Source organism: Haliotis cracherodii, unplaced genomic scaffold, assembly GCF_022045235.1.
Source record: "Haliotis cracherodii isolate W230 unplaced genomic scaffold, xgHalCrac1.p SCAF_35, whole genome shotgun sequence".
In the NCBI taxonomy this organism is placed as follows: Eukaryota; Metazoa; Mollusca; class Gastropoda; order Lepetellida; family Haliotidae; genus Haliotis; species Haliotis cracherodii.
Genome location: NW_027266292.1, coordinates 1,930,035 through 2,002,123, shown reverse-complemented (window position 1 = coordinate 2,002,123; position 72,089 = coordinate 1,930,035). Strand labels below are relative to the sequence as shown.

Here is a 72,089-nt window from a genome sequence, read left to right as displayed (position 1 = left end):
TACGATGACATGCATCGACCAAGTCAGCGAGCCTGACCACCCGATCTTCTTTTGTGATAGTGATATGATGGTATGGTGATTCATAGACACGTGCTTATGGGGTTGTCGGACTCGTGCAATGGATGCTGCTTTTAGTAGACTTGTCTTATGAATATGGAAATGATGCCGCGGAATCATGTCTTTGTTTGTTCTAAAGCGCCACAGTCGGAAATATTACGGCTCTATCACGCGGGCCTGTAAATAACCGAGAGTGGGCTAGAACAAAAATAATTATTATATTATAAATAAAAGCGACAAAACATTTCCAGGACTAACGTTACTAATTTCGGTTAAAAGCAAATTTCATTGCACGATTTCGACCTAAAAATGGAATAACCAAAATTGACACCCATCACAAACACATGCAAAGGCAAGTCAATTGTTCACCTGAAATAACGTCCCACGCCATCGGGGTACGATTGAAAGAAAACAGCCAGGTCACTATCCTGAGCATCCGATACATTTTAGTCGCCTCGTACGACGGTACAGTGATGCGGACCTATTCTAAACATGGTCGACTATGCTTGTCATAAGAGGCGACTGACGGGATCGAGTGGTCAGGCTCGCTGACTTTGAAGCATGTCAATGATCCCAATTGCGTGGATCGGTGCTCATGATATTAATCACTGGGTTGTCTGGTCCTGACTCGATTATTTACAGACCGCCGTCAGAAAGCTGGAATATTGCTGAGTGCGGCGTTAAACAACAAACAAACCAACCAATCTGAACGTAGTCCAATGGTGGCTGAATCTTAAATCAACAAAGATGGAACTCTTCCTTTACCATTTAACACAGGCCTATCTACCACTGATTCACTGACACAATGTTTAGACGTAAATATTTTAAACTGATAGCACTCACCACAAAGGACAAATACATAGATGAACCGTGCCATGGTTACTTCGACAGTTATTACCAAAGAATGATGCTCTGGCCTGAACCAAATATGATTTATAGTTTGTAATCATTATCTCATGCTGAGTTAAACGTGACAAGAATGAAATAATATTTTCCCTCTCCAGTCGTTTGATTAAAATAAAATCGTTGCACAAAATTAAAATCTTTAAAAAAGGTACGTACATTTTGTGATAACGAATAGCTCTCATCACGTGGGGCCATTGTAGGGATTAAGTATGACACAGATATGACCTTGGATTTAACTCCTCTATAGCCGTGACGCCGATTGTTAGGAGTAGAATATAAACAACAAAATCCTTTACATAGCCTCAAGTGAGTGAGTGAGTGAGTTTGGCCTTAAGCCGCTTTTAGCAATATAACAGCAATATCACGGCAGGGGACACCAGAAATGGGCCTCACACATTGTACCCATGTGGGGAATTGAACCCGGGCCTTCGGCGTGAAGAGCGAACGCTTCAACCACTAGATTACCCCACCTCCCCCAACAGCCTCAACAATATCTCCAAACGCAGAGTCTATTGTAGAACATTAATACATTAAGTTTTTTTGCATTAAATATTTTTGCATGAGATATCAAATATCGTCAGGTCATGTCATACTGCGGGGACGGCTTGGGTTAGCAGTGATAACAGCGACATAGCACGACATCACTCAATCATAACTGAGTATCGTGTCGTGTGTATTAATCATTATATTATATTTAGGAATATACTTTGATAAAAAAAGGTTCCTACAAAGGTCATGCGATGTATATTCATGATGACGCATGTTAAAGTTTTAAAAAAAGTCATATTTTGAAATGATACAGTTTGGAGGCCTGAGAAAGCCCTTTACACCTTGGAACTGTCAACGTACATGTATGTGTAGATACTGTGCAGCATGACGTGGGTTGGAATGGCTCAATGAATGGCACAAGTGAAGAGGTATAGCCATATCCGAATTTGACCGAGGAATGAGTGACGAGACGGTAAGATATAGGTGAGGTAAATTGTTAATTAAGTCTCCTGCATCACAGAGTCAAGATTATGATATAATAACAATGTTGCGAGGGAAGTATTTACTGGCTCCAGAAATACCCTTTGATTTAAGCTACCACGATACAGGTATATCTTCTAGTAAAAGTGAGTGAGTGAGTTGGGTTTAACGGCAGTTTGAACAGTATTCCAGTTATATCACGGCGTGTCAGCTAAATGTGGGAGGAAAGCTCGAAGTGATGCAGGTCTCAGACGTTTACCACTTCGGTGAAACCGACGAACACGGTTATGGTGCTGACAAAGCTAGAAGCATAATCAGGGCGAACCAGGATTCGAACTCACGATCATAACTTTATGGAGTGGCCAAGGGAGGCAACTCTGCACTGCGAACTGCGGCGCATAAGACAACTGGGCCACCCGTGTCCTTTTAGAAGTTAACGCCAATTTACATAAATTTAAATGAGTGAGTGTATATAAGCCGCAGTCAGCAGTGTTTCAACAATATCACTGAGATCTGTAAACAATGGCTTTCTGACGATAGATTGTTACTGGTCATGGTCATAGACGGGCATTTGATCAGGCAGCTTTTATCCTTTAACATCAGCTGTTTAAAGTAATGCACACACTTACACTAATCAGAATTATCTCTTGTAATTTCTTGAGCTGACATGTCTCTGGTGAAGACCAGTTTTATTCACTGCAAGATGACATTCCTGTGAAAAACACAGCTTGACAAACACATGGTTTCACCATGAATGTGTGGTAGATTTTGGTGTGTGCGCGTGTGTGCATGTGTGTGTGAGTGTGTGTGAGCGTTCGTGCGTGCGTGCGTGCCTAATGTCCTCTTCCTTTACTTTAGTTCAATCATTGTAAAATGTTACGGTACACGAAATTCTGATTTATTCTTTTTAGAAATGTAAGAGTTCGCAGATTTTAATGTAAAGGCAACATCAAATTGATCAAATATTTGTGTGTTTGGGGGGGGGGGGGGGGGGGGGGGGGGCTGCTTGTACTAGTCCGGACTAATGCCGAATGATAGTGCTAGCTCATGCCGCAGTTTAACACGAATACCCCACTCAGACACAGTATTCTGACTCCGAGCCAACCAGTCCTTGTTTTAGCCCCTTAATGCCGAGCGCCAGACAGGGCAACAACAAAGACCATCTTTAACGCCTTTTAAAATGACGCGGTCGGGGATCAACCGAAACGCAGTGGTAATATTTATGATGTTATGCATATGTACATATATGAAAGACATTAGCACACACACATATGCGATATTTGGTAACAAATATAAAATGTCATTGTTGGAATCAACGATGTAACGTCCAAATGTTAACCCAAACGTAACAGTACATAACAGTAAACAACATGAGGACCAAGTGATCGATGTGAGCACCTGTTCAACTGATCAGGGAGCACAATAGAACAACGTCGTCGGACGATTTTAAACAGGAGAATGGCATTCGGGTGAAGCCAGGGTACCTATAATTGAAGGTTCGAATCCCGGTTCGCCCCGATTATGTTTCTTGGTTTGTCACCAACAAACCCGTGCTCGTTTGTTTCACCGAAGTGGTAAAACGTCTGAGACCTACATCACTTTGGGCTTTCCTCCCACATTAAGCTGACACACTGTGATATAACTGGGGTACTTTTAAAAGCGGCGTTAAACCCAACTTACTCACTCAAATGTGTCCCAGAGCACCAGCTCTATAGTTGGTATTGGCACCAACAGCATGGTACGTCCGACCCGGCGTGACATCAGCTGCACGGGTCCGCTTTATGCGACAAAGATGTGTGACCTTATCCTCTACAACAGCAGGTCTGCGAAGGACATTTGGCCTTCGATACGCAGGTTTCAGAGGCAGAGATGTTGAGATGTTGTATTGACGCAGCAACATTGTCAGTGGCGTCAGGGACGCAGAGGACGACCAAACCAGTGAGGGAAAAGAGTTCGGTTCAGGGACGAGTCAAGAATTTTGCTGTATCGAGCTGACGGTTTGTTTTGGTTGGTTTGTTTGTTGTTTAACGCCGCACTCCAGCAATATTCCAGCTATATGACGGAGGTCTGAAACAATCGAGTCTGAACAAGACAATCCAGTGATTGATATAATGAGTATCGATCCACGCAGTTGGCGAGCCTGACCACCCCATCCCGTTAGTCGCCTCTTACGACAAGCATAGTCGCCTTTAATGACAAACATCGGCTGCTGAAGACCTATTCTATCCCGGAATCTTCACGGGTCTCGAGCTGACGGTTACTGAGATACCTGCGTACGGGAGCACGGATGGACTGTGATAGACGGGGTTTTTCCATTAATTTGCAACATAATCCCCTACGAGGTCCACACACTGAATACCGAGGATGTTCAAAGCAACAGTCATGCGTTGCAGCTGTGACGACAACTGACTTGAGCAGAGGCGCAACGTCCTGGTGGAAAAACACACTGTTAGTGAGTTAGCCTTGAGTGAGTGAGTTAATATTTAACGTCGCATCGACAATATTTCAGCGACACGCTTGGCCTTGATATGCTCACGCAGATGCCTAAACCGATGACAATAATATTGGCCATTGATGGCCACCTTTCGGGAGGTAGTCCACCAGTAGGATTCCGTTGAAATCACTTAAAACCGAAGCCATCACCTTGCCAGCTGATTCAAATGTCTTCTTTGGAGGAGGAGACGCAAGAGGTTTCAAGTGCTTTGATGTTTAGACTCTGGCTGAATGTGGTGAGCCCAAGACCCGCCCATGGTTACAAATTGCTCAACAAATTAACATAGGTCTGCTTCAAAATGACGCACATTCTCACGAAAGCTGAATGTTCTCATCTCTCTCATGCTGTATTGCATGCATTCTGATAAAAAAAAAAATGATGTTTTGTTTATTTTATCATAACATAAAGGTAGTCACTAAGTTGTTTTGGCATAAACAAGAAACTCGCCTTTCAGCAAATATCAGCTCTGTCAATGATAAATATGTACAGCGTAAAGTTAAATACAATATCTAGATACATTTCCCATTAGGGGTGAGTGAGTTGGGTTTAACGCCGCTTTTAATAGTATTCCAATTATATCGCGGCGTGTCAGCTTAATGTGGGAGGAAAGCCCGGAGTGATGCAGGTCTCAGACGTTTACCACTTCGATGAAACCCACGAGCACGGGTATGGTGCTGACAAAAACATAATCGGGGCGAACCGGGATTCGAACCCACAATCACAGATTTCTGGCGTGCCCAAGGGAGGCAACTCTGCAGAGTGAATTACGGCGCCTTAAACGACTGGGTCACCCGTGCCCCCACGTTTCCCATTAACTTCAAAGTATGACATGAACAACGACTGGATTACACCAATAACTCTGGAAATATAAGAATATTTTCACGAAGATATTCAGAGAGAAATAAAAACTCATATTTAGATCAAAATTGATAAAACTGAAATTAAGATTAAATTGATAATTGACATGTATCTGTCCAATGAGCAGAATCTTTGGTGTAAGTCAGTTACAGTCACTACGGAATGATTATAAAGTGGATACACATATTGCTTGCTTGATTGCTTGATTGCTTGATTGATCCCAGGTGAGCCACGGCAAATGTCAAATGATGTGGCGATGCCTTCAGTCGATCATGTGCCGCTGCAATCTAAGAGAGAAAAAATGTTACTGTTTTCTAAACAACCTATCCGTATCAAGAATGGCATCAATTAGCAGTTGCCTGGCTGAGAAATGCAGACCGTATCGTCAAGGGTTAGCCGTGGCCTGACTATCAATTGCCCCAAACTGTTTTGTCCTTGGGCACAGAACAGCCAGCCAGAAGATGTGGCATGAGAGGCGACGATCTCTCTACTCATAACCTACCTCTTCTGGCGAACATATACCATCACAGACTACCATAATGGTGCATATAGGATTAGTGAAATTAACTCGTCTAACTCGTGAATAAACCCCTCCTTGGTCATGTGGTTAACCATCGCGCACAACAGGTCACGTGGTCATCCTTAGCCCTCGATCAAACCAACAGGGGGCCTTCAGGAAACAGTCCCGCCCCGTGGTGCGACGTAAATACGACAAAACGTGCGGTTAAATGGTTCTGTGGTATTTAACCTTCTAGTTACGGTGATGACCAATACATGGTCCGTGTAAGATTGGCGTTAATTTATCTATCATGTAACCGTCTTTTCGTGCATTTTTAGGTTAAACATTGACTTGATGGTGCACAGTTCTTCTCATTATATGCACAGGTTTGTCACACGTCTCTCTGTGGGTGATTATACCACAGGCTATATAATGATATTTAGATAAAGTGGGACATCAGTAAAAAAATTATTTTAACAATGGCAAGATTCCTCTACATTTTTGTCCTGTTTGGTGAGTAATTAAAAGTAATTCTTTAATGTTTGTTGTTTAACGCCGCACTCAGCAATATTCCAGCTATATGACAGCGGTCTGTAAATATTCGAGTCTGGACCAGACAATCCAATGATTGATATCATGAGTATCGATCTACGCAATTGGGATACAATGACATGCATCAACCAAGTCAACGAGCCCGGCTATCCGACCCCGTCAATCGCCTCTCACAACTAGCATAGTCGCATTTTACGGCAAGTATGGGTTGCTGAAGACCTATTCTACCCCGGATCTTCACGGGTATCATTCTTTAATGATACACCATGTTTGCTGAAGATTCGTTGTTGAAGATCAGCCGTTACAAGGTTTAAGTCTATTGCAAATTTGTTCATATTCATTTAAATATACTCTAATATGTGAAAATATGCTTTTGACATTTTGTCAGCATATACTTGATACTACTTCTGTTTTCTATCGAAAAGGAAGGCGTTTTTTCGTTTGGAGTTCATTTCTGGTAATCTACTTCAATCTACTACAAATGTCCTTATTCCACAGTGAGACCTCTGTAGCCCCGGACGCTGTAATTCGTTGTGCAGAGTTGTATCCCTTAACTGTGCAAGGATCCCTTTCTCGTCGCCCCGATTATGACCCTTGGTCTGTCAGCGTCGGGTTCATTTTCTCCAACATTAAGCTGACACGCCGTGACATAATAAAAATACGGTTCAAATCCGAGTTCAAAACCAGCACACTCAGTTAAACTGACACCTATCCATGAGCAACAGAATTGTGTATTGATGATAGTTGCTGTTCAACTTCCTTGAACATGTTCCTGTTTCAGTGGCTCTGTTTGCCAACTACGGCGAAAGTTGTTGCTGTGGAAGCAGCAAGTCCTCCCACTCGTCCTCGTCCTCCTACCCCATGTTCATCCCCGTCCCCATGTCTCACGGCAGCAGCGGCGGCGGCAGTCACACCAACTTCCTCCCCATCATACTCACCACAGGCGGTTAATCTGACCAGGTAGCTAAAACAATCATAACAGACGATTTGCATCAGTTTCTTGTAACAATGACACCTCATCAGATGTATGTATCCATAAATCTATCAACAAATTCATTCCATGGGAAAACTATTTTGTTAAATATTATTTATTTTTCTATCAACTATCATACGAATTATTATTTACTTTTTATTTATAAAATGAAAGTATAGAATGCAGGATATATTGACCGTTGTGCTACATGGAACTTAAATGCCATTACGTAAACTGTATAATCGTCAAGCTCTGTTCATCACAAATAACGTTGTTCCATAGTGAGGAGTAGATACAGTTTACACAGGGAGCCAATACATCGTAAATCGCTGTTATGTCCCTTTTCTGTGGCAGGATCCGCAGGTCGTTTGAATCAAAAGATTCATCCTGTTTTTCGGTCTGTCCGCACTGGACGTGAACAAAGAGCAGATTATGGTTGCTTCAACTTAATTTGTGGCATCGAAGTAAAACTTAATTGTTATATTTTTCTATTTTCAGAGAGATGATTAACTGCTCCAGCTCCAGAAACTGGTGTGTTTTCAGGAGTTTTGTGCCACGGAATAAAAATATCAAAAGACATAATAACGTTAATGTTGTATTCATCGCCATACAACCATGTCCATAGTCACATGGTTATTTTGTAACAGATGAATCAAAAATTACTTTGGTCAAATTATCAACCGGGGACGATTCTACTATTTCTTATCTGTCTCCGGTATCCGTCAGGATATCGATGCATCGCAATCCTTGTTATACCGTAAATCGTGAAATTAATGCGTCTCCAAAAGAATGCGTACGCTGGCCCCTAGCCATAAATGCGACTCAATATGAATGCGACACCCCCTCCTCTTAAACATCAGTGGCTTTATATCTAAAGAAAATGTCCTCTGTCAGGTTTACAGGAGAATCCTCACCTTAATCCAACCTAACATTAATCTAATCACACACCAAATAGACCGGTTATTCGCGCTGAGTAGAGAAGTTCCGCTAAAACAATACATGCATACATACTAGTAATCGCCCAAGATGATCGGATGGTATTGTTTCCTATCTAACTGTGCTGTGGCGATGCTGTCAGCCAGTAATTGATCTAGGCCCACTTGCACAAAGCGATCTTAGCGCTAAGATGATCGTAACTCCCATACTTTAACATAGGCTTACAATAGTTGTAGTGCTAAGATCGCTTTGTGCAAGTGGGCCCATCTTGAGGACTTTTCGTCACATTGATGACTGCGCCACCAAACATAATTCAACCACTCACTGTTGATGAACATACCAAGAGTGAGCGAGTCAGTGAGGTTTTACGCAGCTTTTAGCAATATTCCAGCATTATCACGGCGGGGGACACCAGAAATGGGCTTCACACATTGTACCCATGTCGATAATCGAACCCGGGTCTTCGGCGTGACGAGCGAACGCTTTAACCACTAGGCTACCCGACCGCCCGAACACACCAAGAATGTCTACTAGCAGTTGTTTTGTGTTGTACATGGAGTGAATGTTTGCCACTGTCAGTTATTATATAATAGCTGTCCTGGGAATCTTTGTAGAAGCGCGGGGGTTGGTACAGGGGAGTTGCTTGCTAGATTCAGTTTTGCCATTCAGTTAGTACTTTGTCTAATTTAGTATCTAACGTAAATATACTTTCATTGTTTTACATCGATTGCAGATACATTAACGCCACCAACGTCAACCACACTGGCAACAACCCTACAATGTTGCCAGTCACAACTACACACCTATGGCTTGAACATGATAGATACAAACACGACCATTTCACATTCAAGTTAACATATCATTTGTTCTGCCTGCAAAAATATTTTTAACAATACCCAAATAATGAAAAGAACAAGATCTCTAAAACACTAGTTGAAAAGGAGTCGATGACATTGACAACAATTTACATGTTAATCAAAAGAAAAAAATATTGTTGAAATGTTTTATTGTAGTAATACATGTTGCATGGGGAACAAGTTTCGACAACTAGGTATTAAATCATTTACCTTGCTAACAATTGTCAGCAATGATATTTCAAGATGGCTAAAACGTCTTTTGAAGGAGTCATGTGCAAATCATAGGATCACACACCTGTGTATATAAACTAATATGCGTAGTACCGTTTCCAGCAAACCGACTGAATTAATGAACAATGGTGTTGAATTGTCAACAAGTGAATGTTGACTAATGCCCCAGACATCAATATTCCAGCTTTATATGCATGGGCGGCCCGTGAATGTCGAGTTTGGGCTAGGCAATCCGGTGACCGAAAAAAGAAGCAACATTCAAGGCCATCGGGACAAAATTACATGCAATCAGTTGGAACCTGAACACTGACAAGAAAGGATTACCGATGTCCATTGCTACCCCGTAACTACCATGGCATAGTCGCAGTGTTATATCATTAGTGTATATGCATTCATACCCAATACGATCCCCTTTAAGGCGGATATCACTGGACTGTGTGCTAAAGTATGTGTTAAAATCTGACGTTCACACGTTAGATTGACCATGCATAAACTACCTTCTTTCTCGTCACAGTCCTCGGGTGAATTTGCTATTCTGACATACAACCTACCCTGCCATCGATCGAGCTACAAAAACCTTTTTCTACATCAAGATACATGTAACAAAACAGCATAAGGTTAACGTTCTTTTAGTATCTGATGTAGCATTATTTACCGACAATCGCCTCGCTTGACAAGGGATTGTAATGCTATGTGAATACGAGTATCGTAATTCTTCTGAAGACGCCGTCGTGCCAAGACCGCTTTGCCGAACGAGGCCGTTGTCGAAAACAGCCTTCTAGCTCTGGACAATCTATAAAGGTTCCCAAAATTAGTGATATTGGTTCATTTCATCAGTTTTCATGCCAGTATATTATAGGAAAAAAATTGAATAAAGACATGTTTTATGAATATCAAAGTGGCGGAAATACCAAGAAGTATAACATGTTAAGTGATACCCATTCCTAAATGTTAAATAGCCGTTAGACATTCTGCTAACATAAGTGAAACACTAACTTTAAACATAGAGTAAACTACGGTTATAACGAACACGCTTATAACGAACTGACTTTTTTGGTCCCGACGATTTGCTGTTGTTATACTGTATATATCCTTATAACGAACTAAAATTAGTAGTCCCCTTGAGTTCGTTATAACTGTACTTTACTGTACGATCTTCATTTCTACAAGAATATACGCATATGCCTATCTTGGCAGTTCCAGGTTCAAACTATTTCATTGTCCTACAACATCCGCCCTATTGTTGATGTAAACGACGTCATCGTGTGCCACGTATCATTGTATGTATATTATATATGTGATAACATTGATAAAAAGTATTTACATAAAAAATATTCTTGAAAACTTACATTGATACTCAGTGCTACATAAAGACTTGTTTGTTTGGTGGTGCCGATTCATTGTTATCACGACACTTTCACACTTTGAAGTTACGTGATGCGCCTCATTAAAACTGGTTGCACGTGATGTTCTACGCAAAGTTGCATCGTCTGAATGTGGTATTGTAAGTGTTGAACATGGCGCCATGGGACGATGAGTCTGTTTACATCAAAAGTTATCTAATGATGTCACAATTAATCCCACAATCGATTGCAACACGTGATGATATTTGATAATTATCACGATAATGCACAGATTTTTTTACCTGTTTTTTAAGACATTTAATGAAGTGAGTCTATTTTAAGCAATATCTTTTAGAGCTTAAAGATTTGATTTCGTCACATTTAACCCAGCATGTTTATATGATTGAAAGGTATAAAATGACAAATGGTTCAGGGTGAAGCATCATTATTTGAAAACACTTTGGAAACAACAATGGCACGATTCATCCTCTTTGTTGTCTTTTGTGGTGAGTATTTGTGTAACAGGCTTAACACTGACTTTCTAAAACTTACCAGAATCATATGTATCTAAAAATGTAGGGGCCGATGTGTTAAACAGCCACGGAATAAGCGGTAGCAGTCTCAATACAGTAAAGTACGGTTATAACGAACTCAAAGGGACTACTAATTTTAGTTCGTTATAACCGTATTTCGTTATAAGTATATATACAGCATAACTACAGCAAATAGTCGGGACCAGAAAAGCAAGTTCGTTATATCCGTAAGTTCGTTATAAGCGTGTTCGTTAGTTTACTGTAGTTCATAATGTATCTATATTGGCATCGGTATCTCAGAGTGTATGCTCATCTCAGAACAGAGTAGAGTTGAGGTGGTACAAACATTTACAATACTCTCCAAGCATTGAGGAGATATATCTGCAGCTGGTGGTGTAAATCTCTACTAAAGCATTGTACGATTCCGACTGTATCATAGGAGTCTGTTTATGAATCACTATCAAATTGTGATGATGCATGTCTGGTGTTCGCGGAAAGGTGAGCACGCTTGTCTAGGTGGTGCCTTACTACCAGTGTCTGAAACTCAGCAGAGTAAACTGAGAACCTTAAGGGCCAGCGAATTTAAAAACAACAACTGTAGGCCCAGTTGAAAAACTGTAGGCCCAAAAATTTTAGCTGAAGCAGAGAGACATACTCTTGCAATTTAAATTACTGTAAACTACGGTTATAACGAACACGCTTATAACGAACTTACGGATATAACGAACTAACTTTTTAGTCCCGACTATATGCTGTAGTTATGCTGTGTGTATGCTTATAACGAATTACGGTTATAACGAACTAAAATTAGTTGTCCCTTTGAGTTCGTTATAACCGTAGTTTACTGTACTGCTATCACGCCGAGACCCCAGAGACTGTGGTGATAGATGAAGCCTTCATTTATCAGGAAATAATCAGCTTGTAAAATACCTTTGCGACTACATGTCATAACAATATGGAAGTTATGTTTATCACATTACTTAAATAATGCTTAATAAATAATTACTTAAATAAACTGCAGCCCGAGAACAAATCTGTCGGCCTCGGGCCTACGGGCCGATGTTTTATTTGAACACGGCTTAACTCCCTGCAATGACCATACTTTGTCATTTTGACTACCCGATCTCCTTTACGTCGGAATGAGGCACTGAACCCTTCACATAAAAAAGTCCCTCATAGTCACATCAGTGCAGATATGCACATACTTGCACTGAAGTCACTGACATACCTTTCAGTAGCTACCATCCTCAATAGCTGTGCTGGACCGACTCGGGGCTCTCTTCAGAATAAATCGATGCTCACAATATCGACCTATGTCGTAATGCACGATTAACTACAGATAATTGTTTAAGTGATATCACTCACTGCAGGGTAGACTGATATCTAGTCTCTGAAATGAACATATCGTACAGAAAAAACAGTTGCTCAGTTATCTTGATAAAAATATAATAAAAAGGAGCCCAGTGATTCTCTTCATATTCATACTGCAGTAATCTAGACTTGCCAAACATTATAGACTTGCGTGGGGTGTAGTTGATATATTTGTAGATTAATATATTTGTCACCGATCAATGGAGGTGTTACGAGTGCTTCTATCAGATAACAGTTCCGCATCCCTGTTTTACTAATTGTTGTCTTTCTTTCAGTGGCTCTGTTTGTCCACCATGGTCAGAGTTGCTGCTGCCGTGGAACCCACATTTCACGCACTTCCTCCTCCTACCCCATCCCCATCCCCGTCCCCATCCCGCAACCAGCCGCCCCACCCAGCAGCAGCTTCCTCCCCACCATCCTCACCACGTTGGGATGAAGCACCGTGAGTATTTTAATATACAGGTATATTGGTTTTCTTCCGATAACCACAGAAGATCTACGAGAGGCACTGAGAATATTGAAATGATTTTGATCGGATTGTAACTTTTACAACTTTGTACACTCTTCTGTGCTTTACATCGTATGAGTGTCATCGTATCCCAGTAGCATAGATCAGTGCTCAAGATGTCAATCACTGGATTGTCTGGTTCAGACTCGATTAAATACAGACCGCAGTTAAATAGCTGGAATATTGCAGAATGCGCCGTTAGACGACAAACAACTCTAGCAAGAAAGTGTTACACGCATTCATTGTTCATAGCATAGCTGATCGGAGAGTTTCAATAGTTACAGGGTAGATGGGGTAATCTAGTGGTTAAACATTGGCTCACCATGCACGCCGAATAGGAAGACCCGGGTTCGATTCCCACATGGATTAAATGTGTTAAGACAACTTCTGGTGTCCCCCGCCTATTATTGCAAAAAAAGCAGCGTAAGACAATAATCACACACTCAAGTGTGTACAGGCAAGTGCTATGTACAATCCGGCGGATGAACGAAGCGCATCATTTAGTATTTAAAAATATATTTGTGTGAAAGGGCCTACCTTCCTTTTTCGTACAAACAGGTGCTCTAAAATATGTCTTTACAAATATATATGTGATGTTTTCATAACATAATTTATTATATTGTTTACAGTGAGAGACAGACGTGGCATGAAATGGACTTCGTTCCGATTTACGTCAAGAAGTTTGATGTTATGTGACGAAATAAATACAATTGACAAAAAGATGCATCAGATCTGAACTTTTATTTTATTACGTCATACATTTATCCAAGTCAGCGAGCCTGACCACCCGATCCCGTTAGTCGTCTCCTACGACAAGCATGGGTTGCTGAAGGCCAATTCTAGCCAGGAATCTTCACGTGACTATTCAGAATGTGAATCATCGGCAAGAATATTGAATCTAACGTACGAAGGCGTCTATCTATTATCATGAAAGTATGTCAGACCATTTCCACATCTCCCAGCTATGGCAGTAAAAGCAGAAACATTTCTAGTTTTCATTGGTTTCCCAACAAATGTCCATCATTGCCGCGGAATTGACAGGACGATCAGCACAGTTGCAACCTAAGACAACTTATCAAAACGTGCTTCACTCCAACGAAATGAAAGATGATATATGCTGTTATGTATGTAAATAAACAGGTTCTATGGCGGAGGATATTTGAAATATACAAATGCATCTTAATGAGGTGAGATGAGGTGAAATGGGGTTTAACGTCGCGTCTAAAATTATTGCACTTATATAGCGACTTGCATGCACGTGTGTGTGTGGCTGCTTGTACTAGTCCGGACTGATGCCGATTTATAGTGCTAGCTCACTGAGATACCATGCCGCACTGTAACATGAATACCCCACTCAGACACAGTATACTGACTCCGAGCCGACCAGTCCTTGTTTTAGACCCTTAATGCCCAGCGCCAGACAGGGTAACAACAAGTACCATCTTTTAATGTCTTTTGGTATGACGCGGCAGGTGATCGAACCCCGGACCTTCCGCTCTCCGGGCGGACGCTCTTACACCAGACCAGGGAGGCGGTACGTGCATCTTACATAGTACAATAGGCGAATACTCTCCGGAGTATAATTCCTCTACCAACATCTACCATCACAGATTGCTATACTAAAGGAAATATGATTAATTAAACTTACTTAAGTCACTCGACTATAAAACCTTGTACCTACACATGGCATATGGTAAGTGGATATTGCTGTGGTCGATGTCAGTATAGCACAGCAGGTCGCATGGCCACGTGGTCATCCACAGCTGTCAATCAAACCAACAGGATACCTCCACCACGCAACGTGGTGTCAACATCATACACACGACAACACGTGCTTGAAGCATGTCTGTAAAATTCTCATTCGCCGTACTGTGGAGAGCAGTTAGAGCACCGTGTGGCATTGACGGTAATTATCATATTATCAGCTTGTCGTGATCTTTCGGTTAAACATTGACTTAAACGTACAGTTCCACTTAAACTCCATATGACTTTTTCAACGGTTTGTCACACGTCTCTCTGTGGGCTAGAAATCCACAAGGTATATAATGATATCTAGATAGGATTGAGACATCAGTAAAAAATAGTGTTAACGATGGCAAGATTCCTCTACATTTTTGTCCTGTGTGGTGAGTAGTTCACAGTCATTCTTCAATGATAAATGCGATAATTTTTGCTGAAGACTCGTTGTTGTAGATCATTCAATTGTATTCAATTCGAATACCACAATTCATTACTATGTTTCTAAGGGTATGAAATAATCACGAATATTTAAGTAGCACTTACGATTTCCCTTAAATCCCTTTTACTGTTCTATTATTGGACGGATTGGGGAAATGGCGTTTCGGTTTGGGTTCTTACATTTACTCCATACAAAAGCCCTTATTCCATGGTGAAAATATGTGTGAAATAGCCGCAGTTCGCTGTGCAGAGTTGTGTAACTTAACTGCGCCAGGATCCTCAAATCGTGGTCCTTGTTAAGACCCTTGGTTTATCAGCAATATACACGTTCTTGTCGAGTTTCGTGATATACCGTGAAATACAGTTCAAATTACAGAATAATCAACCCCCCTCACGCATTCTTAGTAGTCGGTTAGTTGGTTTATTGTTTTACGCCGCACTCAGCAATATTCAAGCTATATGACGGCGATCTGTAAATAATCGATTCTGGACCAGACAATCCAGTGATTGACACCATGAGCATCGATCTATGCAATTGGTATCGATGACATGCAGCAACCAAGTCAGTGAGCCTGACCACCCGATCCCATTAGTCCACTCATAGTAAGAGCAACGTACAACACAGTTGTATGATGATAGTGATGATGATGATGATGATGATGATGATGATGATGATGATGATGATGATCCGTGAACATGTTCCTGTTTCAGTGGCTCTGTTTGCCAACTACGGCGAGAGTTGTTGCTGTGGAAGCAGCAAGTCCTCCCACTCGTCCTCGTCCTCCTACCCCATGTTCATCCCAGTCCCCATGTCTCACGGCAGCAGCGGCGGCGGCAGTCACACCAACTTCCTCCCCATCATCCTCACCACAGGCGGTTAATCTCACGAGGTAGCTAAAACAGGGTTGTAATCGACTAAATTGTAACAATATCTCCCTATCAGATATCACTAACCATAAATCTATCCATAACTCCATGAAAAAAATGTAAAAATAAATATTAGATTGATTTGTGGGTAAACAAAGTAATAAACGTCGAAAACCTGCGTCACTTATTTGTTTAAATTCAATCTATTGAGGTAATGTTTTGTTTTTTACATTTTCAGAAAATAAGTGCACATGCCTCTCCCTACGAGAAGCGAGTTTACAGGAGTTTGAAACGACGGAATAAAATGTCAAAATCCAAAACGATTTTTGTTATTTTCACCACATATGCAACCATGAACATAATGCCTTAGTTATTGAATAGGCTCGTATATTTTGTTATTAGTAATACCGGAGACGAATCCAACTTGATTTTTAATTGATCGGGTACATAGTGCAGTAAGTGGTCCCCAAACGCTTGCCGTCATAGCAGTCATACGTGGGGGTAGCCACAACGTGTGCCATGTCCCATGTGTTATGGCATTAGAGCGTGAAACATTTCTCATCCTCACGTAAAGAATTTAAATGCGATATTACTGTTTGCGGCGTTACACAACAGTCAGTCCCCTACTTTTGAGAGGACAACGTAAATCCTGCAACTCTCTAATGTCCTTCAGCAAATGTTCGCAGCTTAAGTTTGGTCAGGACAGAAAACATATTCTTGGGATCTTTTGTCCGGGTGCGCGCCCGTAAGGAGGTCATTTGGTAGTCAACTCCCACCCCCATCATGACATACCAATTTTAACTGAGGCGGAACTCACAATAGGAGTGAGTCAGTATGGTTTTACGCCGCTTTTAGCAATATTCAGGCAATATCACGGCGGGGGACACCAGAAATGGGCTTCACACATTGTACCCATGTCGGGAATCGAACCCGGGTCTTCGGCGAGACGAGCGAACGCTTTAACCACAAGGCTACCCGACCGCCCCTCACTTTAGGAAACGGTTAAGGTGGAAGCAGCGACCACACTAACAACCCTACCAATTCACAGATGCGACATATGACTGGATGATAGTTACATACACTTTTTATCAAGTATGTTGTTCTTGAAGTCTCATTACGATAAAAGCTAAACCCTAAAAGACAAAATCACATATAAATTATATAAAACAGCAACACAAGAAAAGGTAAAATAGAGGTGGCAGTTATATGAATGGATCACTGAAAGTCAGTGATGACGCCATGTGTTAAGGATGAGCATGTTCTGCCCTACGGGAAGCACCCGCCTCACACAGTTAAAAAAAAGTAAGTGTATGTTGACTAGCGCCGCACTCCCGCAGCATGACGCCGGCTTGTAAACTATCGAGTCTTGACCAGACGATCCAGCGGTGGACCAGACAATCCGGTGACACAATATTTGATTAGGGATCGATAAAAACGCCATCTTTAGGAACAGGGAAAGACATCTAGGTATTAGCTCCATTAATTTGAATGGTCAGGGTCCCGTTCCACAAAGCGATCGTAGCGCTAAGACGATCTTAACTACCATACTTTAACATTGACTTACGGCAGTCTTAGCGCTTAGATCTCTTTGTGGAACGGGGCCCAGGGATGATATTTGAAGACTTGTGAACAAATAACAAGTATGATAATCCATTCGTAGATATCAATATATACAGAGAAACCTGAATACTCTGGATGTGACCGAATTAATGAAGCATGTTATGAAATGGTGATGAAGAGTATAGTCAGTCAGCAATATCCCAGCTATGTCATGGCGGTCTACAAACAGTAGAACCTGGACCAGACAAACCAGTTACTGAAAACATAAGCATCGACCCACGACATCCATCGGGGCATGATGAGATGATCACAGCACCAGACGGAGTGAGTGAGGGAGTTTGATTTTACGCCGCTTTTAGCAATATTCCAGCAATATCACGGCGGGGGACACCAGAAATGGGCTTCACACATTGTACCCATGTCGGGAATCGAACCCGGGTCTTCAGCGTGACGAGCGAACGCTGTAACCATTAGGCTACCCGACCGCCCCTCACAGCACCAGACCACCAGCTGCACTTTATTCGACTCTTAGGACAAGGAATTGTTAAAAGGGGGGATTTATAACCTGAAAATTTGTTGCGTAGCAAATAGGTCAAATGTGAAGGTCAGAGGTCAAGGTCATACATCCGTCATCTCGTTTTTTTTAAACAATAAGTAAAAATGCAGCCGTATAGGTTTAAATGCACTGCACAATGCCCCTGCTTGTTGAATAAAACGAAATATATACTAATTATATCTAGCTGTATTCGAAATCTGTCTCCCCTCTTCACCGTCCAACGTCTATCTGCCCACGACTAAACTATATGACGGCGGTCTGTAAAAATAATCGAGTCTGGACCAGACAATCCAGTGATTGACATCATGAGCATCGGTCCACGCAATTGGGATCATTGACATGTATCAACCAAGTCAGCGAGCCTGACCACCCGATCCCGTTAGTCGCCTTTTACGACAAGCATAGTCGCCTTTTACGGCAAGTATGGGTTGCTGAAGACCTATTCAACCCCGGAATCTTCACGGGTCCTGCAGCTATCGCGATTCATTTAGTTAAGATAGTGCTAAGATCGCTTTGTTAGACTTTGCTCTGGTCCGAATGTTTGGTAAGTATATCCATTGGGTTTAAGATAAATTATAGCTACTCCAAGATGGTTAAATTGGCAAAATTCGTCTATTTATATGCCAGTTTTATTGAAGAACATAATATACTTATAAGTCATTTTGTGAAAAAAAATTATTAGCGAAAAGACTTGATGTATAACATCTTAATAGACCACCAAGTTTCGTTAAATACACATCAGTAAAATTCAAGCTATATGTTCAACAAATAATCTAGTCCGGACCAGACAATCCAGTGATTGACATCATGAGCATCGATCCACGCAATTGGGATCGATGACATGCTTCAACCAAGTCAGCGAGCCTGACCACCCAAACCCGTTAGTCGCCTCTTACAACAATCATAGTCGCCTTTTACGGCAAGCATGGGTTGCTGAAGACCTCTTCTACCCTGGATGTTCTCGAGTCATCATTTCTACAAGAGTATATGTTTATACCAATCTTGGGGGAGTTCCAATTCATTGTACAAAGTCGGACCTATCGTACATGCAAAATGGTATATCATTACAAGAAGTGCAACATTTATTTACTGTTTATTTGTGATAACCTTGACAAAAATACCTCTGAAAAAAGTATTCAAAAAAATGATAATATCAAATGTGCACATGTTGTCAGATATGTTTGTTTGATGTTTCACCGTGTCACTGTCACCATGAAACACTTCAATTTTCGACAGTTAGAAAATACGTGACGTTCTTATACGAAACGAATTTGCACGTGATGTTCTACGTTAAAGTACATTGTCTGAATATGTTGTTCTTTGTGGTGAACATGTTCATACACAAACTTAATAGCGGTATGGAAAGATGAGTCCATCCCATCAAAGGTTATTTAATCCCAATAATCGCGTGATGATATCTGGTATAATTTTCAAAGAATGCAAATGTTTTTTTCATATGGGTTTTTTGGTGTTTTTTATACATTTTACTGTTTAAGAGATTATAGGGGCTTAATGATCTGTTTTAGTCACATTCAACCCAGCAGGTTAACATGATTGAAAAGTATAAAATTACAAATGCTTCAGAGCGTGGCATCATTGCTTGGGGAAACTTTGGAAACAACCATGTCACGATTCATCTTCTCCTTTGTTCTTTGTGGTGAGTATTTGTGTTGCAGGCTTAACACTGACTTTTATCGAACTTATTTACGGTTCTTTTAAACATACGTATCTCAAAATGCATGCGGATCTCACCAGTGAAGATCCGGGATAGAATAGGTCTTCAGCAACCCATGCTTGCCGTAAAAGGCGACTATGCTTGTCGTAAGAGGCGACTAACGGGATCGGGTGGTCAGGCTCGCTGACTTTGTTGATCCATGTCATCGTATGCGAATTGTGTGGACCGATGCTCATGATGTAAATCAGTGGATTGCCGGTCCAGACTCGATTATTTACAGAGCGTCGTCATACAGCAGGAATATTGCTAACTTTGGCGTTAAACAACAAAAAACAAAAACAAAATACAGTTGATATAGTAGATAATGAACGGGATCGATGTGTTTTCTTCCCATACATTCAGTATATAAGTGGCCTGTGAGTTCATCAAGCATGGAGACGACTAATCGGTTATGTAATGTGGCACACTTAATAATGCTAGAGGATGTCACCAATAGTTGTCTCAATAGTAGTTAATATATCATACAGTTATTTATATTGGTATCAAAATGTACGCCTGTCTGAAAGCATAAAGTGGTCGTGGTGTAGCTACCACGGCGCAACCAATTGCGCTATTCCTCAAGCACTGAGCCTCAGCTGCTGATAGATCCGTAGGTCATCCTTCGTGGTCTCTTAACAATCCACAATATTTGTACTTTTGTTGCTATTTTGACAACACTATCCCCGGTTGTGTTGGAATTTAGTCCTGGATCCTTAACATGGACAAACCCATTTAAGGTTAGCGTCTTTTCAGATGGTAAGTAGGCAAAACAATGTACTGAAATCACGGACATATCATTTGGTAGTACCATCCCAAAAATGACTCGAATGGGCCGACTCGGGGCTCTTGTCCAAATTAATCGATGCAAACGTTATCGACCAACTGATTCCTTGCATTGAAAGATGGTTGGTTGGTTGGTTGTTTAACGCCGCACTCAGCAATATTCCAGCTATATGACGGCGGTCTGCAAATAATCGAATCTGAACCAGACAATCCAGTGATTGATATTATGAGCATCGATCCACGCAATTGGGATCGATGTGCATTGAAAGTGGATGTTATTACATAATGCAGCATGTACCTCAACTTACCAACCTTCAGAGATTGAAAGTGCGCTTCAAGCAAATAACAATTCCGCATCTTAGTTGGTTATGATAATTTCCTTCTTTCAGTGGTCCTGTTTGTCCACCAAGGTCAGAGTTGCTGCTGTAGGAGAACCCGGATTTCACACACTTCCTCCTCCTACCCCATCCCCATCCCCGTCCCCATCCCCCAACCAGCCGCCCCACCCAGCAGCAGCTTCCTCCCCACCATCCTCACCACGTTGGGATGAAGCACCGTGAGTATTTTAATATATTTTTTTATAATATATGATCACATAAGATCTCCGAGAGGCAAAAACTGAATGTTAACATGGTTTTGATCGGATTGTAACTTTTACTGCTTTGTACACTTATCGGTCCTTTAAATCGCATCCCAGTAGCGTGGAGAGTGTTCAAGATGCCAATCACTGGTCTGTTTTCTCCATTGAGTGATGTGAGTTGGGTTTAACGCCGCTTTTAACAGTATTCCAGTTATATCACGGCGTGTCAGTTTAATGTGGGAGGAAAGCCCGAAGTGATGCAGGTCTTAGACATTTACCACTTCGGTGAAACCCACGAGCACGGGCATGGTGCTGACAAACCTAGAAACATAATCTGGGCGAACAGGGATTCGAACCTACAATCATAGGTTTCTGGTGTGCCCAAGGGACGCAACTCTGCACAAAGAATCGCGGCGCCTCAGACAACTGGGCCACCTGTGGCCCCCTGTCTGGTTCAGACCCGATTAATTACAGACCGCCGTGACATAGCTGGTATATTGTAGAGTGCGGCGTTAAACAACAAACAAACAAACCTTAACAAGAAAGTGATACACGCATTCATTGCACACTGTTTAGCTTCAATATACACAGGGCGATGAGTGAGTGAGTGAAAATGGTTTTACGCCGCTTTCAGCAATATTCCAGCAATATCACGGCGGGGGACACCAGAAATGGGCTTCACACATTGTACCCATGTTGGGAATCGAACCCGGGTCTTCGGCGTGACGAGCGAACACTTTAACCACAAGGCTACCCGACCGCCCCACAGGGTGATAGGGTAGTCTAGTGGTTAAACGTTGGCTTACATTATGATTGCACTTGGTATGTTTCTGGTGATCAAACAAGATCTTCGAAGATTAGACCAGTTTCCCGACCAAATGGATTGGGTTGTCAGGCTCGGTGACCGGCTTGATTGCGTGTCATCGAACCCCGACGACGTTGCACGATGCTTACAATATTGATCACTTGATTTTATCATCCAAAACTGGCTCCCACAGGAGATATCGCTTGGATGAGATCAAGGGACATCTACACTGTAGATATCGCCGCAATGAAACTACATCACAATGCTTTGCAGACCATTGTGATGTCACTGATTACCATGACGTCACAATCAAATGACATCACTAATGGCTCTGCAACTGAAGCTGTTAGCAGTACTTTTTATACTGAAGACACTGCTTATTAATGTCTACAAATTGAAAAAGTTGGAAGAATGATGTTGGATGATAAATAAAATCTCACCCTCGTGCCTATCGATATCAAATATATCAACACTCGTTGATAAAAGTGGCAAAAATCCTCGGCAAGCCTCGGTATTTTTCCACTTTTATCAACTCGTGTTGATATATTTGATATAAAAAGACACTTAGGTGAGATTCTCTATGTCATAAAATATTAGCCGGGGTCATTATATATAAACCACCGACATATAAGGACCGAGTTCTATTTCTTTATATACGCATCGGAACTTATACGAGATGGTTTGAATTGACCAGTTATTCAGCAAGAAAGCGCGACACACATTCAGTGTTCACAGACCACTTGGTCGTGAGTAACTACAGGATAGGTCAATGTGCAATACGGCTTGGATAAACGACATACAACATACTAATTTAGTGCTTAAATATTATTATATAAATAAGATTTTTATTTTAAAAGGTGTGCAAATATGTACTCTACTGCAGGTTTCACCAATGACAATAAATATGTATTATAATAAGAATCCAACCACTCTCCTACCCAGAGTTCCATGCGGTCTATGTTAAAGTATGGGACTTACGATGATGTTAGCGCTAAGATTGCTTCGAGGAACGGGGCATAGCAAAGGTTTGCAGAACATTCTGACGTCATCGGTAACCATGACGTCACAATCAAATGACATCACTAATGCCTCTGCCACTCAAATACATATAGAATACTAAACGAGCTCCCGTGTAATACCAATTTTATGAAACGAGTGAATGGTTCTGGTATTTGACGCGCGAAAGCGAGTCAGATACCACAACTATTCACGAGTTACAGCTGTAATACAGCTGTATGTTTATTAAACGGGTGATCTTTTCACGCGCAAGTAATAAACTGTTTTAATACTGTTTACAAACAGATAAGGTTTGATTTTGGGTGATCAGTAGAATCTCTCCCTCGTGCGTATCAACGTGGCTGAAATAATGCTGTGTGAGTGAGTGAGTGAGTAAGTGAGTTTGGTTTACGCCGCTTTTAGCAAAATTGCAGCAATATCACGGCGGGGAAATAATGCTGATGCGACGTTAAATTGTAACTTAATTCACTCACTCATCCTCGTATTTTTTATTCCCAATATATAAACACTCGTCGAAAAAAAGGTTTACAGTTCCTCGGCTTATATATAATGTTTTTAATATGTTTATTATATCATTTACAGTTTCTCACAGAGAGAGACGGAGGTGGCACATCAGATTCACATCACATTTACTTCATGTAGTAATATAATGTGATTAAATAAATCCAATTGACAACAGATGCTTTCCTTTATTGAGTCATTATTTTCTCTGAGTGTTGATTTAAAGCTAAGTAATTCGTGTGAGATGACCATGTAAAGCATACCGGCAACTGAAATGAATAATTCATCAATTAAGGAATGAGACGTGTAACAGACCTCGTTCAAAGTTGAAAACATCAAAAGTCCGAGAAAATTCAGTCTTGAATATCTGCCGAAACGGACGCTCTACCATTAGACCACGGAGGCGGTCTGATTCCATAATGTAAAATACTGATGTCTGTTACATGAATGGATCACCGAAAAGGGTAGTTATAAGCATGCCCTGATCTACCGTTAGTATCAGCGACTCGCACACTGTTCTTAAAAAAAACGTACGTGTAAGTGAGTGAGGTTGGTTGGTTGCTTTGTTGTTTAACGCCGCACTCAGCAATATTCCAGCTATATGACGGCGGTCTGTAAATAATCGAGTCTGGACCAGACAATCCAGAGATTGACATCATGAGCATCGATCCACGCAATTGGGATCGATGACATGTATCAACCAAGTCAGCGAGCCTAACCACCCGATCCCGTTAGTCGCCTTTTACGACAAGCATAGTCGCCTTTTACGGCATGCATGGGTTGCTGAAAACCTATTTTACCCCGTAACTTCACGGGTCCCCATGGAATGATTAATTTTATAGATGCCTTTTACGGCATGCATGGGTTGCTGAAAACCTATTTTACCCCGTATCTTCACGGGTCCCCATAGACTGATTAATTTTATAGATGCCTTTTACGGCGTGCATGGGTTGCTGAAGACCTATTCTACCCCGAAATCTTCACGGGTCGGGTTGCGAGTGAGTTGGGTTTAACGCCGTTTTGTATTCTAGTTATATTATGACGAGTCTGCTAAATGTGTGTGTGTGTGGAGGGGGGGGGGGGGGAGAGAAGTGGTCAGTCGTTACCGGTATTATGTCATAGAATGTAAATGTTCTGGTTAATTTGTTATCAAAAACCATCGTGATGGAATTATGACCGTAAATCTGGTGAAATAAACAACAATATCGTCATGGGTTTTAATTGTTTTATTCCGTCGTAGAAAGATCTTGCAAACACACAGACAATGTCCACTTCTTTTTGTGGATAGCGCTCAGCATCTCTCTGACAAAAAAAATAATATAGTTTGACAAAGGATAATGTACATTCAGTTGAAACAAATAGTGAGTGAGTATGGTTTTACGCCGCTTTTAGCAATATTCCAGCAACATCACGGCGGGAGACACCGAAAAATGGGCTTCACACATAGTACCCATGTGGGGGAATCGAACCCGGGTCTTCGACGTGACGAGCCAACGCTTTAACCACTAGGCTACCCTACCGCCCCTTGAAACAAATAAGTAACCCGAGTTGTCGTCGGTTATTGTTCTGAAACCCACAAGCCCGGGTGCGGTTAACAAAGGGACAGACAAAGGATCGTAATCGGATCGTAATGTTGTGCAAACCAACGATCAACGGATCCTGGCACAGCTAAGGGGCGTAATTGTGCCCCTTCGCACTATGTCATATGCTTACACGTAATATGTAGAGAAATATTTCATAATTACCGGTAAGTACCAAGTAATATTCTTGATTATATAGTATTTTTATTTCTCATAATACATGAATGTAAATAATCAACATCTAATTTTATATTTTTCCATGGAATGATTGATTGATTGTTTGTTGTTTAACGCCACACTCAGCAATATTCAAGCTGTATGACGGCCGTCTGTAAAATAATCGAGTCTGGACCAGACAATCCAGTGATTAACATCATGAGCATCGATCCACGCAATTGGGAAACGATGACATGCATCAACCAATTCAGCAGCCTGACCTCCCGATCCCGTGAGTCGACTCTTACGACAAGCATCGTCGCTTTTCACGGCATGCATGGGTTGCTGAAAACCTATTTTACCCCGTATCTTCACGGGTCCCCATGGAATGATTTATAGATATATTTGTGGATGTTAATATGTCATTATTACAACAAAGTTGTCAAAGATAACAGTTTTACCTACCTCGTGAGATTAACCGCCTGTGGTGAGGATGATGGGGAGGAAGTTGGTGTGACTGCCGCCGCCGCTGCTGCCGTGAGACATGGGGACGGGGATGAACATGGGGTAGGAGGACGAGGACGAGTGGGAGGACTTGCTGCTTCCACAGCAACAACTCTCGCCGTAGTTGGCAAACAGAGCCACTGAAACAGGAAAACATGTTCACGGTTCATCATCATCACTATCATCATACAACTTTTGTACGTGCTCTTACTATGTGTGAGTGGGGTTTGTTATTCTCTAACTTGAACAGTATTTCTTTCTGGTACGCGTGTATGATGCTGATAGACCAAGGGTCATAATCGGGACCACGATACGAGGATCCTGGCACGGTTAAGGTATACAACTCTGCACAGCGAATTGTGGCTATTTTACACATATTTTCACCATGGAATATATGGTTTTGTTATTAATTTAAGAACCCACAATAAATCATTTCCTATTCTATCTACCAATAGAAATAATTCGACTGAAAGGAAGATTAATACACTATGAAGAACATTTAACAAATCATTGTTAGAATATTTCATCCAATAAAACAGCTGGGTTTAAAGGAAATCTTAATTGTGACTAAGAAAGAATGACTGTTAAGTACTCACCACACAGGACAAAAATGTAGAGGAATCTTGCCATTGTTAACACTATTTTTTACTGATGTCTCAACCCTATCTCGATATCATTATATACTTTGCGATGTTTTTACCCGCGGAGAGACGCGTGACAAACCTTTGGAAAGCCACACAGAGTTTAAGTGGAACTGTGCACGTTTAAGTCAATGTCTAACAAAAAAATACACGATAAGCTGATCATAAGAGAATTACCGTCAACGCCACACGGTGCTCTAACTGCTCTCCACAGTACGGCGACTGTGAAAGTCTACAGAAACGCTTCAAGCACGTGTTGTGTGTTATAACTTGGTACCACGTGGCGTGAATAGAGCCAGGCGGTATTCTGTTGGTTTGATTGACAGCTGAGGATGACAACATGGTCATGTGACCCGCTGTGTGTTATCGTGACATCGACCACAGCAATGTCCACTAACCATATACAATGGATGAGTTGAAGTTATTAACCATGGAAGTTTTAGGGTAGTGATCTATGACGTCATCTGTTGGCAGAGGAAAAGGCTTTCAGCAGCAATGATGGATATTTGCTTGGTAAATATTAATTGTCGAGATTGTTGTTTTTTATGTGAGTTGTTGCAATGTGTGAACATGCTTTCGACACCGTACACGAAAGTAAGTGAGTAAGTGAGTGAGTGAGTTGGATTTAACGCCGCTTTTAACAGTATTCCAGTTATATCACGGCGTGTCAGCTTAATGTGGGAGGAAAGCCCGAAGTGATGCAGGTCTAAGACGTTTACCACTCGAGAGTAAGTGCATACATAAGTGCAAACAACATCCCATATAATGAACGTGTCTGCACTTTCTGTTTTTCGAAGGGACATAACCATGTTGAAGATGAATTCCATGTTCTTATGATTTGTGACCAGTTTCTAGAGCAAGAAGAAACTCTTTTCCCAAGTGTCTCGTTACCCCTCCCTCTACTGAGAATTTTATAAGACTTATGTCATCTGAAAACGCACAAATTATAAAAAAGCTTAGGTAAATTTCTCTCCCAAGTCATGAACATCTAACGGAAACACAGTGTTGAACGGTGAATCATTGTTAAATCTACTCAGCATGCAAATATATATACAGTATATGTCCATTGTATTATGGGCCGGTGGCCTAAATTTGTCTGTCTGTCTGTCTGTCTGTCTGCATACATATTTTTAATCAATAGTCGCGTTTGTACATCAGATTCAAAATACTTGCCGGGCACATACTTTGTGTATACTATACCACTCAATGTTTCATTGGGAACATATGAGTGAGTGCGTGAGTGAGTTGGGTTTAACGCCGCTTTTAACAGTATTCCAGTTATATCGCGGCGTGTCAGCTTAATGAGGGAGGAAAGCCCGAAGTGATGCAGGTCTCAGACGTTTACCACTTCAGTGAAACCCACGATCACGGGTATGGTGCTGACAAACCTAGAAGGATAATCGGGGTGAACCCGGATTCGAACCCACAATCATAGGTTCCTGGCGTGCCCAAGGGAAGCAACTGTGCCGGGACATATGAGTATTCAACCGAATAGTGTTCGAATCTGCTGTCACTGCAAGCAAGAATAAACACATTCCAATTAGCTGTTGCCCTTAGTGACAGGACACGTGGAGAAGTATATATGAATGAACTTCATCACGTGTATTAATATACAGATATAAGCGACAATCTCTTTCCATAATCATGAAGGACCATTGTGCAATTCCGACTATATCACAAGCATGTGTTTATGAATCAGTATCAAATAATGACAATACCAGTGTTCGAACAAAGGAGAACGTATTCCACCCCACCGATAGAATAGGTCTTCAGCAACCCATGAGTGTCGCAAAAGGCGACTAAAGGGATTGGGTGGTCAGGCTCGCTGACTTGGTAGACACATGTTATCGTATCCTAATTGCGTGGATTGATGCTCATGATGTCAATCGCTGGATTGTCTGGTTCAGACTCGTTTATTTACAGACCGCCGTCATATAGCTGGAATTTTGCTGGGGCGTTAAACAAACAAACAAACAAACCGGTCCATGTACTCAGTCTAGGATTATCGCAACTCCATACTTCATGCAGTTTCGAACATGCTTTTACATCAGGGCCAAGGGTTGCCTTCTACAAAGTGGTCGGACTTTCCGTACATTCACGTTGACCATTTCCACAAACATAACACATTTCTGCTGATTCCACCGAGTCCGTTGTACGATTCCGTTGTACGATTCCGGCTACTAAGTATATCACAAGCACGTGCTTATGAATCACTATCAGTTAGTGAGTGAGTGAGTATGGTTTTACGCCGCTTTTAGCAATATTACAGCAATATCACGGCGGGGGACACCAGAAATGGGCTTCACACATTGTACCCATGTCGGGATTCAAACCCGGGTCTTCGGCGTGACGAGAGAACGCTTTAACTAAGAGGCTACCCGACCGCCCCCCAGTAAGGGATGAGATCCGGTACACGGGAATACACGCCACAGCCAATTCAGTTGCTCGAATACTTTCCGCGTATGTCTGATCATCTAAACTACGGAACATTTGGCTAAATCAATGACGTAATAAAAGAAAAATTGAGAAGCATCTTTTTGTCAACTGTTTTTATTTCATCACACAACAAACTGGGTGAAATAAATGGGATCGAAGTCCATGGCATGCCACATGTCTCTCACTGGAAATAATATAATAAATTATATTTTAAAAACATATTACATATATATCATTGGTAAAGGCATTTTTTAGCACTTTTTGTACCAGAAAAGGAAAATAGGTCTTTTCATACACAAGTATATCTAAAACACTAAATTATTATGCTGGAGTGAATTTGTTGTTTAACGCCGCACTTTGCAATACTCCAGCTTTATGACACCGATCGGTAATTAATCGAGTCTGGACCAGACAATCCAGTGATTGACTTCTCGAGCATTGATCTACGCTACGTTGAATAACATCAAACAAGTCAGCAAGCCTGACCACCTGATCCCGTCAGTCGCTTCTAACGACATTGCATGTGTTGCTGAAGACCTATTCTAACCCGTATATTCACGGTGGATCTTGCTTGAAAACTGATCAATGCTCCGGCACCGCTTGTACGAAGACATGTATCAACCAAGTCAGTGAGCCTGACCAATCGATCCCGTAAGTCGCCTCTTACGACAAGCATAGTCGTCTTTTTCGGCAAGCATGGGTTGCTGAACACCTTTTCTACCCTGGATCTCCACGGATCCCTTGTAAAGTGCCAATGAGTGTACAAAGAGGTAGATGTTACAACTCGATCAAAACCATTTCAAAATTCGGTGTGTTTAGCCTTTCGTAGATCGTAAGTGTCCATCTAAAAAATACAAAATTTGTTAATGTAAAATACTCACGGTGCTTCATCCCAACGTGGTGAGGATGGTGGGGAGGAAGCTGCTGCTGGGTGGGGCGGCTGGTTGAGGGATGGGGACGGGGATGGGGATGGGGTAGGAGGAAGAAGTGTGTGAAATGTGGCTTCCGCCGCAGCAGCAACTCTGACCGTGGTGGACAAACAGAGCCACTGAAAGAAAGACAACAATAACTGAAGTAAAAACGGGGATGTTGAATTGTTATTTGCTGGAAGCGCTCGTTAAATCTCTACTTATCGGTGACGGTGTTTACGCTGCAGTACGTGATAACAGCATATCACACATCACTGCAGTTGTTAATCTTGGATTAAGATATCAATCGGTCGATATTGCGACCAACGATTCATTCAGAAGACAGCACTTAGTCGGTCCAATACAGACCTTCCTGAGGCCGGTATCAACTGAAAGGTATGTTAGTAACTTCAATGCCTATTTGCACTGACGTTGATTATATTGATAATTGCGACGTAAAGCTGGGGTGGTCAAAATAACAAAGTGTGAATATTGTAGCGTGTTAAGACACCACGTGGGATGAACGAGGCAAGTGAGCTCACCTTTTGGCGAAAATCAGGTATTATCACAATTTGATAGTGATTCATAAAACATGCTTGTGATCTTGTCGGGATCGTACCATGGGGTCTACTTTCAGGCGAGATTTCGTATGAATAGCAGGGGGCACGGGTGGCCTTGTCGTCCAAGGCGCCGCGATTCGCTGTGCAGAGTTGCGTCCCTTAGGAAACCTATGATTGTGGGTTCGAATCCCGGTTCGCCCCGATTATGTTTCTAGGTTTGTCAGCACCATACCCGTGCTCGTGAGTTTCACCGAAGTGGTAAACGTCTGAGACCTGCAACACTTCGGGCTTTCCTCCCACATTAAGCTGACACGCCGTGATATAACTGGATACTGATAAAGCGGCCCAAAACCAAACTCACTCACTCACTCGTATGAATAGGCAAATGTTTTTTGTTCATATCACCAGCTGCATCTCTTCAATGCTTGAATATGGTAAGTGTTTGTGCTATCCCTCTAGTCTGCTTTAGGTTTACCATACATTCTGAGATGCCAAAACAAATATGGATAACTTGTATGTAAACTATTGAGCCTGCAATAGGTGGTCTATGCTTGATAAATTCACAGGCCGCTTCTATAGTTTGTTTGTGTGTTTGTTGTTTAACGCCGCACTCAGCTATATGACGGCGGTCTGTAAATAATCGAGTCTTGACCAAACAATCCAGTGATTGACATCATGAGTAGCGATCCACGCAATTGGGATACGATGCTATGCATCAGCCAAGTCAGTGAGTCTGACCACCCGATCCCGTTAGTCGCCTCTTACGACAAGCATGGTCGCCTTTTACAGCGAGCATGGCTTGGTGAAGACCTATTCTACCCCGGATCTTCACGCGCCGCATACATCGTGAGATACATATGATTATGGGAACTGTAAATAATTTTGATGAAAGTCAGTGCTAAGCCTGTAATACAAATACTCACCACAAAAGACAACACAGAAGATGAATCGTGCCATTGTTGTTTCCAAAGTGTTCTCAAATAATGATGCTTCACCCTGAACCATTTGTCATTTTATACTTTTCAATCATATAAACACGCTGGGTTAAATGTGACAAAAACAGATGTTTAAGCTCTAAAAATATTGCTTAAAATAAACTAACTTCATTAAAATGTTAAAAAAAACATGTCAGAAAAAGCGGGCAGTATGTGCTAATTATCAGATATCATCACGTGTTACAACTGATTATGGGGATTAATTGTGATATAATTAGATAACCCTTTAAGAGATTTGACACATCTTCCCATGGCGCCAAGTTCAACGCTTGGAACACCACATTCAGACTATCCAGCATTACGTAGAACATCACGTGCAACCAGGTTTAATTTGGAGCATCACGTTACTTCAAACTGTGCGCAAGATTGAAGTGTGTCGCGATAACAGTGACTCAGCAAAACATCAAACAAATATCTCTGAATTGTCTGACGTATTGTGTATTAATACATTTTTTATACAAATATGTTTTTCTCAATGTTATGGAAATAATATACATAAATGACGCACGATCCTTGTAAATGGGCGGACGTTGAACGACAATGAAATAGCTTGTAACCTGGAACTGCCAAGGTAGGCATATACGTATATTCTTGTAGAGATGAAGATCAACCCATGTTACAGGCTCATACGTGTGTCTAAAGCTAGTTTCACTGATATTTGTTAAACAACTGAATACATTCTGGAATCAGAAATGGGTTACACTTAATGTTCTAGTGAGTGAGTTGGGTTTAACGCCGTTTTCAACAGTATTCCAGTTATATCACGGCGTGTCAGCTTAATGTGGGAGGAAAGCCCGAAGTGATTCAGACGTTTACCACTTCGGTGAAACCCACGAGCACGGGTATGGTGATGACAAACCTAGAAACATAATTGGGGCGGACCGGGATTCGAACACACAATCATATGTTTTTGACGTGCCCAAGGGACGCTACTCTGCACAGCGAATCGCGGTGCCTTAGACGACTGGGCCACTCGTGCCCTCCCTTAATGTTCTACTTCCAGTTATTTCCGCCATTTTGATATTTATTAACATCTCTTGATTTAACGTGACTTGAGATGCTCACCTTTTCGCAGACAACTGGTGTCATCACTATTTGATAGTGATTCATACACAGATGTTCATGATATAGTCGGAATCGTACAACGGAATCTGCTTTTAGTAGGGAATCCTCATGAGTATGGAAGAGTTTTGTCGCTTATGTTTTAATAAGTATCTGCTTTTTTGTAACATACTGGCATGAAAATTGAATTGAACCAATTGCACCAATTTTGGGAACCTTTCTAGATTTTCCAGAACTAGACGGCTATTGTGACCAAATCTTCCGACAACAGACTCGTTCGACAAAGCGACGGCGCCTACAGAATTATTACGATAGTCGTACTGACATGACATTACAATCCCTTGTGAAGCTAGGCTACTGTAAGTGATGCCAAATCAGATACCTTATGCTGTTTTGTGATGTGCATTTTGGTGATATAATAAAAGGTATTTTTGTAGCTCAACCGATGACTGGGTAGGTTGCATGTCAGAATAGCAAATTCACCCGAGTGACGAGACAGAAGGTAGTTTATGCAAGGTCAACCTAACATGTGTGAACGTCAGATTTCAACACATACTTTAGCACACAGTCCATTTATATCCGTCTTTTAGGGGATCGTTTTGGGTATGAATGTACGTACACAAATGACATAACACTACGACCATGCCATGGTAGTAAAGGGTAGAAATGAACCCCAGTAACCCCTTCTTGTCAGTGTTCAGGCTCAAAGTGATTGCATGTAATTTTGTCCCGATGGCCTGGTTTGTTGGGTTTTTTGCCTTCCTTCCTGCCTGGCCAAACTCCACATTAACGGCCCGCCCATATAAAGCTGGAATACTGCTGTCGGCGTCGTTCGTCAACATTCACTTGTTAATTCAGTCGGTTTACTGGAAACGGTACCGCCAATATTAGTTGATACAAACAGGTGTACGATCACCTTTGCCCATGAGTCTAGCAAGAGTTTTTCAGTCTTAGCAAATATTATTCCTGGCCATTGTTACCAAGACGAATAATTCAATACCTAGTTATCGGAACTTGTGTCTCATCCAATAGGCATGACCATAATATTTCAACAAATATCATTTTTGATTAACACGCAAATTAATAAAGATTAATCAATGTTAAAAAAAGTGTTTTATATACCTACTGGAATTTCATTTAGATATTGTTGAAAATATTTTTGCAGGCAGAACAAATGACATGTTAGCGTGGATGTGAAATGGCCGTGTTTGTATCTATCATGTTCCAGCCATGTTGTCGCTGACGGGCGTAATGGTATGGCTGTTGCCAGTGTGGTTGATGGTTAGTGGCGTTACTTTAACTGGATTATCGAGGTAAAACATTGAAACTGGCTTTACTTTGGGACCTAAACTAGACAAAGTACGAACAGAATCTCCCAAGCGACGGCTTCCCTTCTCTGTGATACATTGTTCGCATCGATATCCTGAAGTGAACTCGAAGATTAGAAAATGGCGAGTCGTCTCCGGCTGATTATTTGACAAAAGTAATCCTTTGATTGTAAAAACGGACATAGTTGTAAAGCGGTGAATATAACATTAACATCGTACTGTCTTTTGATACGTTTATTCCGCCGTAAAAAAAACCTCCTGAAAACACAGACAATGTCGACTTCAGGTGGGGTCGTACAGCTCCTATCTGAAAAGAAAAATATAACGATTAAGTTTAACTTCGATGACACAAATTCAGTTGAAGCAATCATGTTATGCTGTCCACGTTCACTTGTTTCACGAGTAAAGTGCTGACAGACCGAAAAACAGGACGAATCATAGTTTCAAACCAACGACCTGCGGATCCTGGCACAGCTAAGGGACCTAACTGCGATCTACTGTAACCCCTCCACACTATTGAAAAAGGCTTTGCGATGGTGAAGTTAACGTAAATCCAGTTACGTTCTGGTCAATACATCCTACATGCAATAGTTTCATTCTATTTTTTACAAATAAATAATATTTCAAAAAATATTATTTGCTATGGAATAAATTGTGGATAGATGAATGGATATTATCATATAATGGAGTGTTATTGTAACAAGAAACACGTCGTCTGTTTATGATCCAGTTTTACCTACCTCGTGAGATTAACCGCCTGTGGTGAGGATGATGGGGAGGAAGTTGGTGTGACTGCCGCCGCCGCTGCTGCCGTGAGACATGGGGACGGGGATGAACATGGGGTAGGAGGACGAGGACGAGTGGGAGGACTTGCTGCTTCCACAGCAACAACTCTCCCCGTAGTTGGCAAACAGAGCCACTGAAACAGGAACATGTTCAAGGAAGGTTAACAACAATAAGAAATAAATGTGTTGTAAGTAGCTCATTGATCGATCTTTGTCGCGAGTTGGTTTGAACGGTATTGTGGTAATGTCACGATGTGTAAGGTAATGAGGGAGACGACCTCAGTGAAACCCACGAGTGAGTGAGTTGGGTTAAACGACGCTTTTAACAGTATTCAAGATATATCACGACGTGTCAGCTTAATGTGGGAGGAAAGCCCGAAGTGACGCAGGTCTAAGACGTTTACCACTTCGGTGAAACCCACGATCACGGGTATGGTGTTGACAAACCTAGAAATATAATCGGGGCGAACCGGGATTCGAACTCACTAACATAGGTTTCTGGCGTGCCCAAGGGACATAACTCTGCACAGCGAATCGCGGCGCGTCAGACGACTGGGCCACCCGTGCCCCCGTGAACCACACGAAGAAAGGCATGTCAGTAGATCAATATTCATAGCCGGGCCACGACCACAAGATCCTGGGCACAACTCTGCAACGCTGTCCATTCTCACTATGCAATTATGCACTTGTGTAAATAGAATGTAAGAATTAACCAATCAAATGTCGTTGGTCTGTTTGTTGTTTAACGCCGCACCCAGCAATATTCCAGCTATATTACGGCAGTCTGAATAATCGAGTCTGGACCAGACAATCATGTGACTGATATGGTTTAAAGAAAAAAGTAAAAATGGATTGGTAAACAAGCACAGCGCTTATGTTAATACCGCTTCATTACAGGATAAAATATAGTGAGTGAGTGAGTATGGTTTTACGCCGCTTTTAACAATATTCCAGCAATATCACGGCGGGGGACACCAGAAATGGACTTCACACATTGGACCCATGTCGGGAATCGAACTCGGGTCTTCGGCGTGACGAGCGACCGCTTTAACCACTAGGCTACCCGACCGCCCCGGAAATAATAAAGACATCCATGAAGATAAGATGTAACAAATGAACGGTACATGCCAAGCTGGATGTGTATATATAATAAATATATTTGCAGTTTATATTAAACAATTCATTTAATTGAAAATCTGCCTGTTTTTTAAATGAAGTTTTGAATAGAGTCTTATGTTTGGATTTGCTCTTCCTTACTCAAATACGAATTTCCGCAAAGAACTGTTTGTAAAGAATAACCATATTGGTAAAAATACTAAAAATACATTTAATTTCGAAGAACATAGTAATTTGTGCAGAAAAAAGAAGTCTTCGGTATGATATCCACAGGAACAAGTCTTAGAATCCGAAATATATCTATTGTACTGATCTGCGTTCGCTGCAGCCAAGCCTGAGGCGGCTGAATAATTTGACATAAACTTTTTCCATAATTTAAACACCAGTGTATACCCTTACGTGAAGCTAATTCTTAGATAGTGTAACGGTCTCTGCCCCCGTTAGGTTTTCTGGTAACGTATTCCAAAGTTGTGTGGTGGCTGGTATAAATGAATCTGCATAAGCTTTTGTTTTACACTTCACTGTTTGAAGATTAGTTTTATCCCTTAAGTTATAATCTGTGTTTTCCGAAACTGTATTAGGAATAAGCCTACAAAGATATTTCGGGGAGAAATGATTATTCATGTTGTACAACATTACCAATTTTGAATTGTATCTTCTGTCTTTTAATGGCAGATTGATGACAGTGATTGATATCATGAGCATCGATCTAGGCAATTGGGTAACGATGACATGCATCAACCAGTCAGCGAGCCTGACCACCCGATCCCGCTAGTCGCCTTTAATGGCAAGCATGGGTTGCTGAAGACATATTCTTCCCCGGATCTTCAGGGGTCATGTCATTCTACACCGAAACACCCCTTCCCTACCCTATCTGCCAATAGATATTTCGACTGGACCAACGCAAAGGTCAAACTGTTCAACCATATATTACAGTACCTGTCATATCTAAATTCCAACTTTAACAATTACTGTTAACTACTTACCAAACAGGACAAAAACGAAGACAAATCTTGCCATTGTTGAAACCTAGTATTTCTGACAATACTACGACCCTGCTGTATACTGTTTTATAGGCCGATTTCTCGGACTGCCTGTAGAGACGAATGTGACAGACTGTCGCTGCCCGAAACAGCGCTAGGGGTTAGTCGACGTTTAACTGCAAAACGCACGTGAGGTAAGTAATATTGTTTTGGGACATCACGTTGAGATGTGACACAGAGATACACAACGACATGGACCCGTCCCTGAACACCACGATGCTGTGAACCAGCAAAGCTTGCAAATCACACGTTGTTCCTCACGCAGGGTATCAAAATGGCCCAGGAGTATCGCGTTAGTATGATTGACACTTGAGGATAATCACGTGATCACGCGACCACGTGTCTGCCTGCTGCGCTTGATGTTTTGACGTTCAACCACAAAAGTTCCCGTTCGCAGTGTTCGAAATACCTGCCTGTCCGCTCGCCAAACGCCAGTGACGTTTTAAATTGGACTAGTAACATTTCCGTACAGCTGACCCGAGTGTCTAGTTGAAATTTCTTGTCAAATGTATTTATCTGATTCTCTACTTATCATCAAATCAGTTAAAACGTCATTAAATGTCAAAAACAGTCATTTGAGCGGTTTATCGGAAACCCACGCGAAGTAGTTAACTGGGTTTTGCTGTACACTGACTATGGTTGGTTGGTTTGTTGTTAACGCCGCACTCAGCAATATTCCAGCTATATGACGCCGGTCTGTAAATAATCGAGTCTGGACCAGACAATCCAGTGATTAATTTCATGAGCATCGATCCACGCAATTGGGATCGATGACATGCATCAACCAAGTCAGCGAGCCTGACCACCCGATCCCGTTAGTTGCCTTTTACGACAAGCATAGTCACCTTTTACGGCAAGCATAGTCACCTTTTACGGCAAGCATGGTTACCTTTTACGGCAAGCATAGTCTCCTTTTACGACAAGCAGAGTCACCTTTTACGGCAACACTGACTATGAGGATCATCAGAGGATGTGGTGATGGGGTATTCCCCACGAGTGGTTGTCTCACACAACGCAGACGTTGACAATCGGGAGAACACTAAAAATTAAAGAAATACAAAAAAACATAGTATGGAGACACATTAGGGATAACAAAATATTGTAGTGATGTGTAAAAGGTATATATTTTTCGTCGAAAGACTTTGTAACACTACTACGCATGTAATTAAATCCGTGATTTGAAACAACTATACCAATAAAAGGACAATAGGCGCCAGCCTTGTGAATCATGGCAGACAGCGATTCAGGAGAAGAGGTAAATAAATACATAAGTACATAAGTACATATACTTGGGTTCAAAATTTATTTTAAAAAATGCAATTTGACCAAGGGCAAGTATGACCAACATTCTTACTTGCCCTATTTTAAAATGTACTCGCCCCAAATCAAGCCAAATAAATTCAGTAAAATGTTACATCTACAGAACTGAGAATCAGAGTGAGTGAGTGAATGAGTATGGTTTTACGCCCCTTTTAGCAATATTCCAGCAATATAACGGCGGGGGACACCAGAAATGGGCTTCACACATTGTACCCATGTCGGGAATCGAACCCGGTTCTTCGGCGTGACGAGCGAACGCTTTAACCACTAGGCTACCCGACCGCCCCTGAGAATCCGAGATACCCACGGTGTTCCTTCGCTATAGCGCCCCTCAATATAGCACCATATCGGTCATAGCGCGCGTAACGCATGGCTCCAAAAACTTACATACATATTTAAAAAAACTCAAGCTTTACACTGCCAAGATGTTTTTCCCCACACGGCAAAAAAAACCCATTATCAGCTGATCAGCGCGAGCACGTAACGAAATACCAGTCAACAAATCCGAACTGAAGAACGCAATTTAGTCCTATTAATACACTATCTGGTTATAAAAACATGTTCGTTGTATATCTGGACTTATGTCTGTAGCATAATTTATTATTTTTATTCAATAGTGTTTACATTGATTTCGGAAATATTTTGTGTGTAAAGGAATCGGTAGATCGCACAACTAGCCGTTATTTACAGCAGCCACAGTCAGAATATCGCTACTGACACCTTGAAACGAGTTTATTTGACAGGAAATGGATACAATGTATACATATATCAAAAGAAATAAAAACTAGCACAGTGTTTGTATGCTTTTTTAATTTTTTTTGTTGGTTCTATGCTTGATAATTTCACAAGCCGCTTGTATAGCTTTCTGTCCAACGCCGTACTCACCAACATTCCAGCTATATGACGGCGGTCTGTAGATAATCAAGTCAGAACCAGACAATCCAGTGATTGATATCATGAGCATCGGGATACGATGGCATGTATGAACCAAGTCAGCGAGCCCGGTGTTTGTATGATTATATATGACATACAATAGAAAACAAGATGACTTACCTTGACAGGGGAGGTAACTGTCCATTGCTGGCTCACAAGACCAGACAAAATATCATAGAATTTTACAACAACACATGTGAATGACAGTTACATGGAACAAACTGAACTATTTTAGAATTCATCAACCCCACTGACGATTCACCCTTAGAGTCAGATGAAAACCTCTGATCAATATGTTGCGTGGAGTGTGGCATATCACGAGCAAGTGGATTGGGTACAACATTACAGAATGTTTGTACTGGGTGCACCTATCCTGCATGAGTTTCAAAGTAAAAAAGATCTGATTTAATTAAAAACTGATATGGGAATTTTTTTCATGAAAGTTTGAATACCTTGAAATCTTATCCATGTGAAGATGCATGTGTCTTCTGCAGCCGCATTCCATCTCGCCGAGTTAAGTGGGAACGATTATTCCCAATTGGGAATAAGAAAATAAAACCCACTGCCTAACCCCTATAAGCTGAAAATTCCACCTCCAGGCGTGTCTATAAAACGTCGCAAGATAAGTCACTTTTGATCAGTACGGTACTACAAGCTCCACACTGCAACACATCGCGATGTGAACACTTGACTCGGCATTTGCCTTAATATACATTTTTAAAGGGCATTTGCCTTAATATACATTTTTAAAGGACATTTCCCTGTTGTGCAACAACTAACACCTGTCACATTGCTATTATGCCACCAAAAGACTCCCAATTCACACCAAAACCTTCATCTGATTGTTAATCCAGTGGTAAGTGCATATGCATATCTACTCAAATATTCATAATTAACACATCTGTTCTTTCAAAACCTGCATACTTCATTATTTAAAACATCTCTGTATTTATGTTGTTATTCACAACTAAACATCCATATCATATTAAGTGAGTTACTGTCATACTAGTATTTAATATGTACGTACCAAATACAAACTATTGCTTTTTTCTATTTTCTTGTGACTAAAAACTGTATGTATGCCTATTTGTAAGGATCACAATTAACGTTGATTCATCATCCTGGATCAAAAGTCCCCTTCCCATTCCCCTTCCCATCTCCATCCTCAGTTGTTCGTGTGCCACGTGTCAAACACCATTCAACGTTGTTACAGGTGGTGAGGTGAAATGGGGTTTAACGTCGCGTCCAAGATTATTGCACTTATATAGTGACGTGCATGTGTGTTTGTGTGTGTGGCTGCTTGTACTAACCCGGACTGATGCCGATTTATAGTGCTAGCACAATGAGATACCATGCCCCAGTTAAACATGAATACCCCTCTCAGACACAGTATACTGACTCTGAGCCGAGCAGTCCTTGTTTTAGCCCCTTAATGCCGAGCGCCAGACAGGGTAACAACAAGTACCATCTTTTAACGTCTTTTGGTATGACGCGGCTGGGGATCGAACCCCGGACCTTCCGCTCTCCGGGCAGACGCTCTACTATTAGACCTAGGAGGCGGTCTCAACGTTGTTACAAGTTCATGTTCAAACAAAGTTCTCAATATTGACTTCTCATTGGCTGGTATTTTATTTTTTAGGAATATTGTTCACTGTGACGTTCAGAATGTCATTCTTGCTTATGTTAAAGAATGTGGCAGTTTTGATACTTTATAAAATATCCAGGTACTTAGCAAACCTGTATTATGGGCAAGGTGTAAATGGGCCTTGTTGCTTGAACACCTATAAAAAAAATCGTGATCTGTCATCAATCACAACACACATGCATCTCATCTCAAAGTTGTTCTGTATTCATTTTAAAATAAAGTTGATAATATGCATCTCATCTCATCTCATCATCATCATCATCATCAATCATCAACAAATACCCAAAACCTGGAAGATTGACTGCAAAGGAAAAATAAATCATAAGTTTGCAGTTCAATATAAACCAAACAATAGCAATGCATGAAAATTACTAAAACAACAACAGTTGACAAAAGACATTAAATTGAACCAAAATAATTACAAGAGCATTTGCACAGAAAGAGTGTATAATATAACGTTATATGATGTAATTTAAATTGAAAATGCTTGATGAAAATACAACTTCAAATTTACTAGAATGTAAACATTAGTGATTGAAAACTGAACACATTATCATGCTACAAATTGCTACACAAATATACTGATAATGGATTAGAAATACAAATGCATGACAACATACCATTTAGGTAGACCCATATTCTTTTCCAACTAATACTTCTTTCTTTTCTTATTTCTGACCGCAAGGGTCCTCATTCTCTCCTTGTGTAGCGGGGTGGTGTTTATGATCCGGCTCGGGCGTTGGGAAACACAGGCAGATGATGATAATGTGTTTATTATAATGGGGGTGGCTGCTGTTGAAGAACTATCTGAAGAAAAGAAAATGTCCTTCCTCCTCAACAGCAGCACATGAAGTCATATATTTGCAGATTTACAGGCATTTATCTTAAATATAGAAGTACAAAGCCATTTTGTAACCATAATAAAACTAATAGCAATTTAACATTAAAGTTATATGACACTTGAAAAAGCACATGGGCCAAAATGGACCATGTGCTTAATTATTTTACAAACTAGTTTTATAATATATATTTCATAAACTAATTTGATATAACTTTAAATGATATTATTAATGTTATCCAATTTAGTTCAGCACCCTAATATAGATGTTAATTTCTGACAGAAGCAGATGAAAACAGATTGAAAAGAGGCCATTCCATACCTGAAGAAAAGAAAATATCCTTCCTCCCCAACAGCAGCACATGAAGTGAGGAGGAAGTCAGGTATGGGATGAAGCTACCTGTAGAGGACCAGGGTGGCCAATTAGAAGACAGATTGCATTAAGCATCAAAGGAAGTGCTTAATGCAAAATATAAATAGACTGAGGGAAACCCTACAGGTGTGAAAAAATGTCTAAAGATAGACAGAAGGTTGAAGGAGAAGATCTGGTGAGAGATTCCCAGAGACTGAAAATAAGGGTGCCAAGTACTTTAAAGAGTTATTTACTGACATGCTACAGTAAGCAGAGACAAACAATGAACATATAGATGCTACACTTGTAGAAACTGAAAAGCATGGCATGAAGCCTAACCAGAGTAACCTTCCTTGGCTAAACTCCTGAAGCATGCATAAAATAATTATGTTACTGCTTAATTTGGCATGAAAATTAAAGAAAATTCTAAACTTTAATAATTTGGAAAAATAAATACAAATTATTTCAGAGAGGCTATTTTTGATCGTAAATCTATTTATACTTATAATGCTAATATTACGGAAAACGTTAAAAGGGTAATTCCAGAAAAATTATAAATAGACAACAGGTACGGGACCAGTTGGTAACAGTTTTGAAGTTTGCACGAGAATGGTCAAACAAGCCTGAAACCGAAACAAACAAATTTTGTTTTATATAATAGCACAGCGTGAACAGTTTCATAAACCTCAAAGTGAATTTTAACTAATTTGTTTCTCGTGCTAAATGCAAATGTTTTCAACCGAAATGTAAACACTTTTCTGGCCCGGAATTCTCAGTCCATATCATCTTTTGACTACATGCTGAATGTGTTTTCGTCTCGTGCAATCGTTGTTGTTGTTGCATTAAGTGTTTAAGAGGTCGCCTTCTGCCTAATCAATGTCGGCTGACCTGTCCCTCGTTGGGACTCATGTGTGTGAGTAGGGTACACATATCTATTGTGAGTTTGGTATTCACATAATTTCTGTTTTTGTATTGATATGATTTCTATTTCGTCACGTGCGATCCGTGTTGACACTTCATTTATACCCGTGGAAAATAATACCGGGCATGTCATTTCCGGTTCGTCTTATTCTTTTGATTAATCTAAGCCGTTATTATTTGCACATAAAAAATATCATGTTGCGTGCGTTCTTCCTGTATTATTAAAGTTGTATTTATCAAATGCCTTTATCTTCAAGATTGTCTCCATGACAGTGTCTTTCGTACCGACATGGAGAAAAATAATCATAAAATACACAAAGGTAAAACTACATGATTATAAAGTTACTTATTTGGAAGTGTAAATTTTGTTTACTTTTTTCATCTAATTAAAATCAATGTAAACTATAAAAATAATTCCGCCTGCAATAACAAGTTGAGACGATGTGAATGATCGATCAGCACAAACGGCATCCATTACAGCCGAGTCGGTAGTGGACATGGGATGGGCGCTCTGCATTTGAATCCTGCTGACATATCTGGATACTGGGAAATGCTGATTTCGTAATAATTACCGTATTCGACGTAATAAGCGCCCAGGGCGCTCTCAAAATTAGAAATAGTGGGCTCTTATTAGATTATTGGTTGTTTATTTGTCGGATAAGTGCACAATAAAGAGGGATTGCAGCTTTTATTTCAAGCCATTTTGCAGTTCGTACATGGCGTCCCGGGGAATCCTCTGACGTCATCAGGCTGCCAAGTTGGAGTCTTACCGTGATTTCCAAGTTTTCGGTCCTCAAAGACTGGATCGCACAAAATATGTCCATAACACAGTCCAATCGAGATTAAACTGTAGCACATGGTGAAAGTTCAAACACTATCTTCTATTCACAAGAAAATATCTTCTCTAATGATATTGACGTTTACACTAAGACACGTGTGTAATGAGTACCTCGCATGTGTCGTCTGCTTGACCGTCTGCCCCGGAGCGAAGCAGCTGCAGCACGTGCAAACCGCAACGAGTTGGGTAGCGCGTTTAGGCGAGTGCTAGGCGTATCGAGAACACGTTCCCGTGTAAGTTTGCTTCATGTTATTTTGCCACCACACGGTAAATCTAATGTTCGGGGTTTATGAGACCGCATTATATTTGCCGATCTAACATACATAAATCTATCATTATTATAGCGAACTTCATCACACCGACTGTGCAAGTTCGTGCATGTCATAGGCGGTTGGGAAGCCTAGTGGTCCAAGCGTTCGCTCGTCACGCCGAAGACCCGGGTTCGATTCCCGTCATGGGTACAATGTGTGAAGCCCATTTCTGGTGTCCCCCGCTGTGGTATTGCTGGACTATTGCTAAAAGCGGCGTAAAACCATACTCACTCACTCACTCGTGCATATCATACCATGACAACGGTTAAAGCTAATAAACGTGTGTTTACAATGTTTTTTCCCATATCTGGAGGTATAACGTTGCACGTAAGAGGATGTGATTTCAAAAAGTGTTTTTAAACAAACTACACTATATAACAATAACCAAAAAAACTTCAGATGAGTGGATCAAAAGGATATCTGATATTCCCGGCAAAGGACACGCTATGTGGTCAGCGGCTCGATAATAATGAATGAGTGAGTGAGTTGAGTTTAACGCCGCTTTTGCACAGTTATTAAAGAGACTAGAAGCGCTCTGAAAAGCTTATCCAGATAAATAGGGTCCTTGGACCTTCAACAATATGAATATATGCGCCAATGAGGCGCCGCAATTCGCAGTGTAGAGTTGCGTCCCTTGGGCCTCTCCAGAAACCTATGATTATGAGTTCGAATCCCGATTCGGCCTGATTATGTTTCTAGGTTTGTCAGCACCATGCCCGTGCTCTTGGGTTTCACCAAAGTGGTAAATATCTGAAAGTGTTGAACACATCACTCATGGGTGAGTGAGTGTTTTGGGCAAACGCCGCTTTAGAAAGGAGTCGGGTTATATCGCGGCGTGTCAGCTTAATGTGGAAGGAAAGCCCCAAGTGATGCAGGTCTCAGGCGTTTACCACTTCGGTGAAACCCACGGGCACGGGTATGGTGCTGACAAACCTAGAAACATAATCAGAGCGAACAGGTGTTCGAACCCACAATCATAGGTTTCTAGCGCCCCCAAGGGACGAACAGCGAATTGCGGCGCCTCAGACGACTGGGCCACCCGTGCCCCCTATCATTCATGGATGTTGAACATATTACTCATAGGAATTCCAAATAGAAAAGGTTTCCTTGCCTGAAGGTTTCTACCGTAACGTCTCTTGCGTTCGAGGCGCAGTATACTAAAGCTATAAAAAACGCAATCAATAAAGCTCAGTATCTTTAACTTTATATACGTGTACACAAGCATCAAAGGCATCTCAGTCACGGTAAGACGTCGAGATCAACCAGTGGATTAACATTTCCTTTCAGGGCGGTCATAGCATTGTTTCATTGCCACCTACAGCTTGAGTGTCTTACCACACCTGTCGGCGTCCCAGGTAAGATCAGTTAATTAGTAAGATATGATGATTATTGCTACACCTTTGCTGCAATGCACCAGTAGGGAGCCAGACTGGACAGTATATAACGGCAGTTCTTGTGAAAGGTGTCCATCACTTCGAGCTCACATCTCCACTAAACCAGTCACAATGGCTAGCGTAACAAGTCTATTACTTCTTCTTGGTGAGTTTAAGTCTGTTTTTTGTCTTAACGAAAAAATTATCTTATTTGTTCGCTAAGATCCTGAACTTTTTCTACTTTTTTTCTGCGGAAAGACATAACATGCGAAACATTTGTTCTTTCTCCGAACATTGTCCATTCAGTCACTTCTGCATTTTCATTTTTTTAACTATGAATTAGTGATAGGTAATTAAATATTATTAAACATATTAAACTGAAAGATGAAGCGGTATAACTTCATAACCAAATTACTTTCTTTTGTAAAGTAACAATGTTCCAGTACCTGAATATATTAGATAACAACTGCGCTTATTTTTCGCAAATACGCAGCTTATCTGAAGCTCTCTCGTGTCACTCCGGGGATCACACATCTGTTTGCTTATGCAACCCATGTGATCAACTTAACGTTAGATTTTCTTTATGTATCTTTTTACCTGTTCTACAGCAATGCTGGTGGCTGTCTCCCTAGCCCATCACCACCATGGTCACCATCATCATCGTCATCATCACCACCACCACCATCATCACCACCACCACACAAAGAACATCCATCATTACGACGAGTACTCATCAGGCTCATCAGGTTCCTCAGGCTCATCCGAGTCCTCAGGATGCGGTTGTGGAGGAAGTTCCGGGTCTTCTGAATCCTCAGACGAAGACTACCCCATCCCAATCCCCATCCCAATCTCCAGCGGCGGCGGCAGCAGCAGCGGCAGCAGCGGTTCCTCCGACGCCGCCCTTCTCCAGGCTCTCATCAACGCCGGAAAGAAGAAGTAGACATAATACTTGGTGAGTGTAACTCAATACTCCATTGTTTCCAGAGTGACGTGCCTTGTACGAGCCAGGATCCGCTTGTCGTGGGCTTTGAAGTATGTTTCGCCCCGATTGCGACCCCTTGTCTGTCAGAATCGTACAGTACTCGTAGTAATTAATTGTCTACAACATAGATCAGTTCCTTTCCTATCACATTGAGCTAACAGGCTAAAAGCCCCGTGAAGATCCAGGGTAGAATAGGTCTTCAGCAACTCATGCTTGCCGTAAAAGGTGACTATGCTTGTCGTAAGAGGCGACTAACGGGGTCGTGTGGTCACACTCGCTGACTTGGTTTGTGTATATCATCGTATCCCATTAGCGAGATCGATGTTCATGATGTCAATCACTGGATTGTTTGGTCAAGACTCCATGATTTACAGACCGCCGTCAAGAATATTGATGAGTGAGGCATTAAATAAACAAACAAGCAAAAAACTGTTTGTTTTTAAGTGAAGAGCACGCAAATGAATATAGCTGGAATTTGCTGAGTACGGCGTTAAAAAACAAACAAACAAATGAAAGGACGTGATGGCACCCCCAATGATCCAGTAAGCTTTGCTTGTCATAAGAGGCGATTAAAAGAACCTAGTTGTCGATTGCGTGTCATAGTACCTCGACAGGATCGTTGCTCATGATATCAATCACCTCTTTTCTTGCCCAGTCTGGACTGTTAACAGGTTGGAATATTGCATTGTGCGGCGTAAAACAAGTCAGCTATGGCTGCCCGCGTGCCACTACACTACATTAATCTTGACTGCTACTGTCATCCTGCAATGGCTGCTGTTATCAGGACAGCATCACATATAACAACGTCTTTTAAACTAGTTTTTTGTTTGTCTTATTTGTTACAGGCTCTCCGCAGTTTCTTAGACAGCTGGTTCTGTTGACTTCTACTTACCCGTTTTACTTTAATTGTTATGTGTTTCTCTTAAGACACAATTATGTAAAATAAAAAAATGAATTATGACAATTGCTTTGTTGTTTTATACACTGCTATACTTGGAAAGGAGATTACACAGCACAAAGAGCTATAGTTTTGAAGAATGTATGCACACACAACCATACACACATGGGCAGACACCAACACGTATACAGGCAGACAGACGGACACACACAGAGATATAAACAGACACACACACACGCACACGGAGAATCAATCAATTTTGAAACATATACTGCTTTAATTAACAGGCGACCCAATTACTCACTGCTTCAATGAACAGGAGAATCAAACATTCACTGCTTCAATGAACAGGAGAATCAAACATTCACTGCTTCAATGAACAGGAGAATCAAACATTCACTGCTTCAATAAACAGGAGAATCAAACATTCACTGCTTCAATGAACAGCAGAATCAAACATTCACTGCTTCAATGAACAGGTTATTACACATCCATTGATTTAAGTAAAAGGGAAATCAAAGATGTTGGGAAGGGGTGGGTGGGGTGCGGGTGTTCCCTGGGATTTTGTGACGAGATTAGATATTTTTCAGCAAGAGCGACAAAACCAGATATGTTTTTATTAAAAAATGAGTCTGTTGTTATTTTTAAGGAAAAACACCTTGCAACAATGCTATTTTTGTGGCAGGCAATTTCGGGTTTTTTCAACTGTCTGAAGCATTATCAATTTTTTTTCAAGACTTTTCGGGGTGATTTAATGTTTTTCGATAAAAAGCGTGCGTCACAGTCCTCGTGGCATACATCATATGGGCACATGAGAGTTGATGAAGTGTGCGTCATAGTACCGTGAAACGCATAACTGTGACGACACGAGAGAACTATTGATGCGTGCGTCATAGTACCGTGAAACACATCACTGTGACGACACGAGATAACTAGTGATGCGTGCGTCATAGTACCGTGAAACACATCACTGTGACGACACAAGAGAACTAGTGATGCGTGCGTCATTGTACTGTGAAACACATCACTGTGACGACACAAGAGAACTAGTGATGCGTGCGTCATTGTACTGTGAAACACATCACTGTGACGACACAAGAGAACTAGTGATGCGTGCGTCACTGGACCGTGAAACACATCACTGAGACGACACAAGAGAACTAGTGATGCCTGGTCATAGTACCGTGAAACACACCTCTGTGAAGACACAAGAGAACTATTGATGCGTGCGTCATTGTACCGTGAAACACATCACTGTGACGACACAAGATAACTAGTGATGCCTGCGTCATAGTACCGTGAAACACACCACTGTGAAGACACAAGAGAACAAGTGATGCGTGCGTCATTGTACCGTGAAACACATCAGTGTGACGACACAAGATAACTATTGATGCGTGCGTCATAGTACCGTGAAACATCACTCTGACGACACGAGAGAACTAGTGATGTGTGCGTCATTGCACGGTGAAACACACCACTGTGACGACACGAGAGAACTAGTGATGCGTGCGTCATAGTACCGTGAAATACATCACTGTGACGACACAAGAGAACTATTGATGCGTGCGTCCTAGTACCGTGAAACACATCACTGTGACGACACAAGAGAACTATTGATGCGTGCGTCATTGTACCGTGAAACACATCACTGTGACGACACAAGAGAACTATTTATGCGTGCGTCATAGTACCGTGAAACGCATAACTGTGACGACACGAGAGAACTAGTGATGCGTGCGTCATGGTACCGTGAAACACATCACTGTGACGACACACGAGAACTATTGAAGCGTGCGTCATAGTACCGTGAAACACATCACTGTGACGACACAAGAGAACTATTGATGCGTGCGTCATTGTACCGTGAAACACATCACTGTGACGACACAAGAGAACTATTGATGCGTGCGTCATAGTACCGTGAAACCCACCAGTGTGACGACACAAGAGAACTAGTGATGCGTGCGTCATAGTAACTTGAAACGCATCATTTTGACGACACAAGAGAACTATTTATGTGTGCGTCATTGTACCGTGAAACACATCAGTGTGACGACACGAGAGAACTAGTGATGCGTGCGTCATTGTACCGTGAAACACATCATTGTGACGACACAAGAGAACTATTGAAGCGTGCGTCATAGTACCGTGAAACACATCACTGTGACGACACAAGAGAACTATTGATGCGTGCGTCATTGTACCGTGAAACACATCACTGTGACGACACAAGAGAACTATTGATGCGTGCGTCATAGTACCGTGAAACCCACCAGTGTGACGACACAAGAGAACTATTGATGCGTGCGTCATAGTAACTTGAAACGCATAATTGTGACGACACAAGAGAACTATTTATGTGTGCGTCATTGTACCGTGAAACACATCAGTGTGACGACACAAGAGAACTAGTGATGCGTGCGTCATTGTACCGTGAAACACATCATTGTGACGACACAAGAGAACCATTGATGCGTGCGTCATAGTACCGTGAAACACATCAGTGTGACGACACAAGAGATGTTACCGTGAAACACATCACTGTGACGACACACGAGAACTATTGAAGCGTGCGTCATAGTACCGTGAAACCCACCAGTGTGACGACACAAGAGAACTAGTGATGCGTGCGTCATAGTAACTTGAAACGCATCATTGTGACGACACAAGAGAACTATTTATGTGTGCGTCATTGTACCGTGAAACACATCAGTGTGACGACACAAGAGAACTAGTGATGCGTGCGTCATAGTACCGTGAAACACATCATTGTGACGACACAAGAGAACTATTTATGCGTGCGTCATTGTACCGTGAAACACATCACTGTGACGACACAAGAGAACCATTGATGCGTGCGTCATAGTACCGTGAAACACATCACTGTGACGACACAAGAGAACTATTGAAGCGTGCGTCATAGTACCGTGAAACACATCACTGTGACGACACAAGAGAACTATTTATGCGTGCGTCATTGTACCGTGAAACACATCACTGTGAACACAAAACTATTGATGATACGTTTTAAATCGCTCAAGCGTATTGTTAGGAATATTAGAAACTGTGCATGGTTGCTGTCTGATATGATATGACAATAAATAAAAAATCACTGAATGCCTTATTCTGGACTGAGTGGTTACAACGACTACTGAAATTACATTTTATGTTACCTTCTAAAATTAGTGTAAATGTGTTTTCGTATTCAATCAAATCAATGGAATAAATATGTTTGGTCTTCCCCGTAACACGCCGCAAATAATGCATCAAATATCTATTTATCCCTTCACGTTGCGAAGTGTTCACATATATTTTCGATATTCATGTATATCAGTGAGATATAGGTCAGCGAAGATCATCGTTTAATAATTTAAAAAAACAATTATTATGGTTATTCGCATTTATTAAAGTCTTTTGGTCAGACGTATTATTTTCGAACACCATTTTATTTGTGTTTAGAAACCATATAAATAGTAATTTATAATTAAATGTTGATGCATCGGTGTGTGAAAACAATTCAGTGAACAGATCTTTGTAAAATAACTCGGTGAATAGATCCTTATAAAATAACTTTGTCCTGACGACTTTAGTGAATAAGATTTAAAAGCCTATACACATCACTGTCCATTGCATGCATTGGGCAAACGGCCTTCCCGATGCACCCAATAGGCAGTTGCACAGATACGGAGTAACGTACAGATGATGTCTTGTTACGCGTCACACGTGCCACTAGCGGGGTGCACGGGATTTTACGAGCTGAATGTCGTTTTACGCTTCGACATCGAAGGCACGGTACGCCAAGTCACAGGTGAGCCAGGATAAGTTCAGATGTGACCTGACAATTAACCCCGAATGTCTATGCACGGGGTCCACCCACTGGGGGGCACCGTTGTGATTTGGTTTGTTTGTTGTTTAACGCCGCACTCAGCAATATTCCAGCTTTATGACGGCGGTCTGTAAATAATCGAGTCTGGACCAGACAATCCAGAGATTGATATCATGAGCATCGATCCACGCAATTAGTATGGATGATGCATCAACCAAGTCATATCTTTATTATGTGTATAGATGAGAAGGACATGATCTTAGTCTTCAGTATTATTACTGTAACACATTCCACGTAATTGTTCTCAGTGGCATGAAATAGTATTTTTGTATAAAACATTACATTATAATATCCACACCGGAATTTGCGATAATGCTTTTCAATTTTTTTAATATATTTAGAGTTATTTATACAGTGAATACGAATGTGTACATTTTCCATTTTTAATATTTCTAGATCACTCTTACTGAAAACAATCTTTACATCGTTGTTGCAAATTGATATAAAATCTGTAACATTCCCAACTCCCTGTCCAATCCACGCATATCGAAGACCCAATTGAAAAAGTGTAATGTTTGTCTCTAGAATCACCTTTTTAGCAATATAAAGTAACATCTTATATGCTTTAAATGGATAGCAGAAAGGAGTCAATGAGTATGGTTTTATGCCGCTTTTAGAAATATTCCAGCAATATCACGGCAGGGGACACCAGAAATGGGCTTCACACAATATACCCATGTCGGGAATCGAACTCGGGTCTTCGGCGTGACGAGCGAACGCTTTAACCACTAGGCTACCCGACCGCCCCGACTGCGGAAAGGACGCTTGGAGATGAGTTTTAACCAATAAAAGATACAACGTTTTCATGCCAATATGGATGTTGGGTATTTTCCGCAGTCCCCCAATACAATATCACTAGTTGTTGAATTGCGGACGCCAAGGAAACATGTACATGCTTGTGACTGGATTTTTTTCAATGCATGTGTACCTTAGAATACCCCAAACCCCAGAACCATACAATAGGCCAAAATTGGCAAGATTTTAGAGTCGAAGATTTTGAAATATAGTTATTATGAAAGATTTTCAAACTTGAATAAACTAATCTGATCGGTTGTGCAAGTTTCTTAGCTTTAAAGATTCAGATTGTTTATTGATGTGGGACTCCGAGAAAATAGCATTGGTGCAACATATCCTTGATTAAAAGTAGTAACACATTGAACGAATGGATCATTGCGAGGTTAGTTTGCGAGTCGAAACAGTTTTGGTGAAAATGTTTGTTTAAAAATCTTTATATCTTATGATGTCATAATATCCGCAGATATTATACCACACACACACACACACACACACACACACACACACACACACACACACACACACACACACACACACACACACAACCCCCATATGAAGAGTAATGATTAAAAAGGGGCGGTCGGGTAGCCTAGTGGTTAAAGCGTTCGCTCGTCACGCCGAAGACCCGGGTTCGATTCCCGACATGGGTACAATATGTGAAGCCCACTTCTGGTCTTCCCCGCCGTGAAATTGCTGGAATATTGCTAAAAGCGGCGTAATACTATAGTCACTCCCTCAATGATTAAAAGTATTTTTTCTTGCCCTGGACAGTACAAAGCACAGGGGCGCTTGCGTCCGTATTAGTATTTCTGGACAAAAGCTATCCTATATTTCCCTGCACATGGGGATAGAGCAAACATTATTACTTTTCTAAGAAGCCGACTTTAAGACTGACATTGTAACATTGTCTTGTAATAGAAATACTTTTAAAATCAAATCTGTAATACGTGGGGCCACATGCGTCTTCTAGCTCTAACACTAACAGTTCAGGGCAATTTTATACTTATAACGCTACACATGGGAGTAGGGCAAACTGTTTTTCATAATTACAAGACGGTGACTGGCCAACCAAATTGCTAGATTCGTAAACAAGTCATATTTGAGAACAATAACATTTTTTACATGACCACCTGTAGTTCATTTATAAAACCACACCTTTCTGCTCCCCAGGTAAGACAATGTAATTAGGGAAATATGGTGATTACTTCTTCACCTACGCTATAGGTCACCACTAGGGGGCAAGGCTGGGCAGTATATAAGGGCAGTTGTGGTCAGTGGTCTTCATCACTCCACTCACCTCAGCCAAAAAAACTAAATAACAATGGCTAGCGTTACAAGTCTTCTGCTTCTGTTTGGTGAGATTTCAGACTCTTCAAAGTTCATATGTAATCGTTATTTTTTGTGCATGGTCCTGGATTGTTGTTATCTTTTTCAGGTTATATTTTTTATGAGTGAGTGAGTTGGGTTTAACCCCGCTCTTAACATTATTCCAGTTATATCACGGCGTGTCAGCTCAATGTGAGAGGAAAGCCAGAAGTGATGCAGGTCTCAGACGTTTACCACTTCGGTGAAACCCACGAGCACGGGTATGGTGCTGACAAACCTAGAAACATAATTGGGGCGAACTGGGATTCGAACCCACAATCATATGTTTCTGGCGTGCCAAAGGGACGCAACTCTGCACAGCGAATCGCGGCACCTCAGACGACTGGGCCACCCGTGCCTCCATATTTTTTATGAAGATAAGACAGACAAAGCGTTATTGATCATATATTCTTTTTCAACAATGTTTTCTCTGTATATATCTACTCAGTCGCCTGTAGTTTCATAAATATAAGAAAATAATATATAAAAAATATTTATTTTAAATTAGGAGTACATTGTAGGCTGTGCAGGACATGCCTTCCTTTTCGCGACACTTGCTGTGATCCCTGATTTTCAATGATCTATTCATACAATTGTTCTTACCTTTGTTTGTTGTTTAACGCCGCACTCAGCAATATTCCAGCTATATGACGGCGGTCTGTAAATAATCCAGTCTGGAGCAGATAATCCAGTGATTGATGTCATGAGCATCGATCAACGTAACCCGACAGCGAGCCTGACCACCCGATCCCGTTAGTCGGGTTAGTAATAACAGGATGATGATTATCTATGTATATTAATCATATTGAAACTTCTGTGATTCCTTTCCCATTCCACAGCAATGCTGGTGGCTGTCTCCCTGGCCCATCACCACCATGGTCACCATCATCATCGTCACCATCACCACCACCACCATCATCACCACCACCACACGAAGAATATCCATCATTACGACGAGTACTCATCAGGCTCATCAGGTTCCTCAGGCTCATCCGAGTCCTCAGGATGCGGTTGTGGAGGAAGTTCCGGATCTTCTGAATCCTCGGACGAAGACTACCCCATCCCAATCCCCATCCCAATCTCCAGCGGCGGCGGCAGCAGCAGCGGCAGCAGCGGTTCCTCCGACGCCGCCCTTCTCCAGGCTCTCATCAACGCCGGCAAGAAGAAGTAGACACAATACTTGGTGAGTGTAACTCAATGCAACAGATAAGATCAAAACATCTTGGCAATTTTCTTATGCAGAGTAGCGTCCCTTAAACGGGTCAGGATATGCCTTTATGGGGACGAGGATGTTTTTCGTCACAAATTACAATCCTGTGTCAGTCAACACCATGTTATTTGCGGGTTCGCCAAAGAGGTAAACGTCGTGGAACTGGTCCTTCCTCCAACATTGAACTGATACGACGTGATATAACTGATAACGTTAATTACTGTTCAAAGCAGTAAACGGATACCGTTTCCTCTGACGCTTCTATCGTGGCATCACAAGAAACTATTATTTACATTTTTATCAATAGCCCACCTATTATAACAACGACTCTCATCTCTATCATTGCCATTTGGGTAGCTTCACTGACTCTTCTGGAGTCGTTATTCCCGAAACAACATCGGTGCACAGATGTGCACCTAAACGTCGCAATATTAATGGTGCTGAAGTCAGGACAAGTCTATTTTCACGATGAATCAAACCAGACTTGCGTAGTCTTGATTTCCGGTATGACAAACCCCGGTCGATTCATCCATAGAACTACCTCAGACCTTGCATTTAACTGTATCAAACCCATGCTCTGATATGATTATATGTCATGCACCAGCATCATCTAACGACAGACAGCCTCTAAAAGAACCGGGTCAGCTACACCTTATGATTTCTCCCTGTGACAACTGAATAACTACACTTAAAACTTAACGACACTAATCCGTCCTTTCTCGGAACTCCTACAGGAATGGACCCGTGAAGATCCGGGGTAGAATAGGTCTTCAGCAACCCATGCTTGCCGTAAAAGGCGACTAACGGGATCGGGTGGTCAGGCTCGCTGACTTGGTTGATGCATGTCATTGATCCCAACTGCGTGGATCGATGCTGATGATGTCAATCACTGGATTGTCTGGTCCAGACTCGATTATTTACAGACCGCCGTCATATAGCTGGACTATTGCAGAGTGCGGCGTTAAACAACAAACCAACCAACCAACCTAAAGGAAAGAGGGCTTGACCTCTAACATCGGCCGGGTCGAAAAGTAAACTCACGTTATGGTGTCCATGGGCCCTTAATAAGTTAAATTCGGTATTTTATTTGTTTAACTGTTTATCTTATTCGTTACAGGTTCTGTACAGTTTTCAACGAACATGGTTCTCGACTGCTGGCTCTGTTGATTTATATATACCTGTTCAACTTTATCTGTTATCTGTTCCTGTTATCTGTAAATTATATGAAATAAAATTGGAATTATGATCATAACTTGTGTTGAGAATCAAACATGCATCACTTTTCGATCTCATACAGAGATCGACCGAAGAATTTCGAGCCTTGCCTTGACTTTATACATGATACTGTGCATATTTATGCTAGTTTCAGTTCCCCAATAAACAGATAAACCTCACGTGGTATTTGAAGTCGGCTTTTCCTGGCAAGTTTTGAAAATCTCCGGAATGAAAATGTCTGATGTTGTGTGACCATAACCATCGCGGTAGATATAAATTATTGGATGAGAGGCATACGTCAGACGTTTCTGCAGAGAGGGAATTTCTGGGCCCATTTCTGGGCACACTCGTTGATATATTTGATATCAAAAGACACTCGGGTGAGATTCTCTATTTGCCTGATACTTTTCGTTTCAAATTGGCATACCACGTGTGACCAGAATTACTTCCAGATCAGTGCCCTGGCAATCGACAGGTTGGAGATTGTATCCGTAAGATTGAGCTTTGATTCTAAAGTAGGTATCACCTGCTTGATGAGCCATTAGCAGCTCTAGAGAATTTGATCTCACCAGTGGAAGTATCTGGCGGCCGCCAGATGCAATATAGAGGCATACAGTGAAAAACGATCTCACTTGTGGCGGGTATGGGCCACCGTACAAATGCCGGTTGCTTCAGTATACATACAGTGACATCCCGGGTGTCCAGAAATCCCTCTTTCAGGGTCATTTCTTTCGGGAATGTAATTGTATAATCGGGGTTTTACTTTATCTGGGAAATAAAACAAATGAGTATACGAATGGAAATTTTGTATGAATTTATTGCTTTTTCTTGCGGAACAATTCTAACAAACTCTACATGACATACGTCGTGTCTACAAAACGTTCTGTTTGCACAGAAGAAAATGTGTAGGAACTTTCGAATACATATTAATAATGATCCCACTTACATTTCATAAATAGTTTACCTAAAACAATTAACAAAAATGGGTTAACTACATTCGTCGAATTTACCAGAGCCCGTGAAAATACCAGGACAGCTTCCTCGTAACGCCGCACACAGGGACATGTGTTAGGTCAGTTTTTAACCGAGTAATCCAAACGTCGACAGTGTCCCAAGTGGTGGTGGTGGCTGTAGTAGTGGAGGTTGAAGTGGCAGTGGTAGGGGCGGTGGTTGTGGCTGTGGCTGTGGCGCTGGCGCTGGCGGTGGTGATGATCCACCGCAGTCAGAACATTGACTGTCACATCCACATCCGGAGGATCCACCAGAAGATGATTCGCTAGAGGGTGTGGGGGAGTCATATTCGTCGTAGTGGTGGATGTTTTTAGTGTGATGATGGTGGTGGTGATGGTGTGTATGATGGTGCTCGTGGATGCCGCCGCCATGATGCTCGGCAATACTTAGTGTTGTCCACAATACTAGAACACAAAAATATAAGTACTTTGAACAAGGGGAAAAACTCTATCACTGACAGCCTGGTTCCCTGCGCAGCGCCAGCGCAGCATACCCAGGGAACCTGGCTGCATCACTGGGCACTTTCTCAATGGACTCGACCTTCGGTAGCGCGAGTGAGGACCGGTTTAGCGTCGCGCTCAAGATAGTTGCCTACATGTTGCCTACATATTGCAGCGACTCTCTCTCTCTCTCTCTCTCTCTCTCTCTCTCTCTCTCTCTCTCTCTCTCTCTCTCTCTGTCTCTCCGAGCCGAGCCGAGCCGAGCCGAGCCGCCGAGCCGAGCCGAGCAGTCCTCGTTTTAGCCCCTTAATGCCGAGCGCCAGACAGGGTAACATCAGTCTAAAATGCGGATCGGGTGATCAGCATTTCTAATCATGCTGATAGTGTTTCATCGCGCCCCGACGACGTGGGTCATTGCTCATGTTATCAACGACTGTGTCCCGGCCAAGACTCTCTCTATTGTCAGACTGACTTGCGGCATAAAACACACTATTAATATGCCCGCCGTGATATTGCGAGAACATTGCCAAAAGCGGCGTAAAACCATAAACACTCACTCACTATTAATATGCCTATTTCTCATAGTTAAACCCCCAGTTGGTGTTGAAACCAGGTAAAAATCATTGAATTAGGAATTAATTTGAAGCCGTTTAAATCTGTTTAAAGACATGAAATACCTCAAAGAGATTTCATGTTTAAACACACAAACATCCTGATAGATTAACTTACCTAACACTAGTAAAAGGAGCAGATGTGCAAGCTTGAAGTTTGCCATCGTGTTTGACCAGTGTGTGTGAGTTATGAGAGAGATGCTTCTTTATAACACTGGGACAGCCCCATTTATCCAGACTATCTTGTGATCGGCTAATTCCTTTAACAGAACCCATGTTGAGACGCTCTGCAACCCCTGGATGACTGCATATTTATTATGATATGATCATGGATTAAAATAATAAGAAATAAATATTTCTGCGTCATTATAACAAAAAAGATACGAAATATGTAAAGATTAGTAAAAATAATATTCTGCACTTCTTCCCTCTTAAGGCTCGCTTGCTATGTGAGCATGATTTTTACACACATTTTAGCCATATTCCCTCATAAACGGGCTTACTAATGTGAGGAACATTCGGTGCGACGATCGAACGTGTATTAACCCGACCTATGTTAAAGGCGTCGCAAATAGCTGAAGGGTGCCAGAATTTTATGATCGTGAATTTGAATTCCAGAATTCTTAGCGCTACGAAGGTCGTAAGTCAGAGTCAAAGAATGGGAGTTACAATCACCTTAGCGCTAAGTTAGCTTTGTGGAACCGGGCCCAGAATCGCCTTGATTATGATACCCGGTTGTCAGTTTCAGCAGGGTGAACACCTGCATCACTTGTTTTACCGCCACATCAAGCTGACACGACGTGATCAAACTGAAATATTTGTCCAATGGACGTTCAATAAACAGCCCATATTCTGTTAATTCCTACCCGTCAAGATCCGGGGTAGAATAGTTCTTTAGCAACCCATGCTTGCCGTAAAAGGCGACTATGCTTGTCGTAAAAGGCGACTAACGGGATCGGGTGGTCAAGCTCGCTGACTTGGTTGATGCATGTCATCGATCCCAATTGCGTGGATCGATGCTCATGATATTAATCACTGGACTGTCTGGTCCAGACTCGATTATTTACAGGCCGCCGTCTTATAGCTGGAATATTACTGAGTGCGGCGTTAAACAACCAACCAACCAACTGTTAATTCCAGTTTTCGTATGGTATTCAGTGTTATTATTTGCCCATGAAGAGATCACCCATTTAATAAACATACAGCTGTATTACACATTCTGTAATACCAACACGTGTGTCGGAACAAGTTTCACGAACAAATAATGAAACTCTCAACACCCCTTGGCTTATTCAACGACATATCGTGTGGAGATGATAGATCACTGAGAGGAGCTTTTGCACACTCGATTACCCCAGCAACCTTGTTGCTGGGCTGACGTCACATGGCATTAATATTGTTTCGCTGATGGATCTTGCAACAATATTCCACAAATTACGTCATCGGGTATTGTGACGTGATTGTAAACTTTGAGGTGCAAGGCCCCGTTCCACATATCTATTGGAGTACACACATAGCAGAGGTGGAGGTGGGATAGCCTAATGGTTAAAGTGTTCGCTCGTCTCGCCACGGGCCCGGATTCGATTTCTCACAATGTACAAAGCCCATCCCCGCCGTGCTATTCCTGGAATATTGCCAGCAGCGTCGTAAAACAATACTCACTCAATCACTTAACAAATTTAAACGGTTGGGCCGAAATGCCCGGGTTTCGATTCCTTGTGCATAACAGCAATATGTTTGTTTGGTGTGTAACGCCAGACTCAGCAATATTCCAGCTGCTGTATAGCGGCGGACTGTAAATAATCGAGTCTGGACCGGCAAAACCAATGATTGACATCATGAGCAACGATGGTATGCATCAACCAAATCAGCGAGCCTGACCACCCGATACCGAAGTCGCCTCGTACGACAAGCATAGTCGCCTTTTACGGCAAACATGGGTTGCTGATGTCCTATTCTAACCCAGATCTTCACGGGTATGCAATTTGAATAATGTCATTAATCTCGCTTCTGTCTGTACAATCTGTGGCTGTCGACGCCCAGAACATTTCATAATACCATTTTATTTACTACCTGTATTTCTGTGCGACAGATCGTAAATAGATGTTTACATAGATCGTGAAGATTTGACTGCGAGAAAAAGGCTAATAATATATTTAATTCCTATTGATTCTTTTGCCATCGCCAACTCTACGAAAACACCCCATACACGCAGGCGCACACACACACACACACACACACACACACACACACACACACACACAGGCCCACATCACAGAATTTCCTGAAATATAAAGTAATGTTGTATACATAAATTAGAAAAATATCATTGTTTACATATTTAACCTGGATTAACAGTTTAAAAAAACCAATAGCAGCAAAAGGCCCGCCCTTTATTCATGCATCCGCAAAGATTAATAACATTACAAGAAAAACGTGTTTTGTTCTAGGTACTAGGTTATTTATTTATTTATTTATTTATTTATTTTATCTACTTGTTTTCATCATCATCGCAAAGTTTGTTGTGAGAGATTCTTCTTTTTGCACTGACAAATGTGTTTACACAATATCTATTAAAATGTGGTACGTTTCTCTATCTCCGCCAGGTTCCTTGTTGCCCAGTGCAGGGTCGCCTCCCTTAGATGTGCCAGGATCCGCTGATCGTGAGTTTGAATCCCAAATTGTGGCGCGTGGACCGACAGCACCCACATGAAGTGACGCTGGTGATGACCATGTCATGTATTTGATTGGCAAAAAATGAAGAAAAACACATAACGTTCTTGAGTATGTTTATTTAGTCCGAGTCATTCAAAATTAACATCAGAAGAATCATTGGAATCTGAAAAATAAAAAAGATTAAAAAAAATTGATATGATTAATGGCATTATACGAAAGTATGACTGTGTCGTATTACGTTTTAATTGCTAACAAACAACCCTTTTTTTAAATTTCATATTGCATCTGAGACAAAATAAAACAAAACATGTATCACCTATACGACCTCAGTCGGACGGGCCTCAATCTGATAACGGCCATTCTATTCTATCACGCTATAGGTAATGGGCTTTAACCAAAATGGATAGTTTACGTCTTGGACATCCTGGGGCTCTCAAATGTAATAATTACAATCGGTCATGTTACTGCTATACTTGTACTGAAATATAGTGTTACATTCCTCATTCACAGGACAGAACAAATATTACATTTTTATAACACTCCAATTAATTGGTAATCGTGTCACTGGATTGTCTGGTCAAAACTCGATTTTTTTACAGGCCGCCGTCGTAAGGCAGGATTACTGCTGCGTGACGTTAAGCAACAAGCAAACACTTGCTTTTTATGCAAATTGTGTGACACTAGTAGAGCAGGACTGATTTTCAGTGACCCATTTATATAATTTCCACCATCGTTCTTCCCTTTACGCCCAGGGGGCACGGGTGGCCCAGTCGTCTAGGGCGCCACGATTCGCTGTGCAGAGTTGCGTCCCTTGGTCACGCCAGAAACCTATGATTGTGGGTTTGAATCCCGGTTCGCCCTGATTATGTGTCTAGGTTTGTCAGCACCATACCCGTGCTCGTGGGTTTCACCGAAGTGGTAAATGTCTAAGACCTGCGTCACTTCGGGCTTTCCTCCCACATTAAGCTGACACGCCGTGATATACATTGTAACTGGAATACTGTTAAAAGCGGCGTTAAACCCAACTCACTCACTCACTCACCTTTACGCCCAATGGAATAATGGAGACTGATTATTCTGTCTCGTCGACGTTTCATATTAACCAATGGCTTGAAAAATTGACAACAATTCTACTTAAAGTCCAAGATACAAATCATGACCCGTTACCATTTTACCTATTTTCCAGCGGTGATGAGAGCCTGCAGAAGGGCGACGTCAGAGGCAGCACTGTTACCGCTGCTTCTGCTGCTGCCACAAGGGATGGGGATGGGGTAGTCCTCGGAGGAGGAGGAGGAGGAACCTGACATGTTCAGTTCATATTTTAACCAAACAAACCTGCTTTTTAAAAATATCACAGCGGGGGCGCGCTGCTTTTTAAAAAATAGACCAGCGGGGGCACGCTGCTTTTTTAAAAATAGACAAGCGGGGAAGCGCTGCTTTTTTAAAAACAGACCAGCAGGGGCACGCTGCTTTTTTAAAAATATCACAGCGGGGAAAGTCGTGATAACCACCATGCTCAAGGTAGGCCCAACAATAAGACCTTGTTTCAGCAAACTGCAATCCATTTGTAAACACATAATTCTGATGAACTGCAATATATGGAAACATCTTGTAAAAACTTATAGCCCACATGTTAATGAAAATTCGATTTAGTGAAACAACAATCTTTGGAAGTGTTGTTACAATGTTGTTATGATGTTTGAGTTTGCGGAAATTGTCACTTCATGGAGGGAGCGCGGCAGTCACGTCGTGAATAATGGGAGACAACTCTTGATGCACTGTGTTGAGGCTCTGTCAATTTTATTTCCAACCACAGAAGATGCGCATTGTCTTGCGTTTTTGTTTTGGCTTTGTCCTCAAACATCTTAACTGGATTACCCGCCCTTGCTACTGAAAGTGCTACAGTTACTTAGCTCCTTGTGTGACGCTTTAAAATGTTTTCTTTATGCACAACGACTTTTTGAAAATGATGAATAGCCAATTGTCGCACAACAATGTCCACAGAGTGTGTAAACAGAAGGAAACAGTTTTTCTTGGTTGGGTTGGTATAGCTCGTCCAAATACACTCGATAAATATATGGAAGTGCTCGCCCAAACGCACCTGTTGCGCATGTTCTATTTTGTGGTAAATCTCGTGCGTGTCATGCTGATGAGACGGACCACTACGTTGAACGGGGTAACATGTGAAAGTTGACATTTATTCGTTGTGGGACGAAGACGTCCTCAGAGCTCCAGTCAGGAGATTGCCACTGCTAATACTAGAATTAACTTCCATTATCCACTTTATAACAGAAAGTGGTCAATTATTCACTTTCGATGAGTATATAGAAACATTACATTTTGGGGCGATTTAGTTAGTGTGGCAAAGAAGGTTTGTGTTTCTGTCTTCTGTTTCTGTTTAATTAAAATGCCCGACATGATAATTTTGACTTGTTTATTTAACGGGGAATAACGTGCCTCATTCCCAGTGTGAGTTGGATTTAACGCCGCTTTTAACAGTATTCCAGTTATATCGCGCCGTGTCAGCTTAATGTGGGAGGAAAGCCAGAAGTGATGCAGGTCTCAGACGTTTACCACTTCGGCGAAACCCACGAGCGCGGGTATGGTGCTAACAAACCTAGAAACATAATCGGGGTGAACCGGGATTCGAACCCACAACCATAGGTTTCTGGCGTGCCCAAGGGACGCAACTCTGCACAGCGAATCGGGGCGCCTTAGACAACTGGGCCACCCGTGCCCCCTGTCCACAGAGAATAGTGCAGATGTCTGGTATGTAAATGATTGTATATGTGGGGTCTAAAACGGACTGGAAGAAGCAGCAGTAGTGGTATTGGTAGTAGTAGTAGTTGTGGTAGTTGTAGTAGTAGTAGTAACGTAGTAGTAGTAGTAGTAAAATAGTAGTAGTAGTAGTAGTAGTGATAGTAGTAGTAAAAGTGGTGGTACTAGTAGTAGTAGTAGAGTAGTTGTAGAGTAGTAGTTGTAGTAGAAGTAGTGGTAGTAGTAGTACTAGTAGTTGTAGTAGTAGTAGTAAAATAGTAGTAGTAGTAGTAGTAAAATAGTAGTAGTAGTAAAATAGTAGTAGTAGTAGTAAAATAGTAGTAGTAGTAGTAGTAAAATAGTAGCAGTAGTAGTAGTAAAATAGTAGTAGTAGTAGTAAAATAGTAGTAGTAGTAGTAGTAGTAAAGTAGTAGTAGTAGTAGTAGTAAAATAGTAGTAGTAGTAGTAGTAAAATAGTAGTAGTAGTAAAATAGTAGTAGTAGTAGTAGTAGTAAAATAGTAGTAGTAGTAGTAGTAGTAGTAGTAGTAGTAGTAGTAGTAGTTAGATTTAGGGCGAACGTGTTCCAAAGAAGTCAAGCCAATGCTTCAGATTTATCTCCCAAGACAGCCCATATTGTGGCTACCGGGGAGTTTTAGGCTTAGACAAATTAAGATACAAAAGCTAAATAAATATAATTACGAGAATTCAAAGTTAACACACGATTAAATATCCACAAGACATAGATGCAGGTTCCAGACGTTTACCACTTTGATGAAACCCACGAGTACGGAATGGTGCTGACAAATCTTGAAACATAATCGGGTCGAAACGGGATTCGAACCCACAATCAAAAAAATCTGGCGTGCCCAAGGGACGCTACTCTGCATAGCGAATTGCGGCACCTTGGACGACTAGGCCACCCTTGCCCCCTTTAATATTATAAGAATATTATATAATTTAAGTACGTGCGTGAGAAAAGGAACAAAACAACCATTTTTCTTCAAATATGTTTATTCAATCCTAATGTTCCAATATTACGTTTAAAGCAGCCCAATGAGACATCCCAAGAAAGTGGCAACTGAAAAGGATTAAAATTACAAAATCAGTAGGGTGAGTGAGTTGGGTTTTAACGCCGATTTTAACAGTATTCCAGTTATATCACGATGTGTCAGTGAAGCAGGTCTCAGACGTTTACCACTTCGGTGAAACCCACGAGCACGGGTATGGTGCTGGCAAACCTAGAAACGTAATTGGGGCAAACCGGGATTCGAACCCACAATCATAGGTTTCTGGCGTGCCACCCGTGCCCCAACAAAATCAGGAGAAATCCATGAATATGGGACTACACAGATATCCTTTCAGTTCACGATTTATTCATACTCAGGGAATGTTGAGAATTAGATTGTAACTAACCATATTATTTGTAAAAGTTTCCTTGAAACTGTTAAATTCTAGAGGACCTCGTTTATAGGAAAATACTTCGGCTTTAACGTAACGTTCTCTTTACCTATTTTCCAGCGTTGATGAGAGCCTGCAGAAGGGCTGCGTCGGAGGCACCACTGCTGCCGCTGCTGCTGCTGCCGCCGCTAGAGATGGGGACGGGGATTGGGATGGGGTAGTCCTCGGAGGAGGAAGAGGAGGATCCGGAGCTGCCTCCACAACAGCCGCAGCCGGAGGAGCCTGAGGAGCCTGAGGAGCCCGATGAGTGGTAGTGGTGCACGTGCTTCACGGAAGAGGAGTGGTGGTGGTGGTGGTGGTGGTGACGATGTCGACGGTGGCGATGGGCAAGGCTGACAGCCAGAAGCATAGCTGCAATGACAGACATATGTAATTTTCGTTACTTCTTTTAGAATAAGAAGACAAAGAAGATTTATTCGAAGGGCAATTCATCTTTCTCTCAAAGACTGTAACAATGGTATTGCTTTCTTATTCCACAGATTAATTTTTCTGATTTCAGTTTTCTGTCCCTTTTGAGTAAACAGGGAAAATCTATTATGGCTGTGTCTATTCTTACTGAGTCTAATATGTCCCTTCATAATAAGAAAATAACAACCACAATATATGATATGGTAATACTTAAAGATGGAATAGTTAAAACGAATATGGATTACAAGGAACAAAGTAAAAGTGACCACTACCGGATCACTGGGTATTCTCAAGTAACAAATGACAACCCAGTAATGTTACCATGCGTATGTGCTATCGGCTATCCATATGTCTTTTACCTTAAGTGGGCACAGGTGGCCCAGTCGTCTAAGGCGCCGCGATTCGCTGTGCAGAGTTTTGTCCCTTAGGCATGCCAGAAACCTATGATTGTGGGTTCGAACCCCGTTCGCCCCGATTATGTTTCTAGGTTTGTCAGCACCATACCCGTGCTCGTGGGTTCCACCGAAGTGTGAAATAGTCTGAGATCTGCATCACTTTAGGCTTTCCTCCCACATTAAGCTGCCATATAACTGGAATACTGTTAAAAGCGGCGTTAAACCCAACTCACTCACTACTTACCAACAAAAACGAAGATGAGTGAGAATTTCATGGTGAACGTCTTGTTATCCAGTGAAAGAAGAGGAGAACTGATGAGGAGGAGACAAGTTGTCGTGTATATATACCAGAAAACTCTTCCCATGTGGGGCCAACAGAGAGACGATTAAGTCAGCAGGATGTGGCTTTCGCGAGACCACTGGTAGCGGGACCTATGGAGATGATCGTATCTCCGATGAGATACCTGGGTCTTAAGCTGTTCTGATTTAACCTTGTTTCTAAAATAAACCTTGCTGCATCATGTCACAATATTATTACATACTGCATCACAAACTCTTAAGATGACTTGGGGTTTAATGCTTTCAGTAAAACAGCTTTTGTGTCATCACGAGGAGTTTTTTCAATTTAAGACAGTCAGATATGAGTGAACGAGTTTGTCAAAGTTTATAGATAGTAACAGTATACAAATAGCACATGTACATAATTAGCGGGAAACTATTGTCAACATTGAACAAAGCCTTTTTATATATTTCAAGATTGAAGGGGATTGATATTGATTATAAACTTTAATGGATCAGGCACGGTGACTAGGTGGACAGTGTGGCGTCGTACCGAAATGAGTGAGTGTGGTTTTACGCCGCTTTTAGCAATTTTCTTGCAATATCAGGGCGGGGGACACCAGAATTGGGCTTCACACATTGTACCCATGTCGGGAATCGAACCCGAGTCTTCGGCGTGACGAGCGAACGCTTTAACCACTGGGCTACCCGACCGCCCCAGTACCAAAACGAAGTGAATCGTTGTTCGTGATACCTATCACCGGATAGTCTGGTCCAGACACGATTGACTGTAGCAACAAACAAAACACTTCCTTTTTTTTAAAATTGTGTGAGTGGCGGGCGCGAACACCTGGTGTCATCGCTGAGTTTCAGTGATCCATAACATTCGTCACTATTTTGCCCTTCACACCTATGGAATATGCTTTGACAGATAATCGAGACTGGTTATTCTCTGTCGTTTTTCAATTGAAATCCAATGTTATTATTGTCCCTTTGCCTGTTATTCAACATGCCACAGAGGTAAAGCTATAAACCCTCTGAGTGGAAATTGGTACTTTGTCAAGATGAGTGAGTGAGTGTGGTTTTACGCCGCTTTTAGCAATATTCAAGCAATATCACGGCGGGGGACACCAGAATTGGGCTTCACACATTGTACACATGTCGGGAATCGAACCCATGTATTCGGCTAGGCGACCGAACGCTTTAACCATTTGGCTACCCGACCGCCCCTTGTCCAGGGGAAGAACTTAAACTTTATAACAATGAGCATATCGTATGCATCTCGTTTGCCAGATATCTTTGAATGCATAATGTTTAATCCTAGTTGGTCAGAATTTGTCCACAGCTATCCTTGTCGTAAGAGGCAACTCATGAATCAATATCTTGGGTGGTCAGGCTTGGTGACGTGTGAGTGAGTAAGTTAGGTTTAACGCCGCTTTTAGCAGCATTTGCTTGGTGACGTAGTTGATAGTGTGTCATATTACCCTGACGGTTATAAGATGAGTATCTTTATTTTTCTGGTCTAGCCTCGATATATATTTTATTTAACCGTAATATGATGGGGGCGGCGTCAAACAAAAAACACAGACAAGCATATAACTCAATGAGTACTCTTTAAATTTCAATGTTGATTTAGACAGGGCCATCCAGCTATAAGTCTGCACAAAAAGCACGTGACTGAAAAGTTAAAATGCCAAACTGCATTTGTCTTATTTTAGTCTTCATTGGGAGGAAACATAAGATGTTTTCACTACTTTGAGTTTTATTGTGTGACAATACTTATGTCTCTGGCTGATAGTGGAAAACCCCAAACCCATACATGGTTACAAATCGCCGAAAAAATCAGCTTCAAAACGTAAATTTGAGGTTTTTAGAAACCTTGCTAAAACCGATGTCATGGCCAGTTCATTCCTCAGAATGTTCTCAACTCTCTCATGATTGATTAATTGTTTGCTTGTTGTTTAACGCCGCACTCAGCAATATTCCAGCTATGTGACGGCGGTCTGTAAATAATCGAGTCTGGACCAGACGATCCAGTAATTGACATAATGAGCATCGATCAACGCAATTGGGATACGATGACAGACATCAACCAGGTCAGGGAACCTGACCACCCGATCCCGGGGAGTTGCTACAAATTTCACAAAGAAGCGAATGTAAAATCTTCAACTAGTTGTCAACAATAAACCTCCCACAAGAAACGTAAAACAGTTCTGTATTGTGAAATGACAATGATTTATTGAAAAGAGTGAGTGAGTATGTTTTACGCCGCTTTTAGCAATATTCCAGCGATATCACGGCGGGGGACACCAGAAATGGGCTTCACACATTGTACCCATGTCGGGAATCGAACCCGGGTCTTCGGCGTGATGAGCGAACGCTTTAACCACTAGGCTACCCGACCGCCATTGTGCACAGAAACATGTACACACCAAGAAACAACTATCTACACTTTCTGGGAATAGCGAGTCAATAGCGAGTGAGACAATATGCCTTGCATCGATGCTTGGAGTTTATCAACAGTACTTTCTTCAAGGGAGGGGCGGCCGGGTAGCCTAGTGTTTAAAGCGTTCGCTCGTCACGCCGAAGACCCGGGTTCGATTCCCGATATGGGTACAATGTGTGAAGCCCATTTCTTGTGTCCCCCGCCCTGATATTGCTGGAATATTGCTAAAAGCGGCGTAAAACCATACTCACTCACTCTTTCAAGGGAACCCCATTCGTATATTTATCGAATCGTGAGACCAAGATTATCGGATTTGTTATCTATAATGCTATCCATTATATGATAAACGTATTGATTTTGGAAAGTGCAAAGACAGGGTGACAGATCCTAAAATGTTTCCTCCTAGTGCACACGAATTCGCTGTTTAAATCAATCAACAAACCTTTGCCAAAGCAACATGCGGAAACTTGTCAAAACTGAGAGAATGTTCTTCTCCTGACTGCCCTTTGACCTGCCCAGCAAAGATCCGACTGGCTGTGACTGTTGAGATCCCCATACCGTCACCCAGGAAGAGAATAACGTTGTGGGCGACCCCTACCGTTGACTCCATATTCAGTGTTGCGTGGAGTTCGTCCAGAGCAATTTTATTCCAATACTCTGGGTCTAAAAAATGAAAGAGCCTATATCACATGCACAGCAAAATCATACTCACTTCCAGGTCTAGCCATTTAAAGGCATTAAAAGGTATAATGACATCAGAGAACAGAAAGCACACTTTTTTTGGTATAATGACATTAGAGAACAGAAAGCACACTTTCTTTGGTATAATGACATCAGAGAACAGAAAGCACACTTTTTGGGTATAATGACATCACACGTACCGCATCGTGCATGTTTGGTAAATAACAATAATACAACAAAACAACAGATACAGAAGCCTATATCACATGCACAGCAAAATCATACTCACTTCCAGGTCTAGCCATTAAAAGGCATTAAAAGGTATAATGACATCAGAGAACAGAAAGCACACTTTTTTTGGTATAATGACATAAGAGAACAGAAAGCACACTTTCTTTGGTATAATGACATTAGAGAACAGAAAGCACACTTTTTTGGTATAATGACATCAGAGAACAGAAAGCACACTTTTTGGGTATAATGACATCACACGTACCGCATCGTGCATGTTTGGTAAATAACAATAATACAACAAAACAACAGATACAGAAGCGTTTGTCATGTCTACACCTGTGCTTCTGTAAATAAATTGAAATTGAGTACGTAGTATTTAAGTGGTTAACTAAACAAAACAACAAAACAAATTGCCACGCCCACAATTGGACTAGTGTTTCCTGAATGGCTGATAAATGGGTGGGGCTTGTGTTGCATTATTGCGCTGAACAATGTCACTGGCTTCGCATTGTTGTCTAGTTTTTTTGTGTTAATGAATAAATAAGCAGTCTGTGAAATTATTATTGTTGACGTAATAATTTCTGAGAATTGATTTCAATATGTGTTTTGCTTGTTTTCATCACTTCGGGTTTTCCTCCCACATGAAGCAGACACGCCGTGATATAAATGAAATAACCAAATTCGCTCACTCGTTAAGAAAATTACCAACAACGTACGTAAGCTAGACCGTATACTAAATGCGCCAAAGCCATGGGTGCAAAGTCAGGTGCAAGGGTATACGGGGCATGGATATACGGGGCATGGATATACGGGGCATGGATATACGGTGCAAGGATATACGGGGCATGGATATACGGGGCATGGATATACGGGGCATGGATATACGGTGCAAGGATATACGGGGCATGGATATACGGGGCATGGATATACGGTGCAAGGATATACGGTGCAAGGATATACGGGGCAAGGATATACGGTGCAAGGATATACGGGGCATGGATATACGGGGCATGGATATACGGTGCAAGGATATACGGGGCATGGATATACGGGGCATGGATATACGGTGCAAGGATATACGGGGCATGGATATACGGGGCATGGATATACGGTGCAAGGATATACGGGGCAAGGATATACAGCATTCAGAACAGAAAAACACAGCCTGTCAGCTGCTCATCAAATGAGATGAGGTGAAATTGGGTTTAACGTCGCGTCCAAGATTATTGCGCTTATATAGCGACGTGCATGTGTGTGTGTGGCTGCTTGTACTAGTCCGGACTGATGACGATTTATAGTGCTAGCACACTGAGATACCATGCCGCAGTTTAACATGAAAACCCCTTATAGACACAGTATACTGACTCCGAGCCGACCAGTCCTTGCTTTAGCCCTTTAATGCCGAGCGCTAGACAGGGTAACAACAAGTACCATCTTTTAACGTCTTTTGGTATGACCTTCCGCTCTCCGGGCGGACGCTCTACCACTAGACCACGGAGGCGGTACTAAAATTAAGAAAATCCGATTCTTACACATAACTACTGTTAATCTGTCATGCCAATTAAAGTTCTATAACTTATTCTGATTAGTGTATAATGAAACTACGTTTATCCAGAAAACGTCTCAAATGCAAGGGCTACACACACTCTTAGTGACATTTACAACCTTTTTCGCGGTCTGGACTTCGCCCTTCCATTGCAAATCACCATGTTTTGTCTGACGTCAAAGACTGTACTTTTTATGTAGTGAGTACTAGTACATTAAATAAACTTTGAAGCACATCAACTTTAAGAAATCATGCTCTCCTTCGATTAAAAAAAACCCTGGACGGCTCTGGTGAACCGCGTTGACCTATGTATCACCTCAGTGACCTTTGGTTGACCAATGTCAGCACAACTCTCTGACGTCATACTTGCGGTTCTCTGGTAAGTAGCCTCCAAGTGACGTCATCATTAAAGCTAATAAAGCATGGGGTGTTCTTTAACTTCTTTTGAGTAGTATATATCAAAGGTTTCATTTTATGCGTGTCATCTCGAGTATTGTCCTTGATTAACACACGTTAAGGTCGAATCTTGTCAACCCTTGTTCCCAGAAATGTAGGCAGTCGGGTAGCCTAGTGGTTAAAGCGTTCGCTCGTCACTCCGAAGACCCGGGTTCAATTCCCGACATGGGTACAATGTGTGAAGCCCATTTCTTGTGTCCCCTGCCGTGATATTGCTGGAATATTGCTAAAAGCGGCGTAAAACCATATTCACTCACTCATTCACTGCCAGAAATGTGGTAACCTCTGTTGACTCGGTTTACCCAACTGAACAATCGAACGTTTGCAGTTGTGTCATAAATGTAACACGTTTACTACTACTCAGGTTAACTTGCATCAAACCATATTGGCCGACTTCGTGGACTTAATGAATACAGTCCCAGATCCCATCACATCATGGTGAGCCCGGGTTAGGCTCCCAGCACCCTGTTGTAAGAGGGGTGGTAATGGATCCGGTGGTCAGGCTCGGCGACTCGGTTGACGTGACCACCGACCTTCTGATCCGAGGTCGGACGCCTTGTCCACGTGACCAAAGAAGTTAACCCCGTCAGCAAGCTCAATAGGTAAGGATGTCATCTGTGGGATGACTCCACACCCTGCTACATACAGAAGGCACGTCCTGGGACGCACAGAAGGGCACTGGCACTTATTTTGCTCATGTTTAATATGAACGTGCTCAGCCGAACGTTGGGCGCCAATGAAGCGGCCATTACATTTCCGAGTTCCTTGACGGGATTCGAACCACGGACCTTCTGATCCGAGGTCGGACGCCTTGTCCACATGATCAAAGAGGTTAACCCCGTCATCAAGCTGGATAGGTAAGGATGTCATCTGTGGGATGACTCCACACCCTGCTACATACAGAAGGCACGTCCCGGGACGCACAGAAGGGCACTGGCACTTATTTTGCTCATGCTTAATATGAACGTGCTCAGCCGAACGTTGGGCGCCAATGAAGCGGCCATTACATTTCCGAGTTCCTTGACGGGATTCGAACCACGGAC

At 41.7% G+C, this 72,089-nt stretch overlaps 4 protein-coding genes across 4 annotated transcripts; 3 read left to right on the top strand and 1 right to left on the bottom strand.

Moving 5' to 3' along the window:
- Positions 1-45,425: 45,425 nt before the first annotated feature.
- Positions 45,426-46,233, top strand: LOC139477782 (transcription factor Ken 2-like). Its single transcript, XM_071260199.1, has 2 exons — positions 45,426-45,459; positions 45,902-46,233. Exons 1-2 carry the CDS (start codon positions 45,426-45,428, stop codon positions 46,231-46,233), a joined length of 366 nt encoding a protein of 121 aa, XP_071116300.1.
- Positions 46,234-53,178: 6,945 nt separating this feature from the next.
- LOC139477781 (transcription factor Ken 2-like) lies at positions 53,179-54,393 on the top strand. The gene is made up of 2 exons (XM_071260198.1): positions 53,179-53,212; positions 54,062-54,393. The coding sequence occupies exons 1-2, from the start codon at positions 53,179-53,181 to the stop codon at positions 54,391-54,393; spliced, it is 366 nt and encodes a 121-aa protein (XP_071116299.1).
- Positions 54,394-64,650: 10,257 nt separating this feature from the next.
- Positions 64,651-65,679, bottom strand: LOC139477785 (lateral signaling target protein 2 homolog). Its single transcript, XM_071260202.1, has 2 exons — positions 65,649-65,679; positions 64,651-64,952 (listed from the first exon to the last, which is right to left on the bottom strand). The coding sequence occupies exons 1-2, from the start codon at positions 65,677-65,679 to the stop codon at positions 64,651-64,653; spliced, it is 333 nt and encodes a 110-aa protein (XP_071116303.1).
- A 4,102-nt stretch (positions 65,680-69,781) lies between these two features.
- Positions 69,782-70,231, top strand: LOC139477724 (cleavage stimulation factor subunit 2-like). Its single transcript, XM_071260121.1, has one exon. The coding sequence runs from the start codon at positions 69,782-69,784 to the stop codon at positions 70,229-70,231; it is 450 nt and encodes a 149-aa protein (XP_071116222.1).
- The last annotated feature ends 1,858 nt before the right edge of the window (positions 70,232-72,089 follow it).

Bases quoted from the DNA above. Each gene is read 5' to 3' on its own strand.
- LOC139477782 (XM_071260199.1), top strand. From the start codon at position 45,426: ATGGCTAGCGTAACAAGTCTATTACTTCTTCTTG. The intron at 45,460-45,901 runs GTGAGTTTAAGT...CCTGTTCTACAG, and splicing joins AAGTCTATTACTTCTTCTTG to CAATGCTGGTGGCTGTCTCC.
- LOC139477781 (XM_071260198.1), top strand. From the start codon at position 53,179: ATGGCTAGCGTTACAAGTCTTCTGCTTCTGTTTG. The intron at 53,213-54,061 runs GTGAGATTTCAG...CCCATTCCACAG, and splicing joins AAGTCTTCTGCTTCTGTTTG to CAATGCTGGTGGCTGTCTCC.
- LOC139477785 (XM_071260202.1), bottom strand. From the start codon at position 65,679: ATGAAATTCTCACTCATCTTCGTTTTTGTTG. The intron at 64,953-65,648 runs GTAAGTAGTGAG...CTGTCATTGCAG, and splicing joins ACTCATCTTCGTTTTTGTTG to CTATGCTTCTGGCTGTCAGC.
- LOC139477724 (XM_071260121.1), top strand. From the start codon at position 69,782: ATGCGCCAAAGCCATGGGTGCAAAGTCAGGTGCAAGGGTATACGGGGC.